Here is a 71,405-nt window from a genome sequence, read left to right as displayed (position 1 = left end):
TATGGATCTTGAGGGATTTCTCATGTATTTTGTGGGAATTTGTGGAGATTTGGTGGGATATTTTTCTATAATTTGGTCGTGTTTTGAGAAGATTTAGGGAATTATGTGGGATTTTTCTTGGAATTTTGTTGGATATTGAGGAGATTTTGTGGGTGGTGTGTGGAACTTTGAGGGACTTTTCTGGAATTTGGTGAGATTCTGTAGAGAACTGACGAATTATCAGGGATTTTTCATGTATTCTGTGGGAATTTGTGGAGATTCGGTGGGATTGTTGAGGATTTTGGCCGTGTTTTGAGAAGATTTAGAGAATTTTGTGGGATTTTTCCTGGAATTTTGTTGGATACTGGGGAGATTTTGTGGGATGTTTGTGGAACTTTGAGGGACTTTTCTGGAATTTGGTGAGATTCTGTAGAGAACTGACGAATTATCAGGGATTTTTCATGTATTCTGTGGGAATTTGTGGAGATTCGGTGGGATTTTTGAGGATTTTGGCCGTGTTTTGAGAAGATTTAGAGAATTTTGTGGGATTTTTCTTGAATTTTGTTGGATATTGAGGAGATTTTGTGGGATGTTTGTGGAATTTGGTGGGGCTTTTCAATAATTTTGTGGCATTTTGAAAAGATTTAGGGAATTTTGTGGTGTTTTTTCTTGAATTTTGTGGGAAACTGTGCTGATTTCATGGGGCGTTTCTGGAATTTGGTCGAGTTTTCAGAAGTGTTAGGGATTTTTGTGAGATTTTTGTGGGATGTTTGTGGAACTTTGAGGGACTTTTCTGGAATTTGGTGAGATTCTGTAGAGAACTGACGAATTATCAGGGATTTTTCATGTATTCTGTGGGAATTTGTGGAGATTTGGTGGGATTTTTCTGGAATTTGGTAGAGTTTTGAGAAGATTTAGGGAATTTTGTGGGATTTTTCCTGGAATTTTGTTGGATACTGGGGAGATTTTGTGGGATGTTTGTGGAACTTTGAGGGACTTTTTAGGAATTTGGTGAGATTCTGTAGAGAACTGACGAATTATCAGGGATTTTTCATGTATTCTGTGGGAATTTGTGGAGATTCTGTGGGATTTTTGTGGATTTTGGCCGTGTTTTGAGAAGATTTAGGGAATTTTGTGTGATTTTTCTGGGATTTTGTTGGATATTGAGGACATTTTGTGGGATGTTTCTGGAATTTGGTGGGGCTTTTCAAGAATTTTGTGGTATTTTGAAAAGGTTTAGGGAACTTTGTGGTGTTTTTTCTTGAATTTTGTGGGAAACTGTGCTGATTTTATGGGGCGTTTCTGGAATTTGGTCGAGTTTTCAGAAGATTTAGGGATTTTTGTGGGATTTCTGTGGGATGTTCTGGGAATTGGTGGAGATTTTGTGGGACATTCCTGTGAATTGGTAGGGTTTTGAAATGATTTAGGGAGTTTTGTGGGACTTCTCTGGAATTTTGTGGGGTTTTTCTGGAATTGTGTGGGATTCTGAGGAGACTTGAAGAATTTTGAGGAATTTGATTTAGATTTTTGTGGGAATTTGTGGAGATTCTGTGGGTTTTTTCTGGAATTTGGTGGGCCTTTTCACGAACTTTGTGTGGTTTTGAGGAGACTTGAAGAATTTTGAGGAATTTTTCTTAGATTTTGTGGAAACTTGTGGAGGTTTTGTGGGATTTTTGTGTGATTTTGTGGGATATTGAGGCGATTTAGGGATCTTGAGGGATTTTTCATGTATTTTGTGGGAATTTGTGTAGATTTGGTGGGATATTTTTCTAGAATTTGGTCGTGTTTTGAGAAGATTTAGGGAATTTTGTGGGATTTTTCCTGGAATTTTGTTGGATACTGGGGAGATTTTGTGGGTGTTTTGTGGAACTTTGAGGGACTTTTCTGGAATTTGGTGAGATTCTGTAGAGAACTGACAAATTATCAGGGATTTTTCATGTATTCTGTGGGAATTTGTGGAGATTCGGTGGGATTTTTGAGGATTTTGGCCGTGTTTTGAGAAAATTTAGGGAATTTTGTGTGATTTTTCTGGGATTTTGTTGGATATTGAGAAGATTTTGTGGGATGTTTGTGGAACTTTGAGGGACTTTTCTGGAATTTGGTGAGATTCTGTAGAGAACTGACGAATTATCAGGGATTTTTCATGTATTCTGTGGGAATTTGTGGTGATTCGGTGGTATTTTTGAGGATTTTGGCCGTGTTTTGAGAAGATTTAGGGAATTTTGTGGGGTTTTTTCTTGAATTTTGTGGGAAACTGTGCTGATTTTATTGGGCATTTCTGGAATTTGGTCAAGTTTTCAGAAGATTTAGGGAATTTTGTGAGATTTTTCCTGGAATTTTGTTGGATATTAGGGAGATTTTGTGGGATGCTTGTGGAACTTTGAGGGACTTTTCTGGAATTTGGTGAGATTCTGTAGAGAACTGACGAATTATCAGGGATTTTTCATGTATTCTCTGGGAATTTGTGGAGATTTGGTGGGATATTTTTCTAGAATTTGGTCGTGTTTTGAGAAGATTTAGAGAATTTTGTGGGATTTTTCTTGAATTTTGTTGGATATTGAGGAGATTTTGTGGGATGTTTGTGGAAGTTTGAGGGACTTTTCTGGAATTTGGTGAGATTCTGTAGAGAACTGACGAATTATCAGGGATTTTTCATGTATTCTGTGGGAATTTGTGGAGATTCTGTGGGATTTTTGTGGATTTTGGCCGTGTTTTGAGAAGATTTAGGGAATTTTGTGTGATTTTTCTGGGATTTTGTTGGATATTGAGGAGATTTTGTGGGATGTTTCTGGAATTTGTTGGGGCTTTTCAAGAATTTTGTGGTATTTTGAAAAGGTTTAGGGAAATTTGTGGTGTTTGTTCTTGAATTTTGTGGGAAACTGTGCTGATTTTATGGGGCGTTTCTGGAATTTGGTCGAGTTTTCAGAAGATTTAGAGATTTTTGTGAGATTTTTGTGGGATGTTCTGGGAATTGGTAGAGATTTTGTGGGACATTCCTGTGAATTGGTAGGGTTTTGAAATGATTTAGGGAGTTTTGTGGGACTTCTCTGGAATTTGGTGGGGTTTTTCTGGAATTGTGTGGGATTCTGAGGAGACCTGAAGAATTTTGAGGAATTTGATTTAGATTTTTGTGGGAATTTGTGGAGATTCTGTGGGATTTTTCTGGAATTTGGTGGGCCTTTTCACGAACTTTGTGTGGTGTTGAGGAGACTTGAAGAATTTTGAGGAATTTTTCTTAGATTTTGTGGAAACTTGTGGAGGTTTTGTGGGATTTTTGTGTGATTTTGTGGGATATTGAGGCGATTTAGGGATCTTGAGGGATTTCTCATGTATTTTGTGGGAATTTGTGGAGATTTGGTGGGATAATTTTCTAGAATTTGGTCGTGTTTTGAGAAGATTTAGGGAATTTTGTGGTGTTTTTTCTTGAATTTTGTGGGAAACTGTGCTGATTTTATGGGGCGTTTCTGGAATTTGGTCAAGTTCTCAGAAGATTTAGGGAATTTTGTGAGATTTTTCCTGGAATTTTCTTGGATATTAGGGAGATTTTGTGGGATGCTTGTGGAACTTTGAGGGACATTTCAGGAATTTGTTGAGATTCTGTAGAGAACTGACGAATTATCAGGGATTTTTCATGTATTCTGTGGGAATTTGTGGAGATTTGGTGGGATTTTTGTGGATTTTGGCCGTGTTTTGAGAAGATTTAGGGAATTTTGTGTGATTTTTCTGGGATTTTGTTGGGTATTGAGGAAATTTTGTGGGATGTTTCTGGAATTTGGTGGGGCTTTTCAAGAATTTTGTGGTATTTTGAAAAGATTTAGGGAATTTTGTGGTGTTTTTTCTTGAATTTTGTGGGAAACTGTGCTGATTTTATGGGGCGTTTCTAAAATTTGGTCGAGTTTTCAGAAGATTTAGGGATTTTTGTGGGATTTCTGTGGGATGTTCTGGGAATTGGTGGAGATTTTGTGGGACATTCCTGTGAATTGGTAGGGTTTTGAAATGATTTAGGGAGTTTTGTGGGACTTCTCTGGAATTTTGTGTGTTTTTTCTGGAATTGTGTGGGATTCTGAGGAGACTTGAAGAATTTTGAGGAATTTTTCTTAGATTTTGTGGAAACTTGTGGAGGTTTTGTGTGATTTTTGTGTGATTTTGTGGGATATTGAGGCGATTTATGGATCTTGAGGGATTTCTCATGTATTTTGTGGGAATTTGTGGAGATTTGGTGGGATATTTTTCTATAATTTGGTCGTGTTTTGAGAAGATTTAGGGAATTATGTGGGATTTTTCTTGGAATTTTGTTGGATATTGAGGAGATTTTCTGGGTGGTGTGTGGAACTTTGAGGGACTTTTCTGGAATTTGGTGAGATTCTGTAGAGAACTGACGAATTATCAGGGATTTTTCATGTATTCTGTGGGAATTTGTGGAGATTCGGTGGGATTGTTGAGGATTTTGGCCGTGTTTTGAGAAGATTTAGAGAATTTTGTGGGATTTTTCCTGGAATTTTGTTGGATACTGGGGAGATTTTGTGGGATGTTTGTGGAACTTTGAGGGACTTTTCTGGAATTTGGTGAGATTCTGTAGAGAACTGACGAATTATCAGGGATTTTTCATGTATTCTGTGGGAATTTGTGGAGATTCGGTGGGATTTTTGAGGATTTTGGCCGTGTTTTGAGAAGATTTAGAGAATTTTGTGGGATTTTTCTTGAATTTTGTTGGATATTGAGGAGATTTTGTGGGATGTTTGTGGAATTTGGTGGGGCTTTTCAATAATTTTGTGGCATTTTGAAAAGATTTAGGGAATTTTGTGGTGTTTTTTCTTGAATTTTGTGGGAAACTGTGCTGATTTCATGGGGCGTTTCTGGAATTTGGTCGACTTTTCAGAAGTGTTAGGGATTTTTGTGAGATTTTTGTGGGATGTTTGTGGAACTTTGAGGGACTTTTCTGGAATTTGGTGAGATTCTGTAGAGAACTGACGAATTATCAGGGATTTTTCATGTATTCTGTGGGAATTTGTGGAGATTTGGTGGGATTTTTCTGGAATTTGGTAGAGTTTTGAGAAGATTTAGGGAATTTTGTGGGATTTTTCCTGGAATTTTGTTGGATACTGGGGAGATTTTGTGGGATGTTTGTGGAACTTTGAGGGACTTTTTAGGAATTTGGTGAGATTCTGTAGAGAACTGACGAATTATCAGGGATTTTTCATGTATTCTGTGGGAATTTGTGGAGATTCTGTGGGATTTTTGTGGATTTTGGCCGTGTTTTGAGAAGATTTAGGGAATTTTGTGTGATTTTTCTGGGATTTTGTTGGATATTGAGGACATTTTGTGGGATGTTTCTGGAATTTGGTGGGGCTTTTCAAGAATTTTGTGGTATTTTGAAAAGGTTTAGGGAACTTTGTGGTGTTTTTTCTTGAATTTTGTGGGAAACTGTGCTGATTTTATGGGGCGTTTCTGGAATTTGGTCGAGTTTTCAGAAGATTTAGGGATTTTTGTGGGATTTCTGTGGGATGTTCTGGGAATTGGTGGAGATTTTGTGGGACATTCCTGTGAATTGGTAGGGTTTTGAAATGATTTAGGGAGTTTTGTGGGACTTCTCTGGAATTTTGTGTGTTTTTTCTGGAATTGTGTGGGATTCTGAGGAGACTTGAAGAATTTTGAGGAATTTGATTTAGATTTTTGTGGGAATTTGTGGAGATTCTGTGGGTTTTTTCTGGAATTTGGTGGGCCTTTTCACGAACTTTGTGTGGTTTTGAGGAGACTTGAAGAATTTTGAGGAATTTTTCTTAGATTTTGTGGAAACTTGTGGAGGTTTTGTGGGATTTTTGTGTGATTTTGTGGGATATTGAGGCGATTTAGGGATCTTGAGGGATTTTTCATGTATTTTGTGGGAATTTGTGTAGATTTGGTGGGATATTTTTCTAGAATTTGGTCGTGTTTTGAGAAGATTTAGGGAATTTTGTGGGATTTTTCCTGGAATTTTGTTGGATACTGGGGAGATTTTGTGGGTGTTTTGTGGAACTTTGAGGGACTTTTCTGGAATTTGGTGAGATTCTGTAGAGAACTGACAAATTATCAGGGATTTTTCATGTATTCTGTGGGAATTTGTGGAGATTCGGTGGGATTTTTGAGGATTTTGGCCGTGTTTTGAGAAAATTTAGGGAATTTTGTGTGATTTTTCTGGGATTTTGTTGGATATTGAGAAGATTTTGTGGGATGTTTGTGGAACTTTGAGGGACTTTTCTGGAATTTGGTGAGATTCTGTAGAGAACTGACGAATTATCAGGGATTTTTCATGTATTCTGTGGGAATTTGTGGTGATTCGGTGGTATTTTTGAGGATTTTGGCCGTGTTTTGAGAAGATTTAGGGAATTTTGTGGGGTTTTTTCTTGAATTTTGTGGGAAACTGTGCTGATTTTATTGGGCATTTCTGGAATTTGGTCAAGTTTTCAGAAGATTTAGGGAATTTTGTGAGATTTTTCCTGGAATTTTGTTGGATATTAGGGAGATTTTGTGGGATGCTTGTGGAACTTTGAGGGACTTTTCTGGAATTTGGTGAGATTCTGTAGAGAACTGACGAATTATCAGGGATTTTTCATGTATTCTCTGGGAATTTGTGGAGATTTGGTGGGATATTTTTCTAGAATTTGGTCGTGTTTTGAGAAGATTTAGAGAATTTTGTGGGATTTTTCTTGAATTTTGTTGGATATTGAGGAGATTTTGTGGGATGTTTGTGGAAGTTTGAGGGACTTTTCTGGAATTTGGTGAGATTCTGTAGAGAACTGACGAATTATCAGGGATTTTTCATGTATTCTGTGGGAATTTGTGGAGATTCTGTGGGATTTTTGTGGATTTTGGCCGTGTTTTGAGAAGATTTAGGGAATTTTGTGTGATTTTTCTGGGATTTTGTTGGATATTGAGGAGATTTTGTGGGATGTTTCTGGAATTTGTTGGGGCTTTTCAAGAATTTTGTGGTATTTTGAAAAGGTTTAGGGAAATTTGTGGTGTTTGTTCTTGAATTTTGTGGGAAACTGTGCTGATTTTATGGGGCGTTTCTGGAATTTGGTCGAGTTTTCAGAAGATTTAGAGATTTTTGTGAGATTTTTGTGGGATGTTCTGGGAATTGGTAGAGATTTTGTGGGACATTCCTGTGAATTGGTAGGGTTTTGAAATGATTTAGGGAGTTTTGTGGGACTTCTCTGGAATTTGGTGGGGTTTTTCTGGAATTGTGTGGGATTCTGAGGAGACCTGAAGAATTTTGAGGAATTTGATTTAGATTTTTGTGGGAATTTGTGGAGATTCTGTGGGATTTTTCTGGAATTTGGTGGGCCTTTTCACGAACTTTGTGTGGTGTTGAGGAGACTTGAAGAATTTTGAGGAATTTTTCTTAGATTTTGTGGAAACTTGTGGAGGTTTTGTGGGATTTTTGTGTGATTTTGTGGGATATTGAGGCGATTTAGGGATCTTGAGGGATTTCTCATGTATTTTGTGGGAATTTGTGGAGATTTGGTGGGATAATTTTCTAGAATTTGGTCGTGTTTTGAGAAGATTTAGGGAATTTTGTGGTGTTTTTTCTTGAATTTTGTGGGAAACTGTGCTGATTTTATGGGGCGTTTCTGGAATTTGGTCAAGTTCTCAGAAGATTTAGGGAATTTTGTGAGATTTTTCCTGGAATTTTCTTGGATATTAGGGAGATTTTGTGGGATGCTTGTGGAACTTTGAGGGACATTTCAGGAATTTGTTGAGATTCTGTAGAGAACTGACGAATTATCAGGGATTTTTCATGTATTCTGTGGGAATTTGTGGAGATTTGGTGGGATTTTTGTGGATTTTGGCCGTGTTTTGAGAAGATTTAGGGAATTTTGTGTGATTTTTCTGGGATTTTGTTGGGTATTGAGGAAATTTTGTGGGATGTTTCTGGAATTTGGTGGGGCTTTTCAAGAATTTTGTGGTATTTTGAAAAGATTTAGGGAATTTTGTGGTGTTTTTTCTTGAATTTTGTGGGAAACTGTGCTGATTTTATGGGGCGTTTCTAAAATTTGGTCGAGTTTTCAGAAGATTTAGGGATTTTTGTGGGATTTCTGTGGGATGTTCTGGGAATTGGTGGAGATTTTGTGGGACATTCCTGTGAATTGGTAGGGTTTTGAAATGATTTAGGGAGTTTTGTGGGACTTCTCTGGAATTTTGTGTGTTTTTTCTGGAATTGTGTGGGATTCTGAGGAGACTTGAAGAATTTTGAGGAATTTTTCTTAGATTTTGTGGAAACTTGTGGAGGTTTTGTGTGATTTTTGTGTGATTTTGTGGGATATTGAGGCGATTTATGGATCTTGAGGGATTTCTCATGTATTTTGTGGGAATTTGTGGAGATTTGGTGGGATATTTTTCTATAATTTGGTCGTGTTTTGAGAAGATTTAGGGAATTATGTGGGATTTTTCTTGGAATTTTGTTGGATATTGAGGAGATTTTCTGGGTGGTGTGTGGAACTTTGAGGGACTTTTCTGGAATTTGGTGAGATTCTGTAGAGAACTGACGAATTATCAGGGATTTTTCATGTATTCTGTGGGAATTTGTGGAGATTCGGTGGGATTGTTGAGGATTTTGGCCGTGTTTTGAGAAGATTTAGAGAATTTTGTGGGATTTTTCCTGGAATTTTGTTGGATACTGGGGAGATTTTGTGGGATGTTTGTGGAACTTTGAGGGACTTTTCTGGAATTTGGTGAGATTCTGTAGAGAACTGACGAATTATCAGGGATTTTTCATGTATTCTGTGGGAATTTGTGGAGATTCGGTGGGATTTTTGAGGATTTTGGCCGTGTTTTGAGAAGATTTAGAGAATTTTGTGGGATTTTTCTTGAATTTTGTTGGATATTGAGGAGATTTTGTGGGATGTTTGTGGAATTTGGTGGGGCTTTTCAATAATTTTGTGGCATTTTGAAAAGATTTAGGGAATTTTGTGGTGTTTTTTCTTGAATTTTGTGGGAAACTGTGCTGATTTCATGGGGCGTTTCTGGAATTTGGTCGACTTTTCAGAAGTGTTAGGGATTTTTGTGAGATTTTTGTGGGATGTTTGTGGAACTTTGAGGGACTTTTCTGGAATTTGGTGAGATTCTGTAGAGAACTGACGAATTATCAGGGATTTTTCATGTATTCTGTGGGAATTTGTGGAGATTTGGTGGGATTTTTCTGGAATTTGGTAGAGTTTTGAGAAGATTTAGGGAATTTTGTGGGATTTTTCCTGGAATTTTGTTGGATACTGGGGAGATTTTGTGGGATGTTTGTGGAACTTTGAGGGACTTTTTAGGAATTTGGTGAGATTCTGTAGAGAACTGACGAATTATCAGGGATTTTTCATGTATTCTGTGGGAATTTGTGGAGATTCTGTGGGATTTTTGTGGATTTTGGCCGTGTTTTGAGAAGATTTAGGGAATTTTGTGTGATTTTTCTGGGATTTTGTTGGATATTGAGGACATTTTGTGGGATGTTTCTGGAATTTGGTGGGGCTTTTCAAGAATTTTGTGGTATTTTGAAAAGGTTTAGGGAACTTTGTGGTGTTTTTTCTTGAATTTTGTGGGAAACTGTGCTGATTTTATGGGGCGTTTCTGGAATTTGGTCGAGTTTTCAGAAGATTTAGGGATTTTTGTGGGATTTCTGTGGGATGTTCTGGGAATTGGTGGAGATTTTGTGGGACATTCCTGTGAATTGGTAGGGTTTTGAAATGATTTAGGGAGTTTTGTGGGACTTCTCTGGAATTTTGTGTGTTTTTTCTGGAATTGTGTGGGATTCTGAGGAGACTTGAAGAATTTTGAGGAATTTGATTTAGATTTTTGTGGGAATTTGTGGAGATTCTGTGGGTTTTTTCTGGAATTTGGTGGGCCTTTTCACGAACTTTGTGTGGTTTTGAGGAGACTTGAAGAATTTTGAGGAATTTTTCTTAGATTTTGTGGAAACTTGTGGAGGTTTTGTGGGATTTTTGTGTGATTTTGTGGGATATTGAGGCGATTTAGGGATCTTGAGGGATTTTTCATGTATTTTGTGGGAATTTGTGTAGATTTGGTGGGATATTTTTCTAGAATTTGGTCGTGTTTTGAGAAGATTTAGGGAATTTTGTGGGATTTTTCCTGGAATTTTGTTGGATACTGGGGAGATTTTGTGGGTGTTTTGTGGAACTTTGAGGGACTTTTCTGGAATTTGGTGAGATTCTGTAGAGAACTGACAAATTATCAGGGATTTTTCATGTATTCTGTGGGAATTTGTGGAGATTCGGTGGGATTTTTGAGGATTTTGGCCGTGTTTTGAGAAAATTTAGGGAATTTTGTGTGATTTTTCTGGGATTTTGTTGGATATTGAGAAGATTTTGTGGGATGTTTGTGGAACTTTGAGGGACTTTTTAGGAATTTGGTGAGATTCTGTAGAGAACTGACGAATTATCAGGGATTTTTCATGTATTCTGTGGGAATTTGTGGTGATTCGGTGGTATTTTTGAGGATTTTGGCCGTGTTTTGAGAAGATTTAGGGAATTTTGTGGGGTTTTTTCTTGAATTTTGTGGGAAACTGTGCTGATTTTATTGGGCATTTCTGGAATTTGGTCAAGTTTTCAGAAGATTTAGGGAATTTTGTGAGATTTTTCCTGGAATTTTGTTGGATATTAGGGAGATTTTGTGGGATGCTTGTGGAACTTTGAGGGACTTTTCTGGAATTTGGTGAGATTCTGTAGAGAACTGACGAATTATCAGGGATTTTTCATGTATTCTCTGGGAATTTGTGGAGATTTGGTGGGATATTTTTCTAGAATTTGGTCGTGTTTTGAGAAGATTTAGAGAATTTTGTGGGATTTTTCTTGAATTTTGTTGGATATTGAGGAGATTTTGTGGGATGTTTGTGGAAGTTTGAGGGACTTTTCTGGAATTTGGTGAGATTCTGTAGAGAACTGACGAATTATCAGGGATTTTTCATGTATTCTGTGGGAATTTGTGGAGATTCGGTGGGATTTTTCTGGAATTTTGGTTATGTTTTGAGAAGATTTAGGGAATTTTGTGTGATTTTTCTGGGATTTTGTTGGGTATTGAGGACATTTTGTGGGATGTTTCTGGAATTTGGTGGCCGTTTTCAAGAATTTTGTGGTATTTTGAAAACATTTTGGGAATTTTGTGGTGTTTTTTCTGGAATTTTGTGGGAAACTGTGCTGATTTTATGGGGCGTTTCTGGAATTTGGTCGAGTTTTCAGAAGATTTAGGGATTTTTGTGAGATTTTTGTGGGATGTTCTGGGAATTGGTAGAGATTTTGTGGGACATTCCTGTGAATTGGTAGGGTTTTGAAATGATTTAGGGAGTTTTGTGGGACTTCTCTGGAATTTTGTGGGGTTTTTCTGGAATTGTGTGGGATTCTGAGGAGACTTGAAGAATTTTGAGGAATTTGATTTAGATTTTTGTGGGAATTTGTGGAGAATCTGTGGGATTTTTCTGGAATTTGGTGGGCCTTTTCACGAACTTTGTGTGGTTTTGAGGAGACTTGAAGAATTTTGAGGAATTTTTCTTAGATTTTGTGGAAACTTGTGGAGGTTTTGTGTGATTTTTGTGTGATTTTGTGGGATATTGAGGCGATTTAGGGATCTTGAGGGATTTCTCATGTATTTTGTGGGAATTGGTGGAGATTTGGTGGGATAATTTTCTAGAATTTGGTCGTATTTTGAGAAGATTTAGGGAATTTTGTGGTGTTTTTTCTTGAATTTTGTGGGAAACTGTGCTGATTTTATTGGGCATTTCTGGAATTTGGTCAAGTTTTCAGAAGATTTAGGTAATTGTGTGAGATTTTTCCTGGAATTGTGTTGGATATTAGGGAGATTTTGTGGGATGCTTGTGGAACTTTGAGTTACTTTTCTGGAATTTGGTGAGATTCTGTAGAGAACTGACGAATTATCAGGGATTTTTCATGTATTCTGTGGGAATTTGTGGAGATTTGGTGGGATTTTTGTGCATTTTGGCCTTGTTTTGAGAAGATTTAGAGAATTTTGTGGGATTTTTCTTGAATTTTGTTGGATATTGAGGAGATTTTGTGGGATGTTTGTGGAACTTTGAGGGACTTTTCTGGAATTTGGTGAGATTCTGTAGAGAATTGACGAATTATCAGGGATTTTTCACGTATTCTGTGGGAATTTGTGGAGATTTGGTGGGATTTTTCTGGAATTTTGGTTATGTTTTGAGAAGATTTAGGGAATTTTGTGTGATTTTTCTGGGATTTTGTTGGATATTGAGGACATTTTGTGGGATGTTTCTGGAATTTGGTGGCCGTTTTCAAGAATTTTGTGGTATTTTGAAAAGATTTTGGGAATTTTGTGGTGTTTTTTCTTGAATTTTGTGGGAAACTGTGCTGATTTTATGGGGCGTTTCTGGAATTTGGTCGAGTTTTCAGAAGATTTAGGGATTTTTGTGGGATTTCTGTGGGATGTTCTGGGAATTGGTGGAGATTTTGTGGGACATTCCTGTGAATTGGTAGGGTTTTGAAATGATTTAGGGAGTTTTGTGGGACTTCTCTGGAATTTGGTGGGGTTTTTTCTGGAATTGTGTGGGGTTCTGAGGAGACTTGAAGAATTTTGAGGAATTTGATTTAGATTTTTATGGGAATTTGTGGAGAGTCTGTGGGATTTTTTTGGAATTTGGTGGGCCTTTTCACAAACTTTGTGTGGTTTTGAGGAGACTTGAAGAATTTTGAGGAATTTTTCTTAGATTTTGTGGAAACTTGTGGAGGTTTTGTGTGATTTTTGTGTGATTTTGTGGGATATTGAGGCGATTTAGGGATCTTGAGGGATTTTTCATGTATTTTGTGGGAATTTGTGGAGATTTGGTGGGATATTTTTCTAGAATTTGGTCGTGTTTTGAGAAGATTTAGGGAATTTTGTGGGATTTTTCCTGGAATTTTGTTGGATATTAGAGAGGTTTTGTGGGTGTTTTGTGGAACTTTGAGGGACTTTTCTGGAATTTGGTGAGATTCTGTAGAGAACTGACGAATTATCAGGGATTTTTCATGTATTCTGTGGGAATTTGTGGAGATTTGGTGGGATTTTTCTGGAATTTGGTAGAGTTTTGAGAAGATTTAGGGAATTTTGTGGGATTTTTCCTGGAGTTTTGTTGGATACTGGGGAGATTTTGTGGGATGTTTGTGGAACTTTGAGGGACTTTTCTGGAATTTGGTGAGATTCTGTAGAGAACTGACGAATTATCAGGGATTTTTCACGTATTCTGTGGGAATTTGCGGAGATTCTGTGGGATTTTTGTGGATTTTGGCCGTGTTTTGAGAAGATTTAGGGAATTTTGTGTGATTTTTCTGGGATTTTGTTGGATATTGAGGACATTTTGTGGGATGTTTCTGGAATTTGGTGGAGCTTTTCAAGGATTTTGTGGTATTTTGAAAAGATTTTGGGAATTTTGTGGTGTTTGTTCTTGAATTTTGTGGGAAACTGTGCTGATTTTATGGGGCGTTTCTGGAATTTGGTCGAGTTTTCTGAAGATTTAGGGATTTTTGTGGGATTTTTGTGGGATGTTCTGGGAATTGGTGGAGATTTTGTGGGACATTCCTGTGAATTGGTAGGGTTTTGAAATGATTTAGGGAGTTTTGTGGGACTTCTCTGGAATTTTGTGGGGTTTTTCTGGAATTGTGTGGGATTCTGAGGAGACTTGAAGAATTTTGAGGAATTTGTTTTTCTTAGATTTTGTGGAAACTTGTGGAGGTTTTGTGGGATTTTTGTGTGATTTTGTGGGATATTGAGGCGATTTAGGGATCTTGAGGGATTTCTCATGTATTTTGTGGGAATTGGTGGAGATTTGGTGGGATAATTTTCTAGAATTTGGTTGTGTTTTGAGAAGATTTAGGGAATTTTCTGGTGTTTTTTCTTGAATTTTGTGGGAAACTGTGCTGATTTTATGGGGCGTTTCTGGAATTTGGTCAAGTTTTCAGAAGATTTAGGTAATTGTGTGCGATTTTTCCTGGAATTTTGTTGGATATTAGGGAGATTTTGTGGGATGCTTGTGGAACTTTGAGGGACTTTTCTGGAATTTGGTGAGATTCTGTAGAGAACTGACGAATTATCAGGGATTTTTCATGTATTCTCTGGGAATTTGTGGAGATTCGGTGGGATTTTTGAGGATTTTGGCCGTGTTTTGAGAAGATTTAGGGAATTTTTTGTGATTTTTCTGGAATTTTGTTGGATATTGAGGACATTTTGTGGGATGTTTGTGGAACTTTGAGGGACATTTCAGGAATTTGGTGAGATTCTGTAGAGAACTGACGAATTATCAGGGATTTTTCATGTATTCTGTGGGAATTGGTGGAGATTCGGTGGGATTTTTGAGGATTTTGGCCGTGTTTTGAGAAGATTTAGAGAATTTTGTGAGATTTTTCTTGAATTTTGATGGATATTGAGGAGAATTTGTGGGATGTTTGTGGAACTTTGAGGGACTTTTCTGGAATTTGGTGAGATTCTGTAGAGAACTGACGAATTATCAGGGATTTTTCACGTATTCTGTGGGAATTTGTGGAGATTCGGTGGGATTTTTCTGGAATTTTGGTTGTGTTTTGAGAAAATTTAGGGAATTTTGTGTGATTTTTCTGGGATTTTGTTGGGTATTGAGGACATTTTGTGGGATGTTTCTGGAATTTGGTGGCCGTTTTCAAGAATTTTGTGGTATTTTGAAAACATTTTGGGAATTTTGTGCTGTTTTTTCTGGAATTTTGTGGGAAACTGTGCTGATTTTATGGGGCGTTTCTGGAATTTGGTCGAGTTTTCAGAAGATTTAGGGATTTTTTTGAGATTTCTGTGGGATGTTCTGGGAATTGGTGGAGATTTTGTGGGACATTCCTGTGAATTGGTAGGATTTTGAAATGATTTAGGGAGTTTTGTGGGACTTCTCTGGAATTTTGTGTGTTTTTTCTGGAATTGTGTGGGATTCTGAGGAGACTTGAAGAATTTTGAGGAATTTGATTTAGATTTTTATGGGAATTTGTGGAGAGTCTGTGGGATTTTTTTGGAATTTGGTGGGCCTTTTCACAAACTTTGTGTGGTTTTGAGGAGACTTGAAGAATTTTGAGGAATTTTTCTTAGATTTTGTGGAAACTTGTGGAGGTTTTGTGGAATTTTTGTGTGATTTTGTGGGATATTGAGGCGATTTAGGGATCTTGATGGATTTTTCATGTATTTTGTGGGATTTTGTGGAGATTTGGTGGGATATTTTTCTAGAATTTGGTCGTGTTTTGAGAAGATTTAGGGAATTTTGTGGTGTTTTTTCTTGAATTTTGTGGGAAACTGTGCTGATTTTATGGGGCGTTTCAGAAATTTGGTCGAGTTTTCAGAAGATTTAGGGATTTTTGTGGGATTTCTGTGGGATGTTCTGGGAATTGGAGATTTTGTGGGACATTCCTGTGAATTGGTAGGGTTTTGAAATGATTGAGGGAGTTTTGTGGGACTTCTCTGGAATTTTGTGTGTTTTTTCTGGAATTGTGTGGGATTCTGAGGAGACTTGATGAATTTTGAGGAATTTTTCTTAGATTTTGTGGAAACTTGTGGAGGTTTTGTGGGATTTTTGTGTGATTTTGTGGGATATTGAGGCGATTTAGGGATCTTGAGGGATTTCTCATGTATTTTGTGGGAATTTGTGGAGATTTGGTGGGATATTTTTCTAGAATTTGGTCGTGTTTTGAGAAGATTTAGGGAATTTTGTGGGATTTTTCCTGGAATTTTGTTGGATATTAGGGAGAATTTGTGGGATGTTTGTGGAACTTTGAGGGACTTTTCTGGAATTTGGTGAGATTCTGTAGAGAACTGACGAATTATCAGGGATTTTTCATGTATTCTCTGGGAATTTGTGGAGATTTGGTGGGATTTTTCTTGAATTTGGCCGTGTTTTGAGAAGATTTAGAGAATTTTGTGGGGTTTTTCTTGAATTTTGTTGGATATTGAGGAGATTTTGTGGGATGTTTGTGGAACTTTGAGGGACTTTTCTGGAATTTGGTGAGATTCTGTAGAGAACTGACGAATTATCAGGGATTTTTCATGTATTCTGTGGGAATTTGTGGAGATTCGGTGGGATTTTTCTGGAATTTTGGTTGTGTTTTGAGAAAATTTAGGGAATTTTGTGGGATTTTTCTGGGATTTTGTTGGGTATTGGGGACATTTTGTGGGATGTTTCTGGAATTTGGTGGGGCTTTTCAAGAATTTTGTGGTATTTTGAAAAGGTTTAGGGAATTTTGTGGTGTTTTTTCTTGAATTTTGTGGGAAAATGTGCTGATTTTATGGGGCGTTTCTGGAATTTGGTCGACTTTTCAGAAGATTTAGGGATTTTTGTGGGATTTTTGTGGGATGTTCTGGGAATTGGTGGAGATTTTGTGGGACATTCCTGTGAATTGGTAGGGTTTTGAAATGATTTAGGGAGTTTTGTGGGACTTCTCTGGAATTTTGTGGGGTTTTTATGGAATTGTGTGGGATTCTAAGGAGACTTGAAGAATTTTGAGGAATTTGATTTAGATTTTTGTGGGAATTTGTGAAGATTCTGTGGGATTTTTCTGGAATTTGGTGGGCCTTTTCACGAACTTTGTGTTTTTGAGGAGACTTGAAGAATTTTGAGGAATTTTTCTTAGATTTTGTGGAAACTTGTGGAGGTTTTGTGGGATTTTTGTGTGATTTTGTGGGATATTGAGGCGATTTCGGGATCTTGAGGGATTTCTCATGTATTTTGTGGGAATTTGTGGAGATTTGGTGGGATATTTTTCTAGAATTTGGTCGTGTTTTGAGAAGATTTAGGGAATTTTGTGGGATTTTTCCTGGAATTTTGTTGGATATTAGGGAGAATTTGTGGGATGTTTGTGGAACTTTGAGGGACTTTTCTGGAATTTGGTGAGATTCTGTAGAGAACTGACGAATTATCAGGGATTTTTCATGTATTCTGTGGGAATTTGTGGAGATTCTGTGGGATTTTTCAAGAATTTGGTAGAGTTTTGAGAAGATTTAGGGAATTTTGTGGGACTTTTCTGGGATTTTGTTGGGTATTGAGGACATTTTGTGGGATGTTTCGGGAATTTGGTGGGGCTTTTCAAGAATTTTGTGGTATTTTGAAAAGATTTAGGGAATTTTGTGTTGTTTTTTCTTGAATTTTGTGGGAAACTGTGCTGATTTTATGGGGCGTTTCTGGAATTTGGTCGAGTTTTCAGAAGATTTAGGGATTTTTGTGGGATTTCTGTGGGATGTTCTGGGAATTGGTGGAGATTTTGTGGGACATTCCTGTGAATTGGTAGGGTTTTGAAATGATTGAGGGAGTTTTGTGGGACTTCTCTGGAATTTTGTGTGTTTTTTCTGGAATTGTGTGGGATTCTGAGGAGACTTGAAGAATTTTGAGGAATTTTTCGTAGATTTTGTGGAAACTTGTGGAGGTTTTGTGTGATTTTTGTGTGATTTTGTGGGATATTGAGGCGATTTAGGGATCTTGAGGGATTTCTCATGTATTTTGTGGGAATTTGTGTAGATTTGGTGGGATATTTTTCTAGAATTTGGTCGTGTTTTGAGAAGATTTAGGGAATTTTGTGGGATTTTTCCTGGAATTTTGTTGGATATTAGGGAGAATTTGTGGGATGTTTGTGGAACTTTGAGGGACTTTTCTGGAATTTGGTGAGATTCTGTAGAGAACTGACGAATTATCAGGGATTTTTCATGTATTCTGTGGGAATTTGTGGAGATTTGGTGGGATATTTTTCTAGAATTTGGTCGTGTTTTGAGAAGATTTAGGGAATTTTGTGGGATTTTTTCTGGAATTTTGTTGGATACTGGGGAGATTTTGTGGGATGTTTGTGGAACTTTGAGGGACTTTTCTGGAATTTGGTGAGATTCTGTAGAGAACTGACGAATTATCAGGGATTTTTCATGTATTCTGTGGGAATTTGTGGAGATTCGGTGGGATTTTTGAGGATTTTGGCCGTGTTTTGAGAAGATTTAGGGAATTTTTTGTGATTTTTCTGGAATTTTGTTGGATATTGAGGACATTTTGTGGGATGTTTGTGGAACTTTGAGGGACATTTCAGGAATTTGGTGAGATTCTGTAGAGAACTGACGAATTATCAGGGATTTTTCATGTATTCTGTGGGAATTGGTGGAGATTCGGTGGGATTTTTGAGGATTTTGGCCGTGTTTTGAGAAGATTTAGAGAATTTTGTGGGATTTTTCTTGAATTTTGATGGATATTGAGGAGAATTTGTGGGATGTTTGTGGAACTTTGAGGGACTTTTCTGGAATTTGGTGAGATTCTGTAGAGAACTGACGAATTATCAGGGATTTTTCATGTATTCTGTGGGAATTTGTGGAGATTCGGTGGGATTTTTCTGGAATTTTGGTTGTGGTTTGAGAAAATTTAGGGAATTTTGTGTGATTTTTCTCGATTTTGTTGGGTATTGAGGACATTTTGTGGGATGTTTCTGGAATTTGGTGGCCGTTTTCAAGAATTTTGTGGTATTTTGAAAACATTTTGGGAATTTTGTGGTGTTTTTTCTTGAATTTTGTGGGAAACTGTGCTGATTTTATGGGGCGTTTCTGGAATTTGGTCGAGTTTTCAGAAGATTTAGGGATTTTTTTGAGATTTCTGTGGGATGTTCTGGGAATTGGTGGAGATTTTTTGGGACATTCCTGTGAATTGGTAGGGTTTTGAAATGATTTAGGGAGTTTTGTGGGACTTCTCTGGAATTTGGTGGGGTTTTTCTGGAATTGTGTAGGATTCTGAGGAGACTTGAAGAATTTTGAGGAATTTGATTTAGATTTTTATGGGAATTTGTGGAGAGTCTGTGGGATTTTTTTGGAATTTGGTGGGCCTTTTCACGAACTTTGTGTGGTTTTGAGGAGACTTGAAGAATTTTGAGGAATTTTTCTTAGATTTTGTGGAAACTTGTGGAGGTTTTGTGGGATTTTTGTGTGATTTTGTGGTATATTGCGGCGATTTAGGGATCTTGATGGATTTCTCATATATTTTGTGGGAATTTGTGGAGATTTGGTGGGATATTTTTCTAGAATTTGGTCGTGTTTTGAGAAGATTTAGGGAATTTTGTGGTGTTTTTTCTTGAATTTTGTGGGAAACTGTGCTGATTTTATGGGGCGTTTCAGAAATTTGGTCGAGTTTTCAGAAGATTTAGGGATTTTTGTGGGATTTCTGTGGGATGTTCTGGGAATTGGTGGAGATTTTGTGGGACATTCCTGTGAATTGGTAGGGTTTTGAAATGATTTAGGGAGTTTTGTGGGACTTCTCTGGAATTTTGTGTGTTTTTTCTGGAATTGTGTGGGATTCTGAGGAGACTTGAAGAATTTTGAGGAATTTTTCGTAGATTTTGTGGAAACTTGTGGAGGTTTTGTGTGATTTTTGTGTGATTTTGTGGGATATTGAGGCGATTTAGGGATCTTGAGGGATTTCTCATGTATTTTGTGGGAATTTGTGTAGATTTGGTGGGATATTTTTCTAGAATTTGGTCGTGTTTTGAGAAGATTTAGGGAATTTTGTGGGATTTTACCTGGAATTTTGTTGGATATTAGGGAGAATTTGTGGGATGTTTGTGGAACTTTGAGGGACTTTTCTGGAATTTGGTGAGATTCTGTAGAGAACTGACGAATTATCAGGGATTTTTCATGTATTCTGTGGGAATTTGTGGAGATTCGGTGGGATTTTTCTGGAATTTGGCCGTGTTTTGAGAAGATTTAGAGAATTTTGTGGGATTTTTCTTGAATTTTGTTGGATATTGAGAAGATTTTGTGGGATGTTTGTGGAACTTTGAGGGACTTTTCTGGAATTTGGTGAGATTCTGTAGAGAACTGACGAATTATCAGGGATTTTTCATGTATTCTGTGGGAATTTGTGGAGATTCGGTGGGATTTTTCTGGAATTTTGGTTGTGGTTTGAGAAAATTTAGGGAATTTTGTGGGATTTTTCTGGGATTTTGTTGGGTATTGGGGACATTTTGTGGGATGTTTCTGGAATTTGGTGGGGCTTTTCAAGAATTTTGTGGTATTTTGAAAAGGTTTAGGGAATTTTGTGGTGTTTTTTCTTGAATTTTGTGGGAAACTGCTGATTTTATGGGGCGTTTCTGGAATTTGGTCGAGTTTTCAGAAGATTTAGGGATTTTTGTGGGATTTCTGTGGGATGTTCTGGGAATTGGTGGAGATTTTGTGGGACATTCCTGTGAATTGGTAGGGTTTTGAAATGATTTAGGGAGTTTTGTGGGACTTCTCTGGAATTTTGTGTGTTTTTTCTGGAATTGTGTGGGATTCTGAGGAGACTTGAAGAATTTTGAGGAATTTGATTTAGATTTTTGTGGGAATTTGTGAAGATTCTGTGGGATTTTTCTGGAATTTGGTGGGCCTTTTCACGAACTTTGTGTGGTTTTGAGGAGACTTGAAGAATTTTGAGGAATTTTTCTTAGATTTTGTGGAAACTTGTGGAGGTTTTGTGGGATTTTTGTGTGATTTTGTGGGATATTGAGGCGATTTAGGGATCTTGAGGGATTTTTCATGTATTTTGTGGGAATTTGTGGAGATTTGATGGGATATTTTTCTAGAATTTGGTCGTGTTTTGAGAAGATTTAGGGAATTTTGTGGGATTTTTCCTGGAATTTTGTTGGATATTAGGGAGATTTTGTGGGATGTTTATGGAACTTTGAGGGACTTTTTAGGAATTTGGTGAGATTCTGTAGAGAACTGACGAATTATCAGGGATTTTTCATGTATTCTGTGTTAATTTGTGGAGATTCTGTGGGATTTTTCTGGAATTTGGTAGAGTTTTGAGAAGATTTAGGGAATTTTGTGTGACTTTTCTGGGATTTTGTTGGGTATTGAGGACATTTTGTGGGATGTTTCGGGAATTTGGTGGGGCTTTTCAGGAATTTTGTGGTATTTTGAAAAGGTTTAGGGAATTTTGTGGTGTTTTTTCTTGAATTTTGTGGGAAACTGTGCTGATTTTATGGGGCGTTTCTGGAATTTGGTCGAGTTTTCAGAAGATTTAGGGATTTTTGTGGGATTTCTGTGGGATGTTCTGGGAATTGGTGGAGATTTTGTGGAACATTCCTGTGAATTGGTAGGGTTTTGAAATGATTGAGGGAGTTTTGTGGGACTTCTCTGGAATTTTGTGGGGTTTTTCTGGAATTGTGTGGGATTCTGAGGAGACTTGAAGAATTTTGAGGAATTTTTCTTAGATTTTGTGGAAACTTGTGGAGGTTTTGTGGGATTTTTGTGTGATTTTGTGGGATATTGAGGCGATTTAGGGATCTTGAGGGATTTTTCATGTATTTTGTGGGAATTTGTGTAGATTTGGTGGGATATTTTTCTAGAATTTGGTCGTGTTTTGAGAAGATTTAGGGAATTTTGTGGGATTTTTCCTGGAATTTTGTTGGATATTAGGGAGAATTTGTGGGATGTTTGTGGAACTTTGAGGGACTTTTCTGGAATTTGGTGAGATTCTGTAGAGAACTGACGAATTATCAGGGATTTTTCATGTATTTTGTGTTAATTTTGGAGATTTGGTGGGATATTTTTCTAGAATTTGGTCGTGTTTTGAGAAGATTTAGGAAATTTTGTGGGATTTTTCCTGGAATTTTGTTGGATATTAGGGAGATTTTGTGGGATGTTTGTGGAACTTTGAGGGACTTTTTAGGAATTTGGTGAGATTCTGTAGAGAACTGACGAATTATCAGGGATTTTTCATGTATTCTGTGCGAATTTGTGGAGATTCTGTGGGATTTTTCTGGAATTTGGTAGAGTTTTGAGAAGATTTAGGGAATTTTGTGGGACTTTTCTGGGATTTTGTTGGATATTGAGGACATTTTGTGGGATGTTTCGGGAATTTGGTGGGGCATTTCAGGAATTTTGTGGTATTTTGAAAAGATTTTGGGAATTTTGTGGTGTTTTTTCTTGAATTTTGTGGGAAACTGTGCTGATTTTATGGGGCGTTTCTGGAATTTGGTCGAGTTTTCAAAAGATTTAGGGATTTTTGTGGGATTTCTGTGGGATGTTCTGGGAATTGGTGGAGATTTTGTGGGACATTCCTGTGAATTGGTAGGGTTTTGAAATGATTTAGGGAGTTTTGTGAGACTTCTCTGGAATTTTGTGGGGTTTTTCTGGAATTGTGTGGGATTCTGAGGAGACTTGAAGAATTTTGAGGAATTTTTCTTAGATTTTGTGGAAACTTGTGGAGGTTTTGTGTGATTTTTGTGTGATTTTGTGGGATATTGAGGAGATTTAGGGATCTTGAGGGATTTCTCATGTATTTTGTAGGAATTTGTGGAGATTTGGTGGGATAATTTTCTAGAATTTGGTCGTGTTTTGAGAAGATTTAGGGAATTTTGTGGTGTTTTGTCTTGAATTTTGTGGGAAACTGTGCTGATTTTATGGGGCGTTTCTGGAATTTGGTCTAAAGCAAGAGAAAAAACCCCAAACAAACACAACCTTTCAGGCAGAGAAAAGATGTGGTTGCTCTTGAAGAAAGCATTTCATTCTGCCTGGAGAAGAACCTGTTGGGAAAAATATTAGCTTTTAGCAAAATGGCACTGTGCTGTTGCACTTGTTCTAGCACTGGGAGAAAGAACAGGCCCGTCTGTAAGGCTCCTGCAGCTCACCCTGGCTGAGGGTCATTGACCACTGAGCACTGCAGGCATCACTGGCAACAACGATGGTGGAAAATGGGGAGGGAGCAGGATAAATAAATGTTTGCCATTGCCTTAGCCAAAAAAACCCCAGACATCAAAAGCAACCCACCCTCAAAACAAAGCTATGAAAATAGTTTGCCTCTGAATTTAAAGAACTTCAATTAACTCTATGATGTCTGCTTTTGGTTCAGCATTCATCAATCTGAATTTGAATATGCACAGGGTAATGAAAGGTAACTGAGGCTTAAAAATCATGTCTATTGACTTGTGCATAGCCTATACTGAAGCACATTAAAAAGCAGCGTTTTGCTTGAAATCTGCACGGTATTAACTTCATTCAGTCTTACACTCACTAGGTAATTAAATACATGAAGAAATAGATTTTTATTTTTTTTATTAAGAATGCATTATTAATTAGGAAGGCATGGCTTTAGCAGAGTCTGCTGATACCAACATTACTCAGCTAAGTTCAAAGTATGAACACAAGAACTTGATGACAGAAGCAATGTTCATCAGAGCCTCAACAAGAAAGTTGCAGTTCCAAGTTTTTCAGATGTCCTACACTTGCTAAGGCACCTCCAGAAAGAGGAGTCAACTGAAAATAGCACAGGAAATTTGAAACCCATTTCTATATTTTTCTTTTTTTTCCTGAACTTTCTTGTGGGCAACAGAAAACTCCCAATATGTGGAATGCAATGTAGTTTTTATGCCAGAGTCATGAGTCATCCCCTCAGTTCCAACCTGATCCAATGCTCACTTGAATCTTGGAAAGGCTCAAATCAGCAAGATGAAATTAAAATTGTATTCATGAAAGGAGCTCTTTACTCTCCATTCCCCTCCCTCCCCCAAATACATCAGCACCAAGTGAGAAAGGCTCGATTTGAAAGATAATTATTACACAATTAAACTTGGACATAGCTAGTTTGCTACAAGTTCCAGCAGACAGACAAACAAGAGCAGAATCAGAGGTTATCAACCTCAATAGAAATTCCAGCTCATGCTTTCCCCAAAAGCCTCATTTAATTTATCCAGGATTAAAAAATAAAAGAGAAATGAAAAAAAAATCACATAAAAGCATTTCACATAGTATATAGTGAAATACTATCATTTCCACCTGAAATATTCATCATCATTATTATGTTTTTCCATACTAAATTACAAAGTCTCCTGCACCCATCTTCCCAATATCTCATTCTAAGTGCTTGCTACTTTAATCCCTTAGGAAGCAAAAGGAGCCTCAGGTGTCTCTGGATCAACAGAAACTAAACAACACAGCTTGACAAAGTATATCAAATTGTCAATCAACTCAATATAGGTTTTCCACTCCAGAGATAGCTATCACCAGCTGATGAATTTGGCTAGGGCAGGTTTAGTGAAGAAAAACTAGGTCTTTATTACCAAATCAGTTAGGAGTTGTTCTACCGTACTGCCCGTAGGATGGGAGTATAAACACCATATTCTTCACAGCCTCATCCACAAAGAATTCCACCTTCAAATTAAGGCTGCTTTGGAGTTGGACCAAACCAATGAAAACTCACTCATCAAACACAGTGATGGCAGCATGCTCAGTCTTTGCAATACAAAACTGGCAACTAACAGCACATTCCTGATCACATCTCCAAGGCTGAGTGTACAGAACTGCAGTGGTGGCCAGGCCCTCGCTGACTGCCAAACCTCCAGCCATCATCCCTTCCTCTCACAGCGACAGGGCAGAAAATAACAACAGCAGAAACTAGAAAGCTTAAGCTAAAATCACAAAGGTCATTGATGAAACAGACTGGAGTGCTTTAGAAACTAGCACGCAGATTTAGCTGAAAACAAATCTTATTGATCACCAATTACAATGAATACTTAATTCTATCATTCTGCATTATTATTAGACAGTCAGAGACAGCCAAGCTGACCTCAAGCATGCTGAAGCATCGGGGCCAAGCAGTGCACATCTTCCCAGGAGCTGATTTACCCATCGTTCTCAAGTGAATTCACCTGCACACAGCCCCACCGTACAACTGCTAGGCTGCAAAATAAAAAAATAGCTCTGCTTAAGAGTCAAACCCCAGGACATAGACCATATGAAAGGAAGAATGAAACCTGCAGCATTTGGTTGACCTTCAATGCCCTGAGAAGATGACAAATTTCCCAAGATGAACAAGTGCCCAAAATACAAAGCAAAGGACTGACTTTTAGGGATCAAATGTTAAATAGGCCTGCGAAATTGGAGTTGTTAGGTTGCACATGAAAGAAGGGAAAAAAGAAAAAACCACCCCAACCCTCAACTGCAATTTTACATCCCTCTTGGAAAATTTGCTTTAATAAGAGAGAGGAATGGATACAACCTTCCCCTCACCTGGAGATTTTAATCAATTCAAGCCATTTCAAATCTGGCAAGAAAGCCCTACCACAGTCCCCATCAAACAACATTGCCTTTCATTTTTGCTTCTCAGGACTACTTCAGAGCAGTCTAAATAACAGCAAAGAAGGAAATTCAAGTTGCAATTCAAACACTAAGCTCTGGAATCCCACATTGCCTTCAAACACCTGCATGAAACACTAACTTCATGCTCTATGCTCCCTGCTTTCTTCTAGTTTACTGCACAGTGCATTATTTACATAAAACAGAATTTCTTCTGTGGGAAAGGCTTGCATGGTACTTCAAAGCCTGAATAAATCAGGGACTGCAGCTTGAACTAACAAAAAAATCATCCAAAAAATTCCTTTCAATATCTGCATTGTATTACCTTATCATGCTACCTGTCTAGCTGAGTTATTCAGGTATCCACACCAGAAATGACAGACAATGTCTCTCTATGATGATGTGATGTTACTTCAAATGAAAAAAAACAATAAATAAAAATCACAGATTAATTTCCCATACAAATGATGACTCACTACTCCCAAATCCTTCCTTATAGCAGGATGCTCACTTCAGTCTGGAAGTCTTCATGTTGCAGCCTGCAGGAATCAGCTTATTTCCTGTCAAGGGCTGGAAAGCCTTACAGGAACTGGTTTTGGTTGAAGAACTTCTCCAAGGTGCTTACCTGTGGGACTTATCCAGGTAAGGGATGTTAGCTCCCTCTTCTTTGAGGTTCAGTGTCCAACCACTCCTACTGCTGGTAAGAAGAACAGAAGAAACATCTGCCCATAGCAAGGACTGCACTGGTGGGCAAAGTCCAAATTCCATCCTTCAGGGAAAAAGAAACAAAGACTGAGGAATTCATGTCTGTTCAAAATTTCATCCTTGACTACTGAAAGCATTGGAAGCACATGTGTATGTTTAAAAATGGAATTGTCCTCATTTAAGAATAAAAATAATTTCATCCCATCACCATTTTTCTTGGTCCAATCCTGAACTGCAGATCCAAACAGCTGAGAAAGCATGGAATAGTCTGCTGGACAGCATTAAAATGAGCAACTCCTGTATCTTCCTAAGATAAGAACACAAATCACAAAGAAAGGCACTCTGAGAAAAAATTTCTTAGAGGAAGACCTCAATTATTTTCCAGCAAGGCAGGTAATATGCATTTGGCTATTTGTTAGAAAAAAAACCAAAAAACAAACCTGTTTTTATACAAGATTTTACTCATATATTAACTATCACATATTTTGCAAAACAAAAAGAGACCACAGCAAAGTAAAATCCCAATTTTTTCCTATATTTAAGCTGTGATAGTATGTCTGAAATGGGAATCCAGAGCCTCACCAGATTAATATCACCACTTGGACCAGAGAATTTGCCATATCCACTTCTTCTGGTTTCGTTCAGTTGGAGCTTCTGTTTGTACAGTGATGATGGCTCTTGAACATTCTGGGATTTAAAGTAGTCCCTGAAGAGATGGCTGACAAAAATATGATGTTACTTTCAAGATGCTTTTTAATTATTTCTACCCTCATCCAGAACCTGCAATCATCTGATCTCCTTCACTATGCTCCAAGCTCATTAAAACTGGAACGCTAAATAAGAATATTCAAAATATTTTGTTTTGCATTGCTAAAGGCACCACTGCAGGTACTTGACTCATCCTTCAGACTGTAAATAAATAAATGAAGTCTAGGACAGGTCAAATAAAGACACTATGTTTTCTGTGTTTTGTTGGGGTTGGTTTTAGATGACTTAGGAGATTTGAAACAGATCTTTTATTAAGGAATTGTTCCTAAGGGACTTGACTTACAGAAATTAATTTATACTTGGCAGTGCATTTGATTGATTGCAGTTCCTTTTTTTCAAATACAAACCAGCATTTTCACTACCAGGTGTGGTGGTTGGAAATGTTGGGACTGTAGAACACTGCAAGGCTAATTTCTCCTCCAGTCTCCATCATTTTTATGTAGCTCAGCATTTTCTCATCCTTACTGAGATCTGCTGCAAATTTAAAATACCCTAACAGGGCTGAGAGAGTATTGCAACAGTGTTTATCTAGTGTATCATTACAGTTCTTGTTACCCTAATTCCACAGTTCTGAGCAACAACTCTCATTTTATGGGCAGGTAATTGAGCTCTATGATACATGAATTGATTTGCAGGGGAAATACATTAAAACCTGGCTGGAAAAGAAAATTATTCAGGATCTTCACTCTGATTGCCTTTTACAGCTACCACTCTAGGACCACTGAAAGAGCTTACTTTAGCTCATGTCAATGAAGCTACAATTCAGTGTTTGTCCAAAAAATGTTCACATTCTAAAATGAAGGTTACTGTGGTTTCCTGAGTTATAAAGGCAGAATTAAAGATTACTGCAGATTCTTAGATCAGGACCACTTCCCAGCTCAAGAACTATTTAGTGGGAAGAGCCAAGGCAAAAGGCAGCATTCAAGCAAGTGTTGCTGATCAAGTGAGTTATGGGTTCTACATGAAAATGTTAGCAAGGGTGATCCAGTCAGATCTCATGTCTGCCTGTGGTTCAGCACTGCAGCTGCTAACACCCAGAGCACCAGATCCAATCACTCCTGAGGAGCAGGTTTGTTCAAGCAGGCACTGTTGTTTCAGGACCAGTGAAAGACAGGACAGAGACAAAATTGATAGTACTCCCTCAGTGCAAACAGAACTTGCCCTGCGACAAATTTGCTCCTCTCTGGCCCTACTTTTAACATCCCTGCTCTCAAATTCCTATTTTTAGCAGCTTCTCATAAAAGGCATTCTTACTCAGAGAAGTGAATGTTAGAAGTGTTCATTTGAATGAAGCAAACAATTAAGCAACATCTTCCCTAAAGTGATTTTGTAAAAGTTATGGTTTAGTTTTCTTCCTAATTGCTTGGAAAAATCGGATTGGCGCAGGAAATGGGAAGGGTTGGCTAAAAGGAGTCAGCTGATGGGAAGCAGCCAGTAACTCCTGCTGCTGCTGACCTGCTGCAACTCCCAGGTTAAGAGGACAAGTGCCTCATTTGTAATCAAGTCTATATAAAACACAAAAGAGGCAGAAGGACAAACCTGGTTCATAAAGGCAGCAGTCTGTGACCAAAAGCAGCAGAGTCAGCAGCCAGTGTTTCACTCCTGATGAGAGCCCACTTGCAAAAGTTCCACTTGAGTACCTGCTGCAGAGCAGAGGCTGTTCTTCATTGATGTGTCAAACCATGACAGCCATACTTCTGTTGCTATTCAAAGAACAGGGATAAACTCCGGGGTTTGTTAGGTTTTAAATAGTTTCCAATTTCAGGCCTAATAGAAGGCAAAATGGAAAATATCACATGTAATAGGACTTAAAAATAGAAATATGGAAGAACACAATGTTATACTCATGTTACCTATTACTTTTTTCAGCTGAGCAAAGTCTTCACAAACACTATAAATACATATCTTTTTCCCCCAATGAAAATAATAATAAAAAAATCTGTCTTGTAACCTGAAAGAAAAGAGATAAAACCAAAGCAAACCTGATTCTTGTAAACAGAAAATGTTGCTTAAAAATTGAGTTTGGGGAGCATAAATATTTAATTGCCTTGAGCATGTCTTAGGAATTCACATTTACTCAAAATAGTGTCAAGAGCAAACAAAACTGCAAAACAATCTCTTTTAGTAGGAAATACCTTGTGAGAATCAAGTGTTTTCTTATCATCTTTCACTGTTTCACTTGATGTCTGAATCTTCTAACTCCAACTCCTAGAACAGCATCAGTGGGGGAGAGAGACAATGAACACTCCTTCTGTTATTTGACTGACTGCAAGGTTTTGACATGTAGAGTATTAATAAAAATAATTTATTCTCACAGGGTTTTGTCAGAATAACAAGCTGGTAGCTTTAAATATGGTTAAGAAAATTTTATGTATGTTAGGAAAAAACAAATAAAAAGAAACATTTGCAGTAGTAGGACAAAACCATCATAAAAAAGGTATATAGCAGATATACATATTTATATTCATATATATATATCTCCAATTTCCCAAAGCATTGCTCTAAGAATTAGACAAAACTGGCTACAAAATTCAGATTTTTTAGGTTATTTATTGACTGTAAAGTGAATCCTGACTGACAATAAATATCACTGGGGAACATTAATTATTAAATATACATTGTCCAATCTTTAACAAATCAACTTTAGTAAGAACAGTTTTAAATCTAAAAATAAAAACAATTTCCAAGACACTTATTTTAAGTAATTGCACTAAGAAATAGTAAGACCTTATATATAGTTAAATGACTAGCAGCCAACTCACATCATCATAGTAAGAATAATATATATGTACTGCAATTTTAAGTGTTATGACTTCAAGAACTTGTAGTAATAACCAAGCATTACTTGCTAAATAACACAAAATTTGTCTGATTAAGTCTGTTTAAAAGAATATGCAATGGGAATAACTAAGAGCTGAAATTAATGGTGTTAGCTTGTAAAGACAGAAATTTACTTCTTACAAGTAGGAAAACATGCAATATATTCCTATACTTAACACATGTTCGTAGTACAGACATTCCTGTTAATAAATTTCAGGTTAAAATTGACAAATGTGACATGTTCTACTATATGGAATTTCTTCAAGTGACTGTTGTTCCATCGGACAACACAAACTAAAAAATGTCCTGCCTCTCAGAAATATTATTCTGTTTCTACTCTTTACTTTATTTTTTTATTTTTTTTTTTCACTTTTAGAAAAACACAGATTTTTTTTTTTTTAGTATTAGAAAAATATAGGACAAAAACAAGGCTTAAGTTTTAGATAGGGAAGAGAGAATAAGGAGATGCTTTATAAGCTGAAATATTTTTCTCTTAAAGCTATGGAGATGGACAACCATGTTCTGAAAAAAACTCCTTTAATTCATGACAGAGTATATTGGGAAGCATGGAGTGTTCAAAGTGTGGATTTTGAGTAAAAAGTAGAGTAATTGTGATACAGTGAGGCGCTGGAACAGAGTGGAGTGAAGATTTGAGGCCTTGAGGGCAATGAGAAAACTGTTTTCCTGCGAAGCTCACAGAGACAGATGAAGAGGACTCATGGCCCATACACACCTCAGAGTGATGTGAAATGGGAGGAGTGAACTCATGGCAGATTTCCGGGCAGCTGGCATCAAACAAATAGAAAACTATAACAGAAATATTTTTCTTGTGAGAAACTCCATAGATTAGCAGAAGAAGATTTCTGTTTCTATACAAACACTGATAAAGAGACTCTAGCAAGAATTGGGACTGTTTTAAACACCAAAGTTCCAAAGTCTTTTGTCTCTATCTTGTCATGTGAACAAGGGAATGCTGGGTAGTGCGGGATAAAAGGGTTTTCTGAAAGTTTATTCTGGTGTTCTTATTCTTGTAGTTTTGTGAATAAACTTTCTTTATTCCTTTTAAGTTTTAAGCCTGTTTTGCTCTTGCTCTAATCCATATCTCACAGCAAGAAATAAGTAAGTTTTCTAGTATTTTTTCAGTTACTGCTTTAAAACCACGACAACTGTGTTTTCACCATCACGTCAGATCAGCTCTTGGACTCACAGCTCACCGCAGACCTCGAAACAGGAGGCAAAGATCTGCACCACTTGGCCTTTCAGAACTTCTCACCCATCTATGACCTTTCTGGGGCCAGCTTCACAAAATGAGGGGGAAGCCATTCCAAAGAACACGACCAAGGAAATCACACAGCACTCGGGATTTGTTCCAGGCATCAAATTTTTAATGGATGATGTGAAGTAACACCGAAGCAATTCCTGTCCACAGAAAAAAAGATTTCAAATGGTTTTGTCTCAAGGACAATCACTGGAGGTTGAAAGTTTCTGGGGCTGAAAGTTACATGAGGTCCTCAACACTGAGCAATCAATATCCCCAGAGTCTAAACTGTGAAATTACTACCTGGGCAAGGAGAACATTTTCAGGATTTGCAACTCATCTCAAAGCCTCAGTAGAACTCAACCAGCAGAATTCCCCTGAGATGGCACTGTGCTCTGGAAGCCCTCAAATACTCACTAAAACAGACTTGACTTTCACTAGGACAGCTGCTCATGAAAATCTGGGGTAAAACCTATGGGAAGTGGCCATGTGCACGCATATTCCTTCTTCCCACAGCAGGCACAATCAAATCCTCCTTTGAATGGCCTCCAAGTTGAGCAGCACTCATTGGCACAGCCTCTTCTCCCACAGACAGGCCAGCGAGCAACACGGCAGCGCCAGCCAGGTGGGCAAGGACAAGAGAGAGCAGATGCCAACAAGGCTTGGAAGCTGGGCCAAGGGAGGTTTACGCTGGCCATTGGGAAGAACTTGTGCCCAGCGTGGGCCATCAGATACTGCAATGGCCTGACAGGGGCTGCTGGAGTCATCATTGTGGCACGGGTGCAAGGCAAGCCAGGCCGCAGCGCTCGGGCCCCGCTCTGCTGACCATGCTTGCCGCCATGGCTCCCAGCTTGGACTCAACATTCTCTCAGGGCTCTCTGCAGCCAGGGCGTTCTGTGCTTCTGTGACATCACAGCCTCTGGGGACGGCACGCTGGCTGGCAACTGTCCCCAGCTGTTGTTCCCCCCCTGTGCCCAGGCACAGCTGCTCGCAGAGAGACGCCCAGAGCCTCGGTGCTGCTGGCAGAGCACTATGGCTGCTCACGGCTCCTCCGCGCTGCTGCAGCTTTACGTGCTGCTGCTCTTGGCTCATCCCCTCGACCCTGTGAGCAAACCTGAGCGCAGCACGGATGCCTCTCCTCTGCTTCTGGAGGATTGTCATCTGGACGAGTCGGACCCTGAGCGCATCCGGTGGGCGGCCAGGACATTCCTGCTCATCGACCTGCTCATCATAGGAATGGCCATGGGATGGTCGCTCGGAAAAAGAATTCAGAGACGCTGGCGAGAGGTGAGGAGGGGGGTGGGGGGTCAGGCAGGCGGGATGGGGCAGACCTTGAGGGCCTCTTGGGCACCCTTTGGCCAATGCCCTGTGGCAGAAGGGGCCTGAGCTCCTGGCTGGGGAATGCGGCCCAGGGGCTGAGCTCCATGGACAGCACCAAGCAGAGGCGGCAGAGCTCTGCCTGCTGCAGCCTCTTCCCCGGGCCAGCCCAGCCCAACTGGGCCCGAGTCTCTGTCTCCCAGGCCAAAGGCAGCCCCACAGGTGCCGGCCCCGCTCTGCCCCTCTGCCTCTTCCATGGGGATCCCTGTGCTTTGCCTTGCAGCGGAATCTCCAGAGCCCTTCGGGCCGTGCGGGGCCCCGCCGCCATCGAAGACAGGGCTGTCCCACGGAGCTGATGCAGCTGCTGATGGACAACCGCGACCTGATGCGGCTGCTCCTTCGCGACAGCCCTCAACCAACCACCAAGATGGCGGCAAAAGAGGGCAGTGACAGGAGACTCCGCACCTCCCCACAGCTCTGACCTCCAGCGTCGCGCTCCATCTAAAGAACCTTACGGGGAACGGGTGACCAGTGCCCAGCCCAGGCACTGCGACGTTCCCCACCTTACAAGTTAGCCACACCCCTGTTGTTGTTCGATTCCCCACCACGTTTCCCCCAAGAAGTTGACCTTTCCCTTAGTGTTCAGTTCTAAACAGTTGAAGCATTGAAGTTTCTTAGCCTTAAGATTCTTACCCCATAGTCTTCTAGTAACGTTGGATTGTAGATTTTAGAAGTAGTCAAGTGAATAAAGTTCACGTTTTCTACACGTTGCTGTGTCATTTTCTTGAGGTTGCACCTGAGACCTGGGGACTCCTTGAGAGATGGCTTTGCATGGCAGCTCCAGACTGCCTGCAATGGAGAGCCCCAGTGCCCCAGCAGGCTTTGCAAGAGCACGGAGGGCAGCGGGAAAGAAGAAGGTGGCCAATATTCACCTGCCTCCAGCTTCCAAGGAAGCTTGCAGTCAAGCCCTGTCTGCCCTTTAGGGGGGACCCTAAAGGCCCCGGCAGGCATCACCATGGCCCCAGGACGGGGGGCTTGCAGCACTCTGGGGCACCAGGAAAGGAGCAGGATCATCCCTGGAAAGCTGTCTGGAGACAAATCCAGAGACGTCTCCCCTGGCATCCAGGCAAGGGCTGAATACAGGCAGGCAATTAGATCCACAGGCTGCCTGGGCTATGGCACCAATCAGTCCTGCTTCATAGATTTCGGGGGGCGGGGTTATACATATATATATATATATATATATATACACGCATATATGTATATATGTATCTACATCTGTATTTAGTTCTTTGTATTTATCCTGTTGACCCTCAAATAGGATTAGATTTCATTTTCCTACAAAACAAAACATCCGTTTTTTGATTTTTAGGAATCAACCATCTGTGCTCCCACTTTAAATCACTTCTCTCAAACTCATTCTGCATCTTGCTCCTTTCCAGCACCATCAAATACCTCTGTTAAAATACAGAGCATCAGTGGAAGGACGACAATCTTGTTACTTGCTGAAGAAAGTTAACTTGGATGACATACCTGCTTTTAAAAATCCAAGAGGAACAAAACCTACACATCAGCTTTAGAATTTCAAAAGCTGCTTCCTCAACTCTTCCACACCACTTTACTCTTTGGGGACATTCAGCAGCAATACCAAACAAGCACAGAAAAGAAATGGAAGAAGAAATGCAGATAGTCAGCAGCAGACCACCTACCAAAATACATTTTAAATGCAGCTCCAAGTTCTCCAAGAGCAAGTTTGAAGTGTAAATGGAGACACTCACACAAAATTACTACCAGGTGGTACTTTTGGCATTTCCTTGGGCTTTCCTCTTCATTTTTTTTTTATCTCTCACCTAAGGCAAGAGAAAAAACCCCAAACAAACACAACCTTTCAGGCAGAGAAAAGATGTGGTTGCTCTTGAAGAAAGCATTTCATTCTGCCTGGAGAAGAAGCTGCTGGGAAAAATATTAGCTTTTAGCAAAATGGCACTGTGCTGTTGCACTTGTTCTAGCACTGGGAGAAAGAACAGGCCCGTCTGTAAGGCTCCTGCAGCTCACCCTGGCTGAGGGTCATTGACCACTGAGCACTGCAGGCATCACTGGCAACAACGATGGTGGAAAATGGGGAGGGAGCAGGATAAATAAATGTTTGCCATTGCCTTAGCCAAAAAAACCCCAGACATCAAAAGCAACCCACCCTCAAAACAAAGCTATGAAAATAGTTTGCCTCTGAATTTAAAGAACTTCAATTAACTCTATGATGTCTGCTTTTGGTTCAGCATTCATCAATCTGAATTTGAATATGCACAGGGTAATGAAAGGTAACTGAAGCTTAAAAATCATGTCTATTGACTTGTGCATAGCCTATACTGAAGCACATTAAAAAGCAGCGTTTTGCTTGAAATCTGCACGGTATTAACTTCATTCAGTCTTACACTCACTAGGTAATTAAATACATGAAGAAATAGATTTTTTTTTTTTTTATTAAGAATGCATTATTAATTAGGAAGGCATGGCTTTAGCAGAGTCTGCTGATACCAACATTACTCAGCTAAGTTCAAAGTATGAACACAAGAACTTGATGACAGAAGCAATGTTCATCAGAGCCTCAACAAGAAAGTTGCAGTTCCAAGTTTTTCAGATGTCCTACACTTGCTAAGGCATCTCCAGAAAGAGGAGTCAACTGAAAATAGCACAGGAAATTTGAAACCCATTTCTATATTTTTCTTTTTTTTCCTGAACTTTCTTGTGGGCAACAGAAAACTCCTAATATGTGGAATGCAATGTAGTTTTTATGCCAGAGTCATGAGTCATCCCCTCAGTTCCAACCAGATCCAATGCTCACTTGAATCTTGGAAAGGCTCAAATCAGCAAGATGAAATTAAAATTGTATTCATGAAAAGAGCTCTTTACTCTCCATTCCCCTCCCTCCCCCAAATACATCAGCACCAAGTGAGAAAGGCTCGATTTGAAAGATAATTATTACACAATTAAACTTGGACATAGCTAGTTTGCTACAAGTTCCAGCAGACAGACAAACAAGAGCAGAATCAGAGGTTATCAACCTCAATAGAAATTCCAGCTCATGCTTTCCCCAAAAGCCTCATTTAATTTATCCAGGATTAAAAAATAAAAGGGAAATGAAAAAAAATCACATAAAAGCATTTCACATAGTATATAGTGAAATACTATCATTTCCACCTGAAATATTCATCATCATTATTATGTTTTTCCATACTAAATTACAAAGTCTCCTGCACCCATCTTCCCAATATCTCATTCTAAGTGCTTGCTACTTTAATCCCTTAGGAAGCAAAAGGAGCCTCAGGTGTCTCTGGATCAACAGAAACTAAACAACACAGCTTGACAAAGTATATTAAATTGTCAATCAACTCAATAAAGAACTCCCACTCCAGAGATAGCTATCACCAGCTGATGAATTTGGCTAGGGCAGGTTTAGTGAAGAAAAACTAGGTCTTTATTACCAAATCAGTTAGGAGTTGTTCTACCGTACTGCCCGTAGGATGGGAGTATAAACACCATATTCTTCACAGCCTCATCCACAAAGAATTCCACCTTCAAATTAAGGCTGCTTTGGAGTTGGACCAAACCAATGAAAACTCACTTATCAAACACAGTGATGGCAGCATGCTCAGTCTTTGCAATACAAAACTGGCAACTAACAGCACATTCCTGATCACATCTCCAAGGCTGAGTGTACAGAACTGCAGTGGTGGCCAGGCCCTCGCTGACTGCCAAACCTCCAGCCATCATCCCTTCCTCTCACAGCGACAGGGCAGAAAATAACAACAGCAGAAACTAGAAAGCTTAAGCTAAAATCACAAAGGTCATTGATGAAACAGACTGGAGTGCTTTAGAAACTAGCACGCAGACTTAGCTGAAAACAAATCTTATTGATCACCAATTACAATGAATACTTAATTCTATCATTCTGCATTATTATTAGACAGTCAGAGACAGCCAAGCTGACCTCAAGCATGCTGAAGCATCGGGGCCAAGCAGTGCACATCTTCCCAGGAGCTGATTTACCCATCGTTCTCAAGTGAATTCACCTGCACACAGCCCCACCGTACAACTGCTAGGCTGCAAAATAAAAAAATAGCTCTGCTTAAGAGTCAAACCCCAGGACATAGACCATATGAAAGGAAGAATGAAACCTGCAGCATTTGGTTGACCTTCAATGCCCTGAGAAGATGACAAATTTCCCAAGATGAACAAGTGCCCAAAATACAAAGCAAAGGACTGACTTTTAGGGATCAAATGTTAAATAGGCCTGCGAAATTGGAGTTGTTAGGTTGCACATGAAAGAAGGGAAAAAAGAAAAAACCACCCCAACCCTCAACTGCAATTTTACATCCCTCTTGGAAAATTTGCTTTAATAAGAGAGAGGAATGGATACAATCTTCCCCTCACCTGGAGATTTTAATCAATTCAAGCCATTTCAAATCTGGCAAGAAAGCCCTACCACAGTCCCCATCAAACAACATTGCCTTTCATTTTTGCTTCTCATGACTACTTCAGAGCAGTCTAAATAACAGCAAAGAAGGAAATTCAAGTTGCAATTCAAACACTAAGCTCTGGAATCCCACATTGCCTTCAAACACCTGCATGAAACACTAACTTCATGCTCTATGCTCCCTGCTTTCTTCTAGTTTACTGCACAGTGCATTATTTACATAAAACAGAATTTCTTCTGTGGGAAAGGCTTGCATGGTACTTCAAAGCCTGAATAAATCAGGGACTGCAGCTTGAACTAACAAAAAAATCATCCAAAAAATTCCTTTCAATATCTGCATTGTATTGCCTTATCATGCTACCTGTCTAGCTGAGTTATTCAGGTATCCACACCAGAAATGACAGACAATGTCTCTCTATGATGATGTGATGTTACTTCAAATGAAAAAAAACAATAAATAAAAATCACAGATTAATTTCCCATACAAATGATGACTCACTACTCCCAAATCCTTCCTTATAGCAGGATGCTCACTTCAGTCTGGAAGTCTTCATGTTGCAGCCTGCAGGAATCAGCTTATTTCCTGTCAAGGGCTGGAAAGCCTTACAGGAACTGGTTTTGGTTGAAGAACTTCTCCAAGGTGCTTACCTGTGGGACTTATCCAGGTAAGGGATGTTAGCTCCCTCTTCTTTGAGGTTCAGTGTCCAACCACTCCTACTGCTGGTAAGAAGAACAGAAGAAACATCTGCCCATAGCAAGGACTGCACTGGTGGGCAAAGTCCAAATTCCATCCTTCAGGGAAAAAGAAACAAAGACTGAGGAATTCATGTCTGTTCAAAATTTCATCCTTGACTACTGAAAGCATTGGAAGCACATGTGTATGTTTAAAAATGGAATTGTCCTCATTTAAGAATAAAAATAATTTCATCCCATCACCATTTTTCTTGGTCCAATCCTGAACTGCAGATCCAAACAGCTGAGAAAGCATGGAATAGTCTGCTGGACAGCATTAAAATGAGCAACTCCTGTATCTTCCTAAGATAAGAACACAAATCACAAAGAAAGGCACTCTGAGAAAAAATTTCTTAGAGGAAGACCTCAATTATTTTCCAGCAAGGCAGGTAATATGCATTTGGCTATTTGTTAGAAAAAAAACCAAAAAACAAACCTGTTTTTATACAAGATTTTACTCATATATTAACTATCACATATTTTGCAAAACAAAAAGAGACCACAGCAAAGTAAAATCCCAATTTTTTCCTATATTTAAGCTGTGATAGTATGTCTGAAATGGGAATCCAGAGCCTCACCAGATTAATATCACCACTTGGACCAGAGAATTTGCCATATCCACTTCTTCTGGTTTCGTTCAGTTGGAGCTTCTGTTTGTACAGTGATGATGGCTCTTGAACATTCTGGGATTTAAAGTAGTCCCTGAAGAGATGGCTGACAAAAATATGATGTTACTTTCAAGATGCTTTTTAATTATTTCTACCCTCGTCCAGAACCTTCTGAGGAGACTTGAAGAATTTTGAGGAATTTTTCTTAGATTTTGTGGAAACTTGTGGAGGTTTTGTGGGATTTTTGTGTGATTTTCTGGGATATTGAGGCGATTTAGGGATCTTGAGGGATTTTTCATGTATTTTGTGGGAATTTGTGGAGATTTGGTGGGATATTTTTCTAGAATTTTGTGGTATTTTGAAAAGATTTAGGGAATTTTGTGGTGTTTTTTCTTGAATTTTGTGGGAAACTGTGCTGATTTTATGGGGCGTTTCTGGAATTTGGTCGAGTTTTCAGAAGATTTAGGGATTTTTGTGGGATTTTTGTGGGATGTTCTGGGAATTGGTGGAGATTTTGTGGGACATTCCTGTGAATTGGTAGGGTTTTGAAATGATTTAGGGAGTTTTGTGGGACTTCTCTGGAATTTTGTGTGTTTTTTCTGGAATTGTGTGGTTTTGAGGAGACTTGAAGAATTTTGAGGAATTTGTTTTAGATTTTGTGGGAATTTGTGGAGAATCTGTGGGATTTTACTGGAATTTGGTGGGCCTTTTCAAGGACTTTGTGTGGTTTTGAGGAGACTTGAAGAATTTTGAGGAATTTTTCTTAGATTTTGTGGAAACTTGTAGAGGTTTTGTGTGATTTTTGTGGGATTTTGTGGGATATTGAGGCGATTTCGGGATCTTGAGGGATTTTTCATGTATTTTGTGGGATTTTGTGGAGATTTGGTGGGACATTTTTCTAGAATTTAGTCGTGTTTTGAGAAGATTTAGGGAATTTTGTGTGATTTTTCTGGGATTTTGTTGGATATTGAGGAGATTTTGTGGGATGTTTGTGGAACTTTGAGGGACTTTTTCTGGAATTTGGTGAGATTCTGTAGAGAACTGACAAATTATCAGGGGTATTTTCATGTATTCTGTGGGAATTTGTGGAGATTCGGTGGGATTTTTGTGGATTTTGTCCATGTTTTGAGAAGATTTAGGGAATTTTGTGGGATTTTTCCTGGAATTTTATTGGATACCGGGGAGATTTTGTGGGATGTTTGTGGAACTTTGAGGGACTTTTTAGGAATTTGGTGAGATTCTGTAGAGAACTGACAAATTATCAGGGATTTTTCATGTATTCTGTGGGAATTTGTGGAGATTCTGTGGGATTTTTTTGGAATTTGGTAGAGTTTTGAGAAGATTTAGGGAATTTTGTGTGACTTTTCTGGGATTTTGTTGGGTATTGAGGAAATTTTGTGGGATGTTTCGGGAATTTGGTGGGGCTTTTCAAGAATTTTGTGGTATTTTGAAAAGATTTAGGGAATTTTGTGGTGTTTTTTCTTGAATTTTGTGGGAAACTGTGCTGATTTTATGGAGCGTTTCTGGAATTTGGTCGAGTTTTCAGAAGATTTAAGGATTTTTGTGGGATTTTTGTGGGATGTTCTGGGAATTGGTGGAGATTTTGTGGGACATTCCTGTGAATTGGTAGGGTTTTGAAATGATTTAGGGAGTTTTGTGGGACTTCTCTGGAATTTTGTGTGTTTTTTATGGAATTGTGTGGGATTCTGAGGAGACTTGAAGAATTTTGAGGAATTTGTTTTAGATTTTGTGGGAATTTGTGGAGAATCTGTGGGATTTTACTGGAATTTGGTGGGCCTTTTCAAAGACTTTGTGTGGTTTTGAGGAGACTTGAAGAATTTTGAGGAATTTTTCTTAGATTTTGTGGAAACTTGTGGAGGTTTTGTGGGATTTTTGTGGAATTTTGTGGGATATTGAGGCGATTTCGGGATCTTGAGGGATTTTTCATGTATTTTGTGGGAATTTGTGGAGATTTGGTGGGATATTTTTCTAGAATTTGGTTGTGTTTTGAGAAGATTTAGGGAATTTTGTGTGATTTTTCTTGAATTTTGTGGGATATTGAGGAGATTTTGTGGGATGTTTGTGGAACTTTGAGGGACTTTTTAGGAATTTGGTGAGATTCTGTAGAGAACTGACCAATTATCAGGGATTTTTCATGTATTCTGTGGGAATTTGTGGAGATTTGGTGGGATTTTTGTGGATTTTGGCCGTGTTTTGAGAAGATTTAGGGAATTTTGTGTGATTTTTCTGGGATTTTGTTGGGTATTGAGGAAATTTTGTGGGATGTTTTTGGAATTTGGTGGGGCTTTTCAAGAATTTTGTGGTATTTTGAAAAGATTTAGGGAATTTTGTGGTGTTTTTTCTTGAATTTTGTGGGAAACTGTGCTGATTTTATGGGGCGTTTCTGGAATTTGGTCGAGTTTTCAGAAGATTTAGGGATTTTTGTGGGATTTTTGTGGGATGTTCTGGGAATTGGTGGAGATTTTGTGGGACATTCCTGTGAATTGGTAGGGTTTTGAAATGATTTAGGGAGTTTTGTGGGACTTCTCTGGAATTTTGTGTGTTTTTTCTGGAATTGTGTAGGATTCTGAGGAGACTTGAAGAATTTTGAGGAATTTTTCTTAGATTTTGTGGAAACTTGTGGAGGTTTTGTGGGATTTTTGTGTGATTTTGTGGGATATTGAGGCGATTTAGGGATCTTGAGGGATTTCTCATGTATTTTGTGGGAATTTGTGGAGATTTGGTGGGATATTTTTCTAGAATTTGGTTGTGTTTTGAGAAGATTTAGGGAATTTTGTGGTGTTTTTTCTTGAATTTTGTTGGATATTGAGGAGATTTTGTGGGATGTTTGTGGAACTTTGAGGGACTTTTCTGGAATTTGGTGAGATTCTGTAGAGAACTGACAAATTATCAGGGATTTTTCATGTATTCTGTGGGAATTTGTGGAGATTTGGTGGGATTTTTCTGGAATTTGGCCGTGTTTTGAGAAGATTTAGAGAATTTTGTGGGATTTTTCTTGAATTTTGTTGGATATTGAGGAGATTTTGTGGGATGTTTGTGGAACTTTGAGGGACTTTTCTGGAATTTGGTGAGATTCTGTAGAGAACTGACAAATTATCAGGGATTTTTCATGTATTCTGTGGGAATTTGTGGAGATTCGGTGGGATTTTTCTGGAATTTTGGTTGTGTTTTGAGAAAATTTAGGGAATTTTGTGGAATTTTTCTGGGATTTTGTTGGGTATTGGGGACATTTTGTGGGATGTTTCTGGAATTTGGTGGGGCTTTTCAAGAATTTTGTGGTATTTTGAAAAGATTTAGGGAATTTTGTGGTGTTTTTTCTTGAATTTTGTGGGAAACTGTGCTGATTTTATGGGGCGTTTCTGGAATTTGGTCGAGTTTTCAGAAGATTTAGGGATTTTTTTGAGATTTCTGTGGGATGTTCTGGGAATTGGTGGAGATTTTGTGGGACATTCCTGTGAATTGGTAGGGTTTTGAAATGATTTAGGGAGTTTTGTGGGACTTCTCTGGAATTTTGTGTGTTTTTTCTGGAATTGTGTGGGATTCTGAGGAAACTTGAAGAATTTTGAGGAACTTGTTTTAGATTTTGTGGGAATTTGTGGAGAATCTGTGGTATTTTACTGGAATTTGGTGGGCCTTTTCAAGGACTTTGTGTGGTTTTGAGGAGACTTGAAGACTTTTGAGGTATTTTTCTTAGATTTTGTGGAAACTTGTGGAGGTTTTGTGTGATTTTTGTGTGATTTTGTGGGATATTGAGGCGATTTATGGATCTTGAGGGATTTCTCATGTATTTTGTAGGAATTTGTGGAGATTTGGTGGGATATTTTTCTAGAATTTGGTCGTGTTTTGAGAAGATTTAGGGAATTTTGTGGTGTTTTTTCTTGAATTTTGTGGGAAACTGTGCTGATTTTATGGGGCGTTTCTGGAATTTGGTCAAGTTTTCAGAAGATTTAGGGAATTTTGTTGGATTTTTCCTGGAATTTTGTTGGATACTGGGGAGATTTTGTGGGATGTTTGTGGAACTTTGAGGGACTTTTCTGGAATTTGGTGAGATTCTGTAGAGAACTGACGAATTATCAGGGATTTTTCATGTATTCTGTAGGAATTTGTGGAGATTCGGTGGGATTTTTGTGGGATTTTTGTGGGATGTTCTGGGAATTGGTGGAGATTTTGCGGGACATTCCTGTGAATTGGTAGGGTTTTGAAATGATTTAGGGAGTTTTGTGGGACTTCTCTGGAATTTTGTGGGGTTTTTCTGGAATTGTGTGGTTTTGAGGAGACTTGAAGAATCCCACCGAATCTCCACAAATTCCCACAGAATACTTGAAAAATCCCTGATAATTCGTCAGTTCTCAACAGAATCTCACCAAATTCCATAAAAGTCCCTCAAAGTTCCACAAAACACCCACAAAATCTCCCCAGTATCCAACAAAATTCCAGGAAAAATCCCACAAAATTCCCTAAATCTTCTCAAAACACGACCAAATTCTAGAAAAATATCCCACCAAATCTACACAAATTCCCACAAAATACATGAGAAATCCCTCAAGATCCCTAAATCGCCTCAATATCCCACAAAATCACACAAAAATCACACAAAACCTCCACAAGTTTCCACAAAATCTAAGAAAAATTCCTCAAAATTCTTCAAGTCTCCTCAGAATCCCACACAATTCCAGAAAAACCCCACAAAATTCCAGAGAAGTCCCACAAAACTCCCTCAATCATTTCAAAACCCTACCAATTCACAGGAATGTCCCACAAAATCTCCACCAATTCCCAGAACATCCCACAGAAATCCCACAAAAATCCCTAAATCTTCTGAAAACTCGACCAAATTCCAGAAATGCCCCATAAAATCAGCACAGTTTCCCACAAAATTCAAGAAAAAACACCACAAAATTCTCTTAATCTTTTCAAAATACCACAAAATTCTTGAAAAGCCCCACCAAATTCCAGAAACATCCCACAAAATGTCCTCAATATCCAACCAAATCCCAGAAAAATCCCACAAAATTCTCTAAATCTTCTCAAAACACGGCCAAAATCCTCAAAAATCCCACCGAATCTCCACAAATTCCCAGAGAATACATGAAAAATCCCTGATAATTCGTCAGTTCTCTACAGAATCTCACCAAATTCCAGAAAAGTCCCTCAAAGTTCCACAAACATCCCACAATATCTCCCTAATATCCAACAAAATTCCAGGAAAAATCCCACAAAATTCCCTAAATCTTTTCAAAACACGGCCAAAATCCACAAAAATCCCACCGAATCTCCACAAATTCCCACAGAATACATGAAAAATCCCTGATAATTCGTCAGTTCTCTACAGAATCTCACCAAATTCCAGAAAAGTCCCTCAAAATTCCACAAGCATCCCACAAAATCTCCCTAATATCCAACAAAATTCCAGGAAAAATCTCACAAAATTCCCTAAATCTTCTGAAAACTTGACCAAATTCCAGAAACGCCCCATAAAATCAGCAGTTTCCCACAAAATTCAAGAAAAAACAACACAAAATTCCCTAAATCTTCTCAAAACTCTACCAAATTCCAGAAAAATCCCACCAAATCTCCACAAATTCCCACAGAATACAAGAAAAATCCCTGATAATTCGTCAGTTCTCTACAGAATCTCACCAAATTCCAGAAAAGTCCCTCAAAGTTCCACAAACATCCCACAAAAATCTCACAAAAATCCCTAACACTTCTGAAAACTCGACCAAATTCCAGAAACGCTCCATAAAATCAGCAGTTTCCCACAAAATTCAAGAAAAAACACCACAAAATTCCCTAAATCTTTTCAAAATACTACAAAATTCTTGAAAAGCCCCACCAAATTCCAGAAACATCCCACAAAATGTCCTCAATACCCAACAAAATTCCAGAAAAATCACACAAAATTCCCTAAATTTTCTCAAAACACAACCAAAATTCCAGAAAAATCCCACCGAATCTCCACAAATTCTTACAGAATACATGAAAAATCCCTGATAATTCGTCAGTTCTCTACAGAATCTCACCAAATTCCAGAAAAGTCCCTCAAAGTTCCACAAACATCCCACAGAATCTCCTCAATATCCAACAAAATTCAAGAAAAATCCCACAAAATTCTCTAAATCTTCTCAAAACACGGCCAAAATCCACAAAAATCCCACCGAATCTCCACAAATTCCCAGAGAATACATGAAAAATCCCTGATAATTCGTCAGTTCTCTACAGAATCTCACCAAATTCCAGAAAAGTCCCTCAAAGTTCCACAAAACACCCACAAAATCTCCCTAATATCCAACAAACTTCCAGGAAAAAACACCACAAAATTCCCTAAATCTTCTCAAAACACGACCAAATTCTAGAAAAATATCCCACCAAATCTCCACAAATTCCCACAAAATACATGAAAAATCCCTCAAGATCCCTAAATCGCCTCAATATCCCACAAAATCACACAAAAATCACACAAAACCTCCACAAGTTTCCACAAAATCTAAGAAAAATTCCTCAAAATTCTTCAAGTCTCCTCAAAACCACACAAAGTCCTTGAAAAGGCCCACCAAATTCCAGTAAAATCCCACAGATTCTCCACAAATTCCCACAAAATCTAAAACAAATTCCTCAAAATTCTTCAAGTCTCCTCAGAATCCCACACAATTCCATAAAAAACACACAAAATTCCAGAGAAGTCCCACAAAACTCCCTAAATCATTTCAAAACCCTACCAATTCACAGGAATGTCCCACAAAGTCTCCACCAATTCCCAGAACATCCCACAAAAATCTCACAAAAATCCCTAAATCTTCTGAAAACTCGACCAAATTCCAGAAACGCCCCATAAAATCAGCACAGTTTCCCACAAAATTCAAGAAAAAACACCACAAAATTCCCAAAATCTTTTCAAAATACCACAAAATTCTTGAAAAGCCCCACCAAATTCCAAAAACATCCCACAAAATTTCCTCAATACCCAACAAAATCCCAGAAAAATCCCACAAAATTCCCTAAATCTTCTCAAAACACGGCCAAAATCCACAAAAATCCCACCAAATCTCCACAAATTCCCACAGAATACATGAAAAATCCCTGATAATTTGTCAGTTCTCTACAGAATCTCACCAAATTCCTAAAAAGTCCCTCAAAGTTCCACAAACATCCCACAAAATCTCCTCAATATCCCACAAAATTCAAGAAAAATCACACAAAATTCCCTAAATCTTCTCAAAACACGACCAAATTCTAGAAAAATATCCCACCAAATCTCCACAAATTCCCACAAAATACATGAAAAATCCCTCAAGATCCCGAAATCGCCTCAATATCCCACAAAATTCCACAAAAATCCCACAAAACCTCCACAAGTTTCCACAAAATCTAAGAAAAATTCCTCAAAAGTCTTCAAGTCTCCTCAAAACTACACAAAGTCCTTGAAAAGGCCCACCAAATTCCAGTAAAATCCCACAGATTCTCCACAAATTCCCACAAAATCTAAAACAAATTCCTCAAAATTCTTCAAGTCTCCTCAGAATCCCACACAATTCCATAAAAAACACACAAAATTCCAGAGAAGTCCCACAAAACTCCCTAAATCATTTCAAAACCCTACCAATTCACAGGAATGTCCCACAAAATCTCCACCAATTCCCAGAACATCCCACAAAAATCCCACAAAAATCCCTAAATCTTCTGAAAACTCGACCAAATTCCTGAAACGCCCCATAAAATCAGCACAGTTTCCCACAAAATTCAAGAAAAAACACCACACAATTCCCTAAATCTTTTCAAAATACCACAAAATTCTTGAAAAGCCCCACCAAATTCCCGAAACATCCCACAAAATGTCCTCAATACCCAACAAAATCCCAGAAAAGTCACACAAAATTCCCTAAATCTTCTCAAAACTCTACCAAATTCCAAAAAAATCCCACAGAATCTCCACAAATTCCCACAGAATACATGAAAAATCCCTGATAATTCGTCAGTTCTCTACAGAATCTCACCAAATTCCAGAAAAGTCCCTCAAAGTTCCAGAAACATCCCACAAAATCTCCCCGGTATCCAATAAAATTCCAGGAAAAATCCCACAAAATTCCCTAAATCTTCTCAAAACATGGACAAAATCCACAAAAATCCCACCGAATCTCCACAAATTCCCACAGAATACATGAAAATACCCCTGATAATTCGTCAGTTCTCTACAGAATCTCACCAAATTCCAGAAAAGTCCCTCAAAGTTCCACAAACATCCCACAAAATCTCCTCAATATACAACAAAATCCCAGAAAAATCACACAAAATTCCCTAAATCTTCTCAAAACACGACTAAATTCTAGAAAAATGTCCCACCAAATGTCCACAAAATCCCACAAAATACATGAAAAATCCCTCAAGATCCCGAAATCGCCTCAATATCCCACAAAATCCCACAAAAATCACACAAAACCTCCACAAGTTTCCACAAAATCTAAGAAAAATTCCTCAAAATTCTTCAAGTCTCCTCAAAACCACACAAAGTCCTTGAAAAGGCCCACCAAATTCCAGTAAAATCCCACAGATTCTCCACAAATTCCCACAAAATCTAAAACAAATTCCTCAAAATTCTTCAAGTCTCCTCAGAATCCCACACAATTCCAGAAAAAACACACAAAATTCCAGAGAAGTCCCACAAAACTCCCTAAATCATTTCAAAACCCTACCAATTCACAGGAATGTCCCACAAAATCTCCACCAATTCCCAGAACATCCCACAAAAATCCCACAAAAATCCCTAAATCTTCTGAAAACTCGACCAAATTCCTGAAACGCCCCATAAAATCAGCACAGTTTCCCACAAAATTCAAGAAAAAACACCACACAATTCCCTAAATCTTTTCAAAATACCACAAAATTCTTGAAAAGCCCCACCAAATTCCCGAAACATCCCACAAAATGTCCTCAATACCCAACAAAATCCCAGAAAAGTCACACAAAATTCCCTAAATCTTCTCAAAACATGGACAAAATCCACAAAAATCCCACCGAATCTCCACAAATTCCCACAGAATACATGAAAATACCCCTGATAATTCGTCAGTTCTCTACAGAATCTCACCAAATTCCAGAAAAGTCCCTCAAAGTTCCACAAACCACCCACAAAATCTCCTCAATATCCAACAAAATTCCAAGAAAAATCCCACATAATTCCCTAAATCTTCTCAAAACACGACCAAATTCTAGAAAAATATCCCACCAAATCTCCACAAATTCCCACAAAATACATGAAAAATCCCTCAAGATCCCTAAATCGCCTCAATATCCCACAAAATCACACAAAAATCCCACAAAACCTCCACAAGTTTCCACAAAATCTAAGAAAAATTCCTCAAAATTCTTCAAGTCTCCTCAGAAGGTTCTGGATGAGGGTAGAAATAATTAAAAAGCATCTTGAAAGTAACATCATATTTTTGTTAGCCATCTCTTCAGGGACTACTTTAAATCCCAGAATGTTCAAGAGCCATCATCACTGTACAAACAGAAGCTCCAACTGAACGAAACCAGAAGAAGTGGATATGGCAAATTCTCTGGTCCAAGTGGTGATATTAATCTGGTGAGGCTCTGGATTCCCATTTCAGACATACTATCACAGCTTAAATATAGGAAAAAATTGGGATTTTACTTTGCTGTGGTCTCTTTTTGTTTTGCAAAATATGTGATAGTTAATATATGAGTAAAATCTTGTATAAAAACAGGTTTGTTTTTTGGTTTTTTTTCTAACAAATAGCCAAATGCATATTACCTGCCTTGCTGGAAAATAATTGAGGTCTTCCTCTAAGAAATTTTTTCTCAGAGTGCCTTTCTTTGTGATTTGTGTTCTTATCTTAGGAAGATACAGGAGTTGCTCATTTTAATGCTGTCCAGCAGACTATTCCATGCTTTCTCAGCTGTTTGGATCTGCAGTTCAGGATTGGACCAAGAAAAATGGTGATGGGATGAAATTATTTTTATTCTTAAATGAGGACAATTCCATTTTTAAACATACACATGTGCTTCCAATGCTTTCAGTAGTCAAGGATGAAATTTTGAACAGACATGAATTCCTCAGTCTTTGTTTCTTTTTCCCTGAAGGATGGAATTTGGACTTTGCCCACCAGTGCAGTCCTTGCTATGGGCAGATGTTTCTTCTGTTCTTCTTACCAGCAGTAGGAGTGGTTGGACACTGAACCTCAAAGAAGAGGGAGCTAACATCCCTTACCTGGATAAGTCCCACAGGTAAGCACCTTGGAGAAGTTCTTCAACCAAAACCAGTTCCTGTAAGGCTTTCCAGCCCTTGACAGGAAATAAGCTGATTCCTGCAGGCTGCAACATGAAGACTTCCAGACTGAAGTGAGCATCCTGCTATAAGGAAGGATTTGGGAGTAGTGAGTCATCATTTGTATGGGAAATTAATCTGTGATTTTTATTTATTGTTTTTTTTCATTTGAAGTAACATCACATCATCATAGAGAGACATTGTCTGTCATTTCTGGTGTGGATACCTGAATAACTCAGCTAGACAGGTAGCATGATAAGGTAATACAATGCAGATATTGAAAGGAATTTTTTGGATGATTTTTTTGTTAGTTCAAGCTGCAGTCCCTGATTTATTCAGGCTTTGAAGTACCATGCAAGCCTTTCCCACAGAAGAAATTCTGTTTTATGTAAATAATGCACTGTGCAGTAAACTAGAAGAAAGCAGGGAGCATAGAGCATGAAGTTAGTGTTTCATGCAGGTGTTTGAAGGCAATGTGGGATTCCAGAGCTTAGTGTTTGAATTGCAACTTGAATTTCCTTCTTTGCTGTTATTTAGACTGCTCTGAAGTAGTCATGAGAAGCAAAAATGAAAGGCAATGTTGTTTGATGGGGACTGTGGTAGGGCTTTCTTGCCAGATTTGAAATGGCTTGAATTGATTAAAATCTCCAGGTGAGGGGAAGATTGTATCCATTCCTCTCTCTTATTAAAGCAAATTTTCCAAGAGGGATGTAAAATTGCAGTTGAGGGTTGGGGTGGTTTTTTCTTTTTTCCCTTCTTTCATGTGCAACCTAACAACTCCAATTTCGCAGGCCTATTTAACATTTGATCCCTAAAAGTCAGTCCTTTGCTTTGTATTTTGGGCACTTGTTCATCTTGGGAAATTTGTCATCTTCTCAGGGCATTGAAGGTCAACCAAATGCTGCAGGTTTCATTCTTCCTTTCATATGGTCTATGTCCTGGGGTTTGACTCTTAAGCAGAGCTATTTTTTTATTTTGCAGCCTAGCAGTTGTACGGTGGGGCTGTGTGCAGGTGAATTGACTTGAGAACGATGGGTAAATCAGCTCCTGGGAAGATGTGCACTGCCTGGCCCCGATGCTTCAGCATGCTTGAGGTCAGCGTGGCTGTCTCTGACTGTCTAATAATAATGCAGAATAACAGAATTAAGTATTCATTGTAATTGGTGATCAATAAGATTTGTTTTCAGCTAAGTCTGCGTGCTAGTTTCTAAAGCACTCCAGTCTGTTTCATCAATGACCTTTGTGGTTTTAGCTTAAGCTAAAAATCTAGTTTCTGCTGTTGTTATTTTCTGCCCTGTCGCTGTGAGAGGAAGGGATGATGGCTGGAGGTTTGGCAGTCAGCGAGGGCCTGGCCACCACTGCAGTTCTGTACACTCAGCCTTGGAGATGTGATCAGGAATGTGCTGTTAGTTGCCAGTTTTGTATTGCAAAGACTGAGCATGCTGCCATCACTGTGTTTGATAAGTGAGTTTTCATTGGTTTGGTCCAACTCCAAAGCAGCCTTAATTTGAAGGTGGAATTCTTTGTGGATGAGGCTGTGAAGAATATGGTGTTTATACTCCCATCCTACGGGCAGTACGGTAGAACAACTCCTAACTGATTTGGTAATAAAGACCTAGTTTTTCTTCACTAAACCTGCCCTAGCCAAATTCATCAGCTGGTGATAGCTATCTCTGGAGTGGGAGTTCTTTATTGAGTTGATTGACAATTTAATATACTTTGTCAAGCTGTGTTGTTTAGTTTCTGTTGATCCAGAGACACCTGAGGCTCCTTTTGCTTCCTAAGGGATTAAAGTAGCAAGCACTTAGAATGAGATATTGGGAAGATGGGTGCAGGAGACTTTGTAATTTAGTATGGAAAAACATAATAATGATGATGAATATTTCAGGTGGAAATGATAGTATTTCACTATATACTATGTGAAATGCTTTTATGTGATTTTTTTTCATTTCCCTTTTATTTTTTAATCCTGGATAAATTAAATGAGGCTTTTGGGGAAAGCATGAGCTGGAATTTCTATTGAGGTTGATAACCTCTGATTCTGCTCTTGTTTGTCTGTCTGCTGGAACTTGTAGCAAACTAGCTATGTCCAAGTTTAATTGTGTAATAATTATCTTTCAAATCGAGCCTTTCTCACTTGGTGCTGATGTATTTGGGGGAGGGAGGGGAATGGAGAGTAAAGAGCTCCTTTCATGAATACAATTTTAATTTCATCTTGCTGATTTGAGCCTTTCCAAGATTCAAGTGAGCATTGGATCAGGTTGGAACTGAGGGGATGACTCATGACTCTGGCATAAAAACTACATTGCATTCCACATATTGGGAGTTTTCTGTTGCCCACAAGAAAGTTCAGGAAAAAAAGACAAAAAGAGAAATGGGTTTCAAATTTCCTGTGCTATTTTCAGTTGACTCCTCTTTCTGGAGATGCCTTAGCAAGTGTAGGACATCTGAAAAACTTGGAACTGCAACTTTCTTGTTGAGGCTCTGATGAACATTGCTTCTGTCATCAAGTTCTTGTGTTCATACTTTGAACTTAGCTGAGTAATGTTGGTATCAGCAGACTCTGCTAAAGCCATGCCTTCCTAATTAATAATGCATTCTTAATAAAAAAAAAAAAAATCTATTTCTTCATGTATTTAATTACCTAGTGAGTGTAAGACTGAATGAAGTTAATACCGTGCAGATTTCAAGCAAAACGCTGCTTTTTAATGTGCTTCAGTATAGGCTATGCACAAGTCAATAGACATGATTTTTAAGCTTCAGTTACCTTTCATTACCCTGTGCATATTCAAATTCAGATTGATGAATGCTGAACCAAAAGCAGACATCATAGAGTTAATTGAAGTTCTTTAAATTCAGAGGCAAACTATTTTCATAGCTTTGTTTTGAGGGTGGGTTGCTTTTGATGTCTGGGGTTTTTTTGGCTAAGGCAATGGCAAACATTTATTTATCCTGCTCCCTCCCCATTTTCCACCATCGTTGTTGCCAGTGATGCCTGCAGTGCTCAGTGGTCAATGACCCTCAGCCAGGGTGAGCTGCAGGAGCCTTACAGACGGGCCTGTTCTTTCTCCCAGTGCTAGAACAAGTGCAACAGCACAGTGCCATTTTGCTAAAAGCTAATATTTTTCCCAGCAGCTTCTTCTCCAGGCAGAATGAAATGCTTTCTTCAAGAGCAACCACATCTTTTCTCTGCCTGAAAGGTTGTGTTTGTTTGGGGTTTTTTCTCTTGCCTTAGGTGAGAGATAAAAAAAAAATGAAGAGGAAAGCCCAAGGAAATGCCAAAAGTACCACCTGGTAGTAATTTTGTGTGAGTGTCTCCATTTACACTTCAAACTTGCTCTTGGAGAACTTGGAGCTGCATTTAAAATGTATTTTGGTAGGTGGTCTGCTGCTGACTATCTGCATTTCTTCTTCCATTTCTTTTCTGTGCTTGTTTGGTATTGCTGCTGAATGTCCCCAAAGAGTAAAGTGGTGTGGAAGAGTTGAGGAAGCAGCTTTTGAAATTCTAAAGCTGATGTGTAGGTTTTGTTCCTCTTGGATTTTTAAAAGCAGGTATGTCATCCAAGTTAACTTTCTTCAGCAAGTAACAAGATTGTCGTCCTTCCACTGATGCTCTGTATTTTAACAGAGGTATTTGATGGTGCTGGAAAGGAGCAAGATGCAGAATGAGTTTGAGAGAAGTGATTTAAAGTGGGAGCACAGATGGTTGATTCCTAAAAATCAAAAAACGGATGTTTTGTTTTGTAGGAAAATGAAATCTAATCCTATTTGAGGGTCAACAGGATAAATACAAAGAACTAAATACAGATGTAGATACATATATACATATATGCGTGTATATATATATATATATATATATATATGTATAACCCCGCCCCCCGAAATCTATGAAGCAGGACTGATTGGTGCCATAGCCCAGGCAGCCTGTGGATCTAATTGCCTGCCTGTATTCAGCCCTTGCCTGGATGCCAGGGGAGACGTCTCTGGATTTGTCTCCAGACAGCTTTCCAGGGATGATCCTGCTCCTTTCCTGGTGCCCCAGAGTGCTGCAAGCCCCCCGTCCTGGGGCCATGGTGATGCCTGCCGGGGCCTTTAGGGTCCCCCCTAAAGGGCAGACAGGGCTTGACTGCAAGCTTCCTTGGAAGCTGGAGGCAGGTGAATATTGGCCACCTTCTTCTTTCCCGCTGCCCTCCGTGCTCTTGCAAAGCCTGCTGGGGCACTGGGGCTCTCCATTGCAGGCAGTCTGGAGCTGCCATGCAAAGCCATCTCTCAAGGAGTCCCCAGGTCTCAGGTGCAACCTCAAGAAAATGACACAGCAACGTGTAGAAAACGTGAACTTTATTCACTTGACTACTTCTAAAATCTACAATCCAACGTTACTAGAAGACTATGGGGTAAGAATCTTAAGGCTAAGAAACTTCAATGCTTCAACTGTTTAGAACTGAACACTAAGGGAAAGGTCAACTTCTTGGGGGAAACGTGGTGGGGAATCGAACAACAACAGGGGTGTGGCTAACTTGTAAGGTGGGGAACGTCGCAGTGCCTGGGCTGGGCACTGGTCACCCGTTCCCCGTAAGGTTCTGTAGCTGGAGCGCGACGCTGGAGGTCAGAGCTGTGGGGAGGTGCGGAGTCTCCTGTCACTGCCCTCTTTTGCCGCCATCTTGGTGGTTGGTTGAGGGCTGTCGCGAAGGAGCAGCCGCATCAGGTCGCGGTTGTCCATCAGCAGCTGCATCAGCTCCGTGGGACAGCCCTGTCTTCGATGGCGGCGGGGCCCCGCACGGCCCGAAGGGCTCTGGAGATTCCGCTGCAAGGCAAAGCACAGGGATCCCCATGGAAGAGGCAGAGGGGCAGAGCGGGGCCGGCACCTGTGGGGCTGCCTTTGGCCTGGGAGACAGAGACTCGGGCCCAGTTGGGCTGGGCTGGCCCGGGGAAGAGGCTGCAGCAGGCAGAGCTCTGCCGCCTCTGCTTGGTGCTGTCCATGGAGCTCAGCCCCTGGGCCGCATTCCCCAGCCAGGAGCTCAGGCCCCTTCTGCCGCAGGGCATTGGCCAAAGGGTGCCCAAGAGGCCCTCAAGGTCTGCCCCATCCCGCCTGCCTGACCCCCCACCCCCCTCCTCACCTCTCGCCAGCGTCTCTGAATTCTTTTTCCGAGCGACCATCCCATGGCCATTCCTATGATGAGCAGGTCGATGAGCAGGAATGTCCTGGCCGCCCACCGGATGCGCTCAGGGTCCGACTCGTCCAGATGACAATCCTCCAGAAGCAGAGGAGAGGCATCCGTGCTGCGCTCAGGTTTGCTCACAGGGTCGAGGGGATGAGCCAAGAGCAGCAGCACGTAAAGCTGCAGCAGCGCGGAGGAGCCGTGAGCAGCCATAGTGCTCTGCCAGCAGCACCGAGGCTCTGGGCGTCTCTCTGCGAGCAGCTGTGCCTGGGCACTGGGGCGCAGCAACAGCTGGGGACAGTTGCCAGCCAGCGTGCCGTCCCCAGAGGCTGTGATGTCACAGAAGCACAGAACGCCCTGGCTGCAGAGAGCCCTGAGAGAATGTTGAGTCCAAGCTGGGAGCCATGGCGGCAAGCATGGCCAGCAGAGCGGGGCCCGAGCGCTGCGGCCTGGCTTGCCTTGCACCCGTGCCACAATGATGACTCCAGCAGCCCCTGTCAGGCCATTGCAGTATCTGATGGCCCACGCTGGGCACAAGTTCTTCCCAATGGCCAGCGTAAACCTCCCTTGGCCCAGCTTCCAAGCCTTGTTGGCATCTGCTCTCTCTTGTCCTTGCCCACCTGGCTGGCGCTGCCGTGTTGCTCGCTGGCCTGTCTGTGGGAGAAGAGGCTGTGCCAATGAGTGCTGCTCAACTTGGAGGCCATTCAAAGGAGGATTTGATTGTGCCTGCTGTGGGAAGAAGGAATATGCGTGCACATGGCCACTTCCCATAGGTTTTACCCCAGATTTTCATGAGCAGCTGTCCTAGTGAAAGTCAAGTCTGTTTTAGTGAGTATTTGAGGGCTTCCAGAGCACAGTGCCATCTCAGGGGAATTCTGCTGGTTGAGTTCTACTGAGGCTTTGAGATGAGTTGCAAATCCTGAAAATGTTCTCCTTGCCCAGGTAGTAATTTCACAGTTTAGACTCTGGGGATATTGATTGCTCAGTGTTGAGGACCTCATGTAACTTTCAGCCCCAGAAACTTTCAACCTCCAGTGATTGTCCTTGAGACAAAACCATTTGAAATCTTTTTTTCTGTGGACAGGAATTGCTTCGGTGTTACTTCACATCATCCATTAAAAATTTGATGCCTGGAACAAATCCCGAGTGCTGTGTGATTTCCTTGGTCGTGTTCTTTGGAATGGCTTCCCCCTCATTTTGTGAAGCTGGCCCCAGAAAGGTCATAGATGGGTGAGAAGTTCTGAAAGGCCAAGTGGTGCAGATCTTTGCCTCCTGTTTCGAGGTCTGCGGTGAGCTGTGAGTCCAAGAGCTGATCTGACGTGATGGTGAAAACACAGTTGTCGTGGTTTTAAAGCAGTAACTGAAAAAATACTAGAAAACTTACTTATTTCTTGCTGTGAGATATGGATTAGAGCAAGAGCAAAACAGGCTTAAAACTTAAAAGGAATAAAGAAAGTTTATTCACAAAACTACAAGAATAAGAACACCAGAATAAACTTTCAGAAAACCCTTTTATCCCGCACTACCCAGCATTCCCTTGTTCACATGACAAGATAGAGACAAAAGACTTTGGAACTTTGGTGTTTAAAACAGTCCCAATTCTTGCTAGAGTCTCTTTATCAGTGTTTGTATAGAAACAGAAATCTTCTTCTGCTAATCTATGGAGTTTCTCACAAGAAAAATATTTCTGTTATAGTTTTCTATTTGTTTGATGCCAGCTGCCCGGAAATCTGCCATGAGTTCACTCCTCCCATTTCACATCACTCTGAGGTGTGTATGGGCCATGAGTCCTCTTCATCTGTCTCTGTGAGCTTCGCAGGAAAACAGTTTTCTCATTGCCCTCAAGGCCTCAAATCTTCACTCCACTCTGTTCCAGCGCCTCACTGTATCACAATTACTCTACTTTTTACTCAAAATCCACACTTTGAACACTCCATGCTTCCCAATATACTCTGTCATGAATTAAAGGAGTTTTTTTCAGAACATGGTTGTCCATCTCCATAGCTTTAAGAGAAAAATATTTCAGCTTATAAAGCATCTCCTTATTCTCTCTTCCCTATCTAAAACTTAAGCCTTGTTTTTGTCCTATATTTTTCTAATACTAAAAAAAAAAAAATCTGTGTTTTTCTAAAAGTGAAAAAAAAAAATAAAAAAATAAAGTAAAGAGTAGAAACAGAATAATATTTCTGAGAGGCAGGACATTTTTTAGTTTGTGTTGTCCGATGGAACAACAGCCACTTGAAGAAATTCCATATAGTAGAACATGTCACATTTGTCAATTTTAACCTGAAATTTATTAACAGGAATGTCTGTACTACGAACATGTGTTAAGTATAGGAATATATTGCATGTTTTCCTACTTGTAAGAAGTAAATTTCTGTCTTTACAAGCTAACACCATTAATTTCAGCTCTTAGTTATTCCCATTGCATATTCTTTTAAACAGACTTAATCAGACAAATTTTGTGTTATTTAGCAAGTAATGCTTGGTTATTACTACAAGTTCTTGAAGTCATAACACTTAAAATTGCAGTACATATATATTATTCTTACTATGATGATGTGAGTTGGCTGCTAGTCATTTAACTATATATAAGGTCTTACTATTTCTTAGTGCAATTACTTAAAATAAGTGTCTTGGAAATTGTTTTTATTTTTAGATTTAAAACTGTTCTTACTAAAGTTGATTTGTTAAAGATTGGACAATGTATATTTAATAATTAATGTTCCCCAGTGATATTTATTGTCAGTCAGGATTCACTTTACAGTCAATAAATAACCTAAAAAATCTGAATTTTGTAGCCAGTTTTGTCTAATTCTTAGAGCAATGCTTTGGGAAATTGGAGATATATATATATGAATATAAATATGTATATCTGCTATATACCTTTTTTATGATGGTTTTGTCCTACTACTGCAAATGTTTCTTTTTGTTTGTTTTTTCCTAACATACATAAAATTTTCTTAACCATATTTAAAGCTACCAGCTTGTTATTCTGACAAAACCCTGTGAGAATAAATTATTTTTATTAATACTCTACATGTCAAAACCTTGCAGTCAGTCAAATAACAGAAGGAGTGTTCATTGTCTCTCTCCCCCACTGATGCTGTTCTAGGAGTTGGAGTTAGAAGATTCAGACATCAAGTGAAACAGTGAAAGATGATAAGAAAACACTTGATTCTCACAAGGTATTTCCTACTAAAAGAGATTGTTTTGCAGTTTTGTTTGCTCTTGACACTATTTTGAGTAAATGTGAATTCCTAAGACATGCTCAAGGCAATTAAATATTTATGCTCCCCAAACTCAATTTTTAAGCAACATTTTCTGTTTACAAGAATCAGGTTTGCTTTGGTTTTATCTCTTTTCTTTCAGGTTACAAGACAGATTTTTTTATTATTATTTTCATTGGGGGAAAAAGATATGTATTTATAGTGTTTGTGAAGACTTTGCTCAGCTGAAAAAAGTAATAGGTAACATGAGTATAACATTGTGTTCTTCCATATTTCTATTTTTAAGTCCTATTACATGTGATATTTTCCATTTTGCCTTCTATTAGGCCTGAAATTGGAAACTATTTAAAACCTAACAAACCCCGGAGTTTATCCCTGTTCTTTGAATAGCAACAGAAGTATGGCTGTCATGGTTTGACACATCAATGAAGAACAGCCTCTGCTCTGCAGCAGGTACTCAAGTGGAACTTTTGCAAGTGGGCTCTCATCAGGAGTGAAACACTGGCTGCTGACTCTGCTGCTTTTGGTCACAGACTGCTGCCTTTATGAACCAGGTTTGTCCTTCTGCCTCTTTTGTGTTTTATATAGACTTGATTACAAATGAGGCACTTGTCCTCTTAACCTGGGAGTTGCAGCAGGTCAGCAGCAGCAGGAGTTACTGGCTGCTTCCCATCAGCTGACTCCTTTTAGCCAACCCTTCCCATTTCCTGCGCCAATCCGATTTTTCCAAGCAATTAGGAAGAAAACTAAACCATAACTTTTACAAAATCACTTTAGGGAAGATGTTGCTTAATTGTTTGCTTCATTCAAATGAACACTTCTAACATTCACTTCTCTGAGTAAGAATGCCTTTTATGAGAAGCTGCTAAAAATAGGAATTTGAGAGCAGGGATGTTAAAAGTAGGGCCAGAGAGGAGCAAATTTGTCGCAGGGCAAGTTCTGTTTGCACTGAGGGAGTACTATCAATTTTGTCTCTGTCCTGTCTTTCACTGGTCCTGAAACAACAGTGCCTGCTTGAACAAACCTGCTCCTCAGGAGTGATTGGATCTGGTGCTCTGGGTGTTAGCAGCTGCAGTGCTGAACCACAGGCAGACATGAGATCTGACTGGATCACCCTTGCTAACATTTTCATGTAGAACCCATAACTCACTTGATCAGCAACACTTGCTTGAATGCTGCCTTTTGCCTTGGCTCTTCCCACTAAATAGTTCTTGAGCTGGGAAGTGGTCCTGATCTAAGAATCTGCAGTAATCTTTAATTCTGCCTTTATAACTCAGGAAACCACAGTAACCTTCATTTTAGAATGTGAACATTTTTTGGACAAACACTGAATTGTAGCTTCATTGACATGAGCTAAAGTAAGCTCTTTCAGTGGTCCTAGAGTGGTAGCTGTAAAAGGCAATCAGAGTGAAGATCCTGAATAATTTTCTTTTCCAGCCAGGTTTTAATGTATTTCCCCTGCAAATCAATTCATGTATCATAGAGCTCAATTACCTGCCCATAAAATGAGAGTTGTTGCTCAGAACTGTGGAATTAGGGTAACAAGAACTGTAATGATACACTAGATAAACACTGTTGCAATACTCTCTCAGCCCTGTTAGGGTATTTTAAATTTGCAGCAGATCTCAGTAAGGATGAGAAAATGCTGAGCTACATAAAAATGATGGAGACTGGAGGAGAAATTAGCCTTGCAGTGTTCTACAGTCCCAACATTTCCAACCACCACACCTGGTAGTGAAAATGCTGGTTTGTATTTGAAAAAAAGGAACTGCAATCAATCAAATGCACTGCCAAGTATAAATTAATTTCTGTAAGTCAAGTCCCTTAGGAACAATTCCTTAATAAAAGATCTGTTTCAAATCTCCTAAGTCTTCTAAAACCAACCCCAACAAAACACAGAAAACATAGTGTCTTTATTTGACCTGTCCTAGACTTCATTTATTTATTTACAGTCTGAAGGATGAGTCAAGTACCTGCAGTGGTGCCTTTAGCAATGCAAAACAAAATATTTTGAATATTCTTATTCAGCGTTCCAGTTTTAATGAGCTTGGAGCATAGTGAAGGAGATCAGATGTTTGCAGGTTCTGGATGAGGGTAGAAATAATTAAAAAGCATCTTGAAAGTAACATCATATTTTTGTCAGCCATCTCTTCAGGGACTACTTTAAATCCCAGAATGTTCAAGAGCCATCATCACTGTACAAACAGAAGCTCCAACTGAACGAAACCAGAAGAAGTGGATATGGCAAATTCTCTGGTCCAAGTGGTGATATTAATCTGGTGAGGCTCTGGATTCCCATTTCAGACATACTATCACAGCTTAAATATAGGAAAAAATTGGGATTTTACTTTGCTGTGGTCTCTTTTTGTTTTGCAAAATATGTGATAGTTAATATATGAGTAAAATCTTGTATAAAAACAGGTTTGTTTTTTGTTTTTTTTTCTAACAAATAGCCAAATGCATATTACCTGCCTTGCTGGAAAATAATTGAGGTCTTCCTCTAAGAAATTTTTTCTCAGAGTGCCTTTCTTTGTGATTTGTGTTCTTATCTTAGGAAGATACAGGAGTTGCTCATTTTAATGCTGTCCAGCAGACTATTCCATGCTTTCTCAGCTGTTTGGATCTGCAGTTCAGGATTGGACCAAGAAAAATGGTGATGGGATGAAATTATTTTTATTCTTAAATGAGGACAATTCCATTTTTAAACATACACATGTGCTTCCAATGCTTTCAGTAGTCAAGGATGAAATTTTGAACAGACATGAATTCCTCAGTCTTTGTTTCTTTTTCCCTGAAGGATGGAATTTGGACTTTGCCCACCAGTGCAGTCCTTGCTATGGGCAGATGTTTCTTCTGTTCTTCTTACCAGCAGTAGGAGTGGTTGGACACTGAACCTCAAAGAAGAGGGAGCTAACATCCCTTACCTGGATAAGTCCCACAGGTAAGCACCTTGGAGAAGTTCTTCAACCAAAACCAGTTCCTGTAAGGCTTTCCAGCCCTTGACAGGAAATAAGCTGATTCCTGCAGGCTGCAACATGAAGACTTCCAGACTGAAGTGAGCATCCTGCTATAAGGAAGGATTTGGGAGTAGTGAGTCATCATTTGTATGGGAAATTAATCTGTGATTTTTATTTATTGTTTTTTTTCATTTGAAGTAACATCACATCATCATAGAGAGACATTGTCTGTCATTTCTGGTGTGGATACCTGAATAACTCAGCTAGACAGGTAGCATGATAAGGCAATACAATGCAGATATTGAAAGGAATTTTTTGGATGATTTTTTTGTTAGTTCAAGCTGCAGTCCCTGATTTATTCAGGCTTTGAAGTACCATGCAAGCCTTTCCCACAGAAGAAATTCTGTTTTATGTAAATAATGCACTGTGCAGTAAACTAGAAGAAAGCAGGGAGCATAGAGCATGAAGTTAGTGTTTCATGCAGGTGTTTGAAGGCAATGTGGGATTCCAGAGCTTAGTGTTTGAATTGCAACTTGAATTTCCTTCTTTGCTGTTATTTAGACTGCTCTGAAGTAGTCATGAGAAGCAAAAATGAAAGGCAATGTTGTTTGATGGGGACTGTGGTAGGGCTTTCTTGCCAGATTTGAAATGGCTTGAATTGATTAAAATCTCCAGGTGAGGGGAAGATTGTATCCATTCCTCTCTCTTATTAAAGCAAATTTTCCAAGAGGGATGTAAAATTGCAGTTGAGGGTTGGGGTGGTTTTTTCTTTTTTCCCTTCTTTCATGTGCAACCTAACAACTCCAATTTCGCAGGCCTATTTAACATTTGATCCCTAAAAGTCAGTCCTTTGCTTTGTATTTTGGGCACTTGTTCATCTTGGGAAATTTGTCATCTTCTCAGGGCATTGAAGGTCAACCAAATGCTGCAGGTTTCATTCTTCCTTTCATATGGTCTATGTCCTGGGGTTTGACTCTTAAGCAGAGCTATTTTTTTATTTTGCAGCCTAGCAGTTGTACGGTGGGGCTGTGTGCAGGTGAATTCACTTGAGAACGATGGGTAAATCAGCTCCTGGGAAGATGTGCACTGCTTGGCCCCGATGCTTCAGCATGCTTGAGGTCAGCTTGGCTGTCTCTGACTGTCTAATAATAATGCAGAATGATAGAATTAAGTATTCATTGTAATTGGTGATCAATAAGATTTGTTTTCAGCTAAGTCTGCGTGCTAGTTTCTAAAGCACTCCAGTCTGTTTCATCAATGACCTTTGTGATTTTAGCTTAAGCTTTCTAGTTTCTGCTGTTGTTATTTTCTGCCCTGTCGCTGTGAGAGGAAGGGATGATGGCTGGAGGTTTGGCAGTCAGCGAGGGCCTGGCCACCACTGCAGTTCTGTACACTCAGCCTTGGAGATGTGATCAGGAATGTGCTGTTAGTTGCCAGTTTTGTATTGCAAAGACTGAGCATGCTGCCATCACTGTGTTTGATAAGTGAGTTTTCATTGGTTTGGTCCAACTCCAAAGCAGCCTTAATTTGAAGGTGGAATTCTTTGTGGATGAGGCTGTGAAGAATATGGTGTTTATACTCCCATCCTACGGGCAGTACGGTAGAACAACTCCTAACTGATTTGGTAATAAAGACCTAGTTTTTCTTCACTAAACCTGCCCTAGCCAAATTCATCAGCTGGTGATAGCTATCTCTGGAGTGGGAGTTCTTTATTGAGTTGATTGACAATTTAATATACTTTGTCAAGCTGTGTTGTTTAGTTTCTGTTGATCCAGAGACACCTGAGGCTCCTTTTGCTTCCTAAGGGATTAAAGTAGCAAGCACTTAGAATGAGATATTGGGAAGATGGGTGCAGGAGACTTTGTAATTTAGTATGGAAAAACATAATAATGATGATGAATATTTCAGGTGGAAATGATAGTATTTCACTATATACTATGTGAAATGCTTTTATGTGATTTTTTTTCATTTCCCTTTTATTTTTTAATCCTGGATAAATTAAATGAGGCTTTTGGGGAAAGCATGAGCTGGAATTTCTATTGAGGTTGATAACCTCTGATTCTGCTCTTGTTTGTCTGTCTGCTGGAACTTGTAGCAAACTAGCTATGTCCAAGTTTAATTGTGTAATAATTATCTTTCAAATCGAGCCTTTCTCACTTGGTGCTGATGTATTTGGGGGAGGGAGGGGAATGGAGAGTAAAGAGCTCTTTTCATGAATACAATTTTAATTTCATCTTGCTGATTTGAGCCTTTCCAAGATTCAAGTGAGCATTGGATCTGGTTGGAACTGAGGGGATGACTCATGACTCTGGCATAAAAACTACATTGCATTCCACATATTGGGAGTTTTCTGTTGCCCACAAGAAAGTTCAGGAAAAAAAAGAAAAATATAGAAATGGGTTTCAAATTTCCTGTGCTATTTTCAGTTGACTCCTCTTTCTGGAGGTGCCTTAGCAAGTGTAGGACATCTGAAAAACTTGGAACTGCAACTTTCTTGTTGAGGCTCTGATGAACATTGCTTCTGTCATCAAGTTCTTGTGTTCATACTTTGAACTTAGCTGAGTAATGTTGGTATCAGCAGACTCTGCTAAAGCCATGCCTTCCTAATTAATAATGCATTCTTAATAAAAAAAATAAAAATCTATTTCTTCATGTATTTAATTACCTAGTGAGTGTAAGACTGAATGAAGTTAATACCGTGCAGATTTCAAGCAAAACGCTGCTTTTTAATGTGCTTCAGTATAGGCTATGCACAAGTCAATAGACATGATTTTTAAGCCTCAGTTACCTTTCATTACCCTGTGCATATTCAAATTCAGATTGATGAATGCTGAACCAAAAGCAGACATCATAGAGTTAATTGAAGTTCTTTAAATTCAGAGGCAAACTATTTTCATAGCTTTGTTTTGAGGGTGGGTTGCTTTTGATGTCTGGGGTTTTTTTGGCTAAGGCAATGGCAAACATTTATTTATCCTGCTCCCTCCCCATTTTCCACCATCGTTGTTGCCAGTGATGCCTGCAGTGCTCAGTGGTCAATGACCCTCAGCCAGGGTGAGCTGCAGGAGCCTTACAGACGGGCCTGTTCTTTCTCCCAGTGCTAGAACAAGTGCAACAGCACAGTGCCATTTTGCTAAAAGCTAATATTTTTCCCAACAGGTTCTTCTCCAGGCAGAATGAAATGCTTTCTTCAAGAGCAACCACATCTTTTCTCTGCCTGAAAGGTTGTGTTTGTTTGGGGTTTTTTCTCTTGCTTTAGACCAAATTCCAGAAACGCCCCATAAAATCAGCACAGTTTCCCACAAAATTCAAGACAAAACACCACAAAATTCCCTAAATCTTCTCAAAACACGACCAAATTCTAGAAAATTATCCCACCAAATCTCCACAAATTCCTACAAAATACATGAGAAATCCCTCAAGATCCCTAAATCTCCTCAATATCCCACAAAATCACACAAAAATCACACAAAACCTCCACAAGTTTCCACAAAATCTAAGAAAAATTCCTCAAAATTCTTCAAGTCTCCTCAGAATCCCACACAATTCCAGAAAAACCCCACAAAATTCCAGAGAAGTCTCACAAAACTCCCTAAATCATTTCAAAACCCTACCAATTCACAGGAATGTCCCACAAAATCTCCACCAATTCCCAGAACATCCCACAGAAATCCCACAAAAATCCCTAAATCTTTTGAAAACTCGACCAAATTCCAGAAACGCCCCATAAAATCAGCACAGTTTCCCACAAAATTCAAGAAAAAACACCACAAAATTCCCAAAATCTTTTCAAAATACCACAAAATTCCTGAAATGCCCCACCAAATTCCCGAAACATCCCACAAAATGTCCTCAATATCCAACAAAATCCCAGAAAAGTCCCACAAAATTCCCTAAATCTTCTCAAAACTCTACCAAATTCCAGAAAAATCCCACAGAATCTCCACAAATTCGCACAGAATACATGAAAAATCCCTGATAATTCGTCAGTTCTCTACAGAATCTCACCAAATTCCTAAAAAGTCCCTCAAAGTTCCACAAACATCCCACAAAATCTCCCTAATATCCAACAAAATTCCAGGAAAAATCCCACAAAATTCCCTAAATCTTCTCAAAACACGACCAAATTCTAGAAAAATATCCCACCAAATCTCCACAAATTAACACAAAATACATGAAAAATCCCTGATAATTCGTCAGTTCTCTACAGAATCTCACCAAATTCCAGAAAAGTCCCTCAAAGTTCCACAAACATCCCACAAATTCTCCCTAATATCCAACAAAATTCCAGGAAAAATCCCACAAAATTCCCTAAATCTTCTCAAAACACGACCAAATTCTAGAAAAATATCCCACCAAATCTACACAAATTCCCACAAAATACATGAAAAATCCCTCAAGATCCCTAAATCGCCTCAATATCCCACAAAATCACACAAAAATCCCACAAAACCTCCACAAGTTTCCACAAAATCTAAGAAAAATTCCTCAAAATTCTTCAAGTCTCCTCAGAATCCCACACAATTCCAGAAAAACCCCACAAAATTCCAGAGAAGTCCCACAAAACTCCCTCAATCATTTCAAAACCCTACCAATTCACAGGAATGTTCCACAAAATCTCCACCAATTCCCAGAACATCCCACAGAAATCCCACAAAAATCCCTAAATCTTCTGAAAACTCGACCAAATTCCAGAAACGCCCCATAAAATCAGCACAGTTTCCCACAAAATTCAAGAAAAAACACCACAAAATTCCCTAAATCTTTTCAAAATACCACAAAATTCCTGAAAAGCCCCACCAAATTCCCGAAACATCCCACAAAATGTCCTCAATACCCAACAAAATCCCAGAAAAGTCACACAAAATTCCCTAAATCTTCTCAAAACTCTACCAAATTCCAGAAAAATCCCACAGAATCTCCACAAATTAACACAGAATACATGAAAAATCCCTGATAATTCGTCAGTTCTCTACAGAATCTCACCAAATTACAGAAAAGTCCCTCAAAGTTCCATAAACATCCCACAAAATCTCCCTAATATCCAACAAAATTCCAGGAAAAATCCCACAAAATTCCCTAAATCTTCTCAAAACACGACCAAATTCTAGAAAAATATCCCATCAAATCTCCACAAATTCCCACAAAATACATGAAAAATCCCTCAAGATCCCTAAATCGCCTCAATATCCCACAAAATCACACAAAAATCCCACAAAACCTCCACAAGTTTCCACAAAATCTAAGAAAAATTCCTCAAAATTCTTCAAGTCTCCTCAAAACCACACAAAGTTCGTGAAAAGGCCCACCAAATTCCAGAAAAATCCCACAGAATCTTCACAAATTCCCACAAAAATCTAAATCAAATTCCTCAAAATTCTTCAAGTCTCCTCAGAATCCCACACAATTCCAGAAAAAACACACAAAATTCCAGAGAAGTCCCACAAAACTCCCTAAATCATTTCAAAACCCTACCAATTCACAGGAATGTCCCACAAAATCTCCACCAATTCCCAGAACATCCCACAGAAATCCCACAAAAATCCCTAAATCTTCTGAAAACTCGACCAAATTCCAGAAACGCCCCATAAAATCAGCAGTTTCCCACAAAATTCAAGAAAAAACACCACAAAATTCCCTAAACCTTTTCAAAATACCACAAAATTCTTGAAAAGCCCCACCAAATTCCAGAAACATCCCACAAAATGTCCCCAATACCCAACAAAATCCCAGAAAAATCCCACAAAATTCCCTAAATTTTCTCAAACCACAACCAAAATTCCAGAAAAATCCCACCGAATCTCCACAAATTCCCACAGAATACATGAAAAATCCCTGATAATTCGTCAGTTCTCTACAGAATCTCACCAAATTCCAGAAAAGTCCCTCAAAGTTCCACAAACATCCCACAAAATCTTCTCAATATCCAACAAAATTCAAGAAAAATCCCACAAAATTCTCTAAATCTTCTCAAAACACGGCCAAATTCCAGAAAAATCCCACCGAATCTCCACAAATTCCCACAGAATACATGAAAAATCCCTGATAATTCGTCAGTTCTCTACAGAATCTCACCAAATTCCAGAAAAGTCCCTCAAAGTTCCACAAACATCCCACAAATTCTCCCTAATATCCAACAAAATTCCAGGTAAAATCCCACAAAATTCCCTAAATCTTCTCAAAACACGACCAAATTCTAGAAAAATATCCCACCAAATCTACACAAATTCCCACAAAATACATGAGAAATCCCTCAAGATCCCTAAATCGCCTCAATATCCCACAAAATCACACAAAAATCCCACAAAACCTCCACAAGTTTCCACAAAATCTACGAAAAATTCCTCAAAATTCTTCAAGTCTCCTCAGAATCCCACACAATTCCAGAAAAAACACACAAAATTCCAGAGAAGTCCCACAAAACTCCATAAATCATTTCAAAACCCTACCAATTCACAGGAATGTCCCACAAAATCTCCACCAATTCCCAGAACATCCCACAGAAATCCCACAAAAATCCCTAAATCTTCTGAAAACTCGACCAAATTTCTGAAACGCCCCATAAAATCAGCACAGTTTCCCACAAAATTCAAGAAAAAACACCACAAAATTCCCTAAATCTTCTCAAAACACGACCAAATTCTAGAAAAATATCCCACCAAATCTCCACAAATTCCCACAAAATATATGAGAAATCCATCAAGATCCCTAAATCGCCGCAATATACCACAAAATCACACAAAAATCCCACAAAACCTCCACAAGTTTCCACAAAATCTAAGAAAAATTCCTCAAAATTCTTCAAGTCTCCTCAAAACCACACAAAGTTCGTGAAAAGGCCCACCAAATTCCAAAAAAATCCCACAGACTCTCCACAAATTCCCATAAAAATCTAAATCAAATTCCTCAAAATTCTTCAAGTCTCCTCAGAATCCTACACAATTCCAGAAAAAACACACAAAATTCCAGAGAAGTCCCACAAAACTCCCTAAATCATTTCAAAACCCTACCAATTCACAGGAATGTCCCACAAAATCTCCACCAATTCCCAGAACATCCCACAGAAATCTCAAAAAAATCCCTAAATCTTCTGAAAACTCGACCAAATTCCAGAAACGCCCCATAAAATCAGCACAGTTTCCCACAAAATTCCAGAAAAAACACCACAAAATTCCCAAAATGTTTTCAAAATACCACAAAATTCTTGAAAACGGCCACCAAATTCCAGAAACATCCCACAAAATGTCCTCAATACCCAACAAAATCCCAGAAAAATCACACAAAATTCCCTAAATTTTCTCAAAACACAACCAAAATTCCAGAAAAATCCCACCGAATCTCCAGAAATTCCCACAGAATACGTGAAAAATCCCTGATAATTCGTCAGTTCTCTACAGAATCTCACCAAATTCCAGAAAAGTCCCTCAAAGTTCCACAAACATCCCACAAATTCTCCTCAATATCCATCAAAATTCAAGAAAAATCCCACAAAATTCTCTAAATCTTCTCAAAACACGGCCAAAATCCTCAAAAATCCCACCGAATCTCCACCAATTCCCACAGAATACATGAAAAATCCCTGATAATTCATCAGTTCTCTACAGAATCTCACCAAATTCCTGAAATGTCCCTCAAAGTTCCACAAACATCCCACAAAATGTCCTCAATATCCAACAAAATTCCAGAAAAATCACAAAAAATTCCCTAAATCTTCTCAAAACACGGCCAAAATCCTCAAAAATCCCACCGAATCTCCACAAATTCCCACAGAATACATGAAAAATCCCTGATAATTTCTCAGTTCTCTATAGAATCTCACCAAATTCCAGAAAAGTCCCTCAAAGTTCCACAAACATCCCACAAAATCTCCCCAGTATCCAACAAAATTCCAGAAAAAATCCCACAAAATTCCCTAAATCTTCTCAAAACACGACCAAATTCTAGAAAAATATCCCACCAAATCTCCACAAATTAACACAGAATACATGAAAAATCCCTGATAATTCGTCAGTTCTCTACAGAATCTCACCAAATTCCTAAAAAGTCCCTCAAAGTTCCACAAACATCCCACAAATTCTCCCTAATATCCAACAAAATTCCAGGAAAAATCCCACAAAATTCCCTAAATCTTCTCAAAACACGACCAAATTCTAGAAAAATATCCCACCAAATCTACACAAATTCCCACAAAATACTTGAAAAATCCCTCAAGATCCCTAAATCGCCTCAATATCCCACAAAATCACACAAAAATCCCACAAAACCTCCACAAGTTTCCACAAAATCTAAGAAAAATTCCTCAAAATTCTTCAAGTCTCCTCAGAATCCCACACAATTCCAGAAAAAACACACAAAATTCCAGAGAAGTCCCACAAAACTCCCTCAATCATTTCAAAACCCTACCAATTCACAGGAATGTCCCACAAAATCTCCACCAATTCCCAGAACATCCCACAGAAATCCCACAAAAATCCCTAAATCTTCTGAAAACTCGACCAAATTTCTGAAACGCCCCATAAAATCAGCACAGTTTCCCACAAAATTCAAGAAAAAACACCACAAAATTCCCTAAATCTTTTCAAAATACCACAAAATTCTTGAAAAGCCCCACCAAATTCCCGAAACATCCCACAAAATGTCCTCAATACCCAACAAAATCCAGGAAAAGTCCCACAAAATTCCCTAAATCTTCTCAAAACTCTACCAAAATCTTGAAAAATCCCACAGAATCTCCACAAATTCCCACAGAATACATGAAAAATCCCTGATAATTCGTCAGTTCTCTACAGAATCTCACCAAATTCCAGAAAAGTCCCTCAAAGTTCCACAAACATCCCACAAATTCTCCCTAATATCCAACAAAATTCCAGGAAAAATCCCACAAAATTCCCTAAATCTTCTCAAAACACGACCAAATTCTAGAAAAATATCCCACCAAATCTCCACAAATTCCCACAAAATACATGAGAAATCCCTCAAGATCCCGAAATCGCCTCAATATCCCACAAAATCACACAAAAATCCCACAAAACCTCCACAAGTTTCCACAAAATCTAAGAAAAATTCCTCAAAATTCTTCAAGTCTCCTCAAAAACACAAAGTTCGTGAAAAGGCCCACCAAATTCCAGAAAAATCCCACAGAATCTTCACAAATTCCCACAAAAATCTAAATCAAATTCCTCAAAATTCTTCAAGTCTCCTTAGAATCCCACACAATTCCATAAAAACCCCACAAAATTCCAGAGAAGTCCCACAAAACTCCCTAAATCATTTCAAAACCCTACCAATTCACAGGAATGTCCCACAAAATCTCCACCAATTCCCAGAACATCCCACAAAAATCCCACAAAAATCCCTAAATCTTCTGAAAAGTCGACCAAATTCCAGAAACGCCCCATAAAATCAGCACATTTTCCCACAAAATTCAAGAAAAAACACCACAAAATTCCCTAAACCTTTTCAAAATACCACAAAATTCTTGAAAAGCCCCACCAAATTCCAGAAACATCCCACAAAATGTCCCCAATACCCAACAAAATCCCAGAAAAATCCCACAAAATTCCCTAAATTTTCTCAAAACACAACCAAAATTCCAGAAAAATCCCACCGAATCTCCACAAATTCCCACAGAATACATGAAAAATCCCTGATAATTCGTCAGTTCTCTACAGAATCTCACCAAATTCCAGAAAAGTCCCTCAAAGTTCCACAAACATCCCACAAAATCTCCTCAATATCCAACAAAATTCAAGAAAAACCCCACAAAATTCTCTAAATCTTCTCAAAACACGGCCAAATTCAAGAAAAATCCCACCAAATCTCCACAAATTCCCAGAGAATACATGAAAAATCCCTGATAATTCGTCAGTTCTCTACAGAATCTCACCAAATTCCAGAAAAGTCCCTCAAAGTTCCACAAACATCCCACAAATTCTCCCTAATATCCAACAAAATTCCAGGAAAAATCCCACAAAATTCCCTAAATCTTCTCAAAACACGACCAAATTCTAGAAAAATATCCCACCAAATCTCCACAAATTCCCACAAAATACATGAGAAATCCCTCAAGATCCCTAAATCGCCTCAATATCCCACAAAATCACACAAAAATCCCACAAAACCTCCACAAGTTTCCACAAAATCTAAGAAAAATTCCTCAAAATTCATCAAGTCTCCTCAGAATCCCACACAATTCCAGAAAAAACACACAAAATTCCAGAGAAGTCCCACAAAACTCCCTCAATCATTTCAAAACCCTACCAATTCACAGGAATGTCCCACAAAATCTCCAATTCCCAGAACATCCCACAGAAATCCCACAAAAATCCCTAAATCTTCTGAAAACTCGACCAAATTTCTGAAACGCCCCATAAAATCAGCACAGTTTCCCACAAAATTCAAGAAAAAACACCACAAAATTGCCTAAATCTTCTCAAAACACGACCAAATTCTAGAAAAATATCCCACCAAATCTCCACAAAATCCCACAAAATACATGAAAAATCCATCAAGATCCCTAAATCGCCTCAATATCCCACAAAATCACACAAAAATTCCACAAAACCTCCACAAGTTTCCACAAAATCTAAGAAAAATTCCTCAAAATTCTTCAAGTCTCCTCAAAACCACACAAAGTTTGTGAAAAGGCCCACCAAATTCCAAAAAAATCCCACAGACTCTCCACAAATTCCCATAAAAATCTAAATCAAATTCCTCAAAATTCTTCAAGTCTCCTCAGAATCCCACACAATTCCAGAAAAAACACACAAAATTCCAGAGAAGTCCCACAAAACTCCCTAAATCATTTCAAAACCCTACCAATTCACAGGAATGTCCCACAAAATCTCCACCAATTCCCAGAACATCCCACAGAAATCTCAAAAAAATCCCTAAATCTTCTGAAAACTCGACCAAATTCCAGAAACGCCCCATAAAATCAGCACAGTTTCCCACAAAATTCCAGAAAAAACAGCACAAAATTCCCAAAATGTTTTCAAAATACCACAAAATTCTTGAAAACGGCCACCAAATTCCAGAAACATCCCACAAAATGTCCTCAATACCCAACAAAATCCCAGAAAAATCACACAAAATTCCCTAAATTTTCTCAAAACACAACCAAAATTCCAGAAAAATCCCACCGAATCTCCAGAAATTCCCACAGAATACGTGAAAAATCCCTGATAATTCGTCAGTTCTCTACAGAATCTCACCAAATTCCAGAAAAGTCCCTCAAAGTTCCACAAACATCCCACAAATTCTCCTCAATATCCATCAAAATTCAAGAAAAATCCCACAAAATTCTCTAAATCTTCTCAAAACACGGCCAAAATCCTCAAAAATCCCACCGAATCTCCACCAATTCCCACAGAATACATGAAAAATCCCTGATAATTCGTCAGTTCTCTACAGAATCTCACCAAATTCCTGAAATGTCCCTCAAAGTTCCACAAACATCCCACAAAATGTCCTCAATATCCAACAAAATTCCAGAAAAATCACAAAAAATTCCCTAAATCTTCTCAAAACACGGCCAAAATCCTCAAAAATCCCACCGAATCTCCACAAATTCCCAGAGAATACATGAAAAATCCCTGATAATTCGTCAGTTCTCTACAGAATCTCACCAAATTCCAGAAAAGTCCCTCAAAGTTCCACAAGCATCCCACAAAATCTCCCTAATATCCAACAAAATTCCAGGAAAAATCGCACACAATTACCTAAATCTTCTGAAAACTTGACCAAATTCCAGAAACGCCCCATAAAATCAGCACAGTTTCCCACAAAATTCAAGAAAAAACACCAGAAAATTCCCTAAATCTTCTCAAAACACAACCAAATTCTAGAAAATTATCCCACCAAATCTCCACCAATTCCCACAAAATACATGAGAAATCCCTCAAGATCCCTAAATCGCCTCAATATCCCACAAAATCACACAAAAATCCCACAAAACCTCCACAAGTTTCCACAAAATCTAAGAAAAACAAATTCCTCAAAATTCTTCAAGTCTCCTCAGAATCCCACACAATTCCA

The 71,405-nt window shown here is 38.9% G+C and overlaps 3 protein-coding genes across 3 annotated transcripts; 1 reads left to right on the top strand and 2 right to left on the bottom strand.

Moving 5' to 3' along the window:
• Positions 1–23,005: 23,005 nt before the first annotated feature.
• Positions 23,006–31,451, bottom strand: LOC147653761 (uncharacterized). Its single transcript, XM_086885326.1, has 7 exons — positions 30,068–31,451; positions 28,650–28,722; positions 28,054–28,281; positions 26,329–26,464; positions 25,955–26,053; positions 25,667–25,810; positions 23,006–24,645 (listed from the first exon to the last, which is right to left on the bottom strand). Exons 4-7 carry the CDS (start codon positions 26,364–26,366, stop codon positions 24,588–24,590), a joined length of 339 nt encoding a protein of 112 aa, XP_086741452.1. The 5' UTR covers positions 26,367–26,464; positions 28,054–28,281; positions 28,650–28,722; positions 30,068–31,451; the 3' UTR covers positions 23,006–24,587.
• LOC147653760 (uncharacterized) lies at positions 27,449–32,675 on the top strand. Its single transcript, XM_086885325.1, has 2 exons — positions 27,449–31,879; positions 32,193–32,675. Exons 1-2 carry the CDS (start codon positions 31,625–31,627, stop codon positions 32,388–32,390), a joined length of 453 nt encoding a protein of 150 aa, XP_086741451.1. The 5' UTR covers positions 27,449–31,624; the 3' UTR covers positions 32,391–32,675.
• A 19,672-nt stretch (positions 32,676–52,347) lies between these two features.
• Positions 52,348–55,341, bottom strand: LOC147653759 (uncharacterized). Its single transcript, XM_086885324.1, has 2 exons — positions 53,144–55,341; positions 52,348–52,830 (listed from the first exon to the last, which is right to left on the bottom strand). Exons 1-2 carry the CDS (start codon positions 53,954–53,956, stop codon positions 52,633–52,635), a joined length of 1,011 nt encoding a protein of 336 aa, XP_086741450.1. The 5' UTR covers positions 53,957–55,341; the 3' UTR covers positions 52,348–52,632.
• Between the last annotated feature and the right edge of the window lie 16,064 nt (positions 55,342–71,405).

Source organism: Cyanistes caeruleus, chromosome 4 (genome assembly GCF_971803275.1).
Source record: "Cyanistes caeruleus chromosome 4, bCyaCae1.hap1.1, whole genome shotgun sequence".
Taxonomy (NCBI): Eukaryota; Metazoa; Chordata; class Aves; order Passeriformes; family Paridae; genus Cyanistes; species Cyanistes caeruleus.
This window is presented reverse-complemented; position numbering and strand designations above follow the sequence as displayed.

Excerpts from the sequence above, each read along its gene's own strand:
- LOC147653760 (XM_086885325.1), top strand. The coding sequence starts at position 31,625 with ATGGCTGCTCACGGCTCCTCCGCGCTGCTGCAGCTTTACGTGCTGCTG. Across the intron at positions 31,880-32,192 it reads TTCAGAGACGCTGGCGAGAG|CGGAATCTCCAGAGCCCTTC; the intron begins GTGAGGAGGGGG and ends TTTGCCTTGCAG.
- LOC147653759 (XM_086885324.1), bottom strand. The coding sequence starts at position 53,956 with ATGGGAAGTGGCCATGTGCACGCATATTCCTTCTTCCCACAGCAGGCA. Across the intron at positions 52,831-53,143 it reads TTCAGAGACGCTGGCGAGAG|CGGAATCTCCAGAGCCCTTC; the intron begins GTGAGGAGGGGG and ends TTTGCCTTGCAG.
- LOC147653761 (XM_086885326.1), bottom strand. The coding sequence starts at position 26,366 with ATGGCAAATTCTCTGGTCCAAGTGGTGATATTAATCTG. Across the intron at positions 26,054-26,328 it reads CAAGTGGTGATATTAATCTG|GAAGATACAGGAGTTGCTCA; the intron begins GTGAGGCTCTGG and ends TTCTTATCTTAG. Across the intron at positions 24,646-25,666 it reads TACCTGGATAAGTCCCACAG|CCTAGCAGTTGTACGGTGGG; the intron begins GTAAGCACCTTG and ends TTTATTTTGCAG.